This window comes from Prionailurus viverrinus, unplaced genomic scaffold, assembly GCF_022837055.1.
Source record: "Prionailurus viverrinus isolate Anna unplaced genomic scaffold, UM_Priviv_1.0 scaffold_35, whole genome shotgun sequence".
Lineage (NCBI taxonomy): Eukaryota > Metazoa > Chordata > Mammalia > Carnivora > Felidae > Prionailurus > Prionailurus viverrinus.
This window is the reverse complement of record NW_025927605.1, coordinates 7,061,132-7,128,902: the sequence shown is the minus strand read 5'-3', so window position 1 is coordinate 7,128,902 and position 67,771 is coordinate 7,061,132. Positions and strand designations below refer to the sequence as shown.

At 51.2% G+C, this 67,771-nt stretch overlaps 1 protein-coding gene across 6 annotated transcripts; it reads left to right on the top strand.

Moving 5' to 3' along the window:
• Window positions 1-9,026: 9,026 nt before the first annotated feature.
• Window positions 9,027-47,913, top strand: TTLL6 (tubulin tyrosine ligase like 6). Of its 6 annotated transcripts, XM_047845932.1 has the most exons (17): window positions 9,028-9,242; window positions 16,101-16,193; window positions 18,378-18,596; window positions 19,683-19,720; window positions 20,719-20,837; window positions 20,977-21,107; window positions 22,523-22,679; window positions 23,414-23,557; window positions 24,151-24,236; window positions 29,271-29,496; window positions 30,733-30,908; window positions 33,546-33,734; window positions 35,296-35,470; window positions 36,641-36,901; window positions 44,873-45,233; window positions 46,137-46,373; window positions 47,196-47,913. In XM_047845932.1, exons 2-16 carry the CDS (start codon window positions 16,117-16,119, stop codon window positions 46,361-46,363), a joined length of 2,586 nt encoding a protein of 861 aa, XP_047701888.1. In that variant the 5' UTR covers window positions 9,028-9,242; window positions 16,101-16,116; the 3' UTR covers window positions 46,364-46,373; window positions 47,196-47,913. The 6 variants fall into 6 exon arrangements, 5 of the variants coding, with proteins under 5 accessions (XP_047701889.1, XP_047701888.1, XP_047701892.1 ...); XM_047845933.1 differs by lacking the exon at window positions 33,546-33,734 and having other exon boundaries at window positions 9,027-9,242; XR_007149451.1 differs by lacking the exon at window positions 44,873-45,233.
• The last annotated feature ends 19,858 nt before the right edge of the window (window positions 47,914-67,771 follow it).

The window sequence follows — 67,771 nt, the reverse complement described above, 5'->3', positions numbered from 1 at the left end:
TAGGGACTGCCTAAAAGAACCACTGATTCTTTAAGAGAAAGCATCTCATGATGATAGACTCTAAGAGCCCTTGGCCTCAAAATCCTCGCTTGGCTGTGTCCACCCATACTAAACTATGATATCATGACCCTTACCCTACCCTAATCAACTTTTGCCTCTATCTTTACATTGAAAAATCCACCCACCCCTTCCCCAAACCAACTTCAGAGTCTCAATAAACACCACTATTTTGTCCTTCTGCCTCTGTGCTGCGGCTACAACTTTGGCAAGAAAGTATCCTTGTGGGGTGCCTGAGTGGCTCAGTCAGTTAAGCGTCTGACTCTTGATTCCGCTGAGGTCTTGAGCTCAGGGTTGTGAGTTCAAGCCCCACATAGGGCCCTGTGCTGGGCAAAAAGCCTACTTAAAAGAAAAAAAAAAAAAAAGACCGTCTTCTTCCTCAGTAAGGTAAGAATGATCTCAGTTTTGTCTTATCAACAGGTTGTTTTGTTGACATTTTGGGAAGCTAAGTTCGATAGCGTGGAATAAAAAACATTGATTAGTTCGTGATTTATTTCCAATAGAAGTGTCAAGGGAAGGCTGCAAGTGGAACCCTTTATAACTGGATATTGAAGGAATGGGAATCAATATTCAGATCTACAGAGAAAATCCTCCTCTCGTATCTTCAAGTGTTAGGAATGGAGACGAAGACTGGGGATGGGGGTAGTTACTCTGCGTGACACAGTGGGTTTTCTCATTGAATCCTTACAAGGGAAGAACTTTTTATTATACCCTTTTCACAGATGAGACAGTTGAGGCTTCGAGACGTAAAGTTACTTGTGCAAGCTCACCCAGATAGTAAGTGCCATCAGAAGACTTTGAACTGAGCATCCTGACTCAAATAAATGACTGTGCTTTTTTTTTTTTAATTTTTTTTTTCAACGTTTATTTATCTTTGGGACAGAGAGAGACAGAGCATGAACGGGGGAGGGGCAGAGAGAGAGGGAGACACAGCCCAGAGCCTGACGCGGGGCTGAACTCCCGGACCGCGAGATCGTGACCTGGCTGAAGTCGGACGCTTCACCGACTGCGCCCCCCAGGCGCCCCGACTGTGCTCTTAATCATGACTCTCACCATATTTATTCTTCATGAGAGGTCGGTAATCCATAAGGGCAGACAAATGGATAAATGAGTATGATACCCCATGGTAGAGGCTTTAGAAGAGGAATTTACATAGTGCTAAGGTAGCATAGAATTCATTTTTCCTAGGGGCAAGAAAGAAGGTTTCATAGAAAAAGTGGTAAAGAAAAAATTATTCTGACGTCTGTTAAAACAGAAAGGAAAACTTTATTTGGGACGGTTGTAATAGGAGCATTTCAAACAGAGAGAGATTGTACCCAGTTCCAAAAACAGTAAGGACAAGTGGGGATTTACAGCCAATCAAGCAGAATGAGGGAGTCAGTGGTGGAAAATTACTAAGAGGAGAAGACATCAAGAACGGGGGGTTCTTGCTAAACTGATTTAATAGGACTCTTGCTGAAGGCAGGCTAGGGATTGATCAGATAGGAAGAGTAAGGATTCTCTCTAAGCTGATTTAAGATTTTTGCTGAAACCGGACTTGAAAGAGGACCTCAAATACCTCCATTTTGACCTCAGTCTGTACTTTCTAAGTAAAGTTTTCTTTTTCCTGCTTATCTCTTAATTCAGGCAAAAGAACCCGCAGGCAAATCATCGTGATGGGAACCAAAACTACCCCCTCAAGCAACAACGACTGCCCTGAGCCAGCAAGACCCCACGTGACCTCAAGACAACGATGACCTGACCTTCGCTTTCCACCTGCAGTACTCTCTGACCTCTGTCCCACATTTTCCTTACAAAACCCAGGAGTATTTTCGGCACTTTGGAGATTGTATTTCAGAGGGTCCACTGTCTTCCCAGTGTTGCCCTTCCCTGAAATAAATTCCTTTCTTGTTCCGCCACCTGTCTTTGCATTTTGTCAGCGGTGAGTGGCTGAACCTGGTCTGTTTGCCCCCCACCCCCACCCCCTCACCCCCTCACCCAGAGCCAGGTGCCCTGGCACCCCTGCACCCCAGCTGTGGACTTGGCAAAGGCAGACGTAGAAGCCCAAGGTTGAAGCCTAGTCAAGAGGGCTCAGAGGAGCCCAACCAAAGTTTGGTCAAAGAGTCCTGGTCAAAGGTGACATTTGATTTATTTTGAATAACAAGCTTGGCCCGCAGGAAAAGGGATGGAGGAGAAACGACGTGGAGAGAGGGAATAGTCCTCCCCAGTAGTGCTCTCCAGTAGGATTCTCCGCAGCGAAGGCAGTGCTCAGTAACTGTGCTGACCGCATGTAGCTGTCGAGCACCTAAAATGTGGCTAGTGCACCGGGGAACTGGGTTTTATATGGAGTATTTACTTATCTATTTGGAGAAAATCAAATTTAATAGCATATGCAGGTACCTATGGGGAACCCACACAGACATGGAAATTCCCTATCAAATTGAAATTTAAATAGATATGTGTCAGCACTGTCCTGGCTGGTGCACAGCTACAGTATCCGGGCGACAGGGGTGTGGACTATGGGAAGGAGAGGCAGGAGGCAGCCTACAAGATGTCCAAGCAGCGGCTCACTTTTACCCCTGCGCTCGCCCCAGCCCTGCCCAGCTCTATCCCGTGGCAATGACTCTGGCGTTTAGACTCTCCACTCCCTGGAAAAAGACAGTGAGAGGAATTTTATCCCTTGGAGCTCGCCGTCTCTGTAACCACCTAAGACTCTGCAATTGGATGCCTTGCAGAGTACAGAGAGTTTCTTTTTTAATTTTAACTTTATTTTTTAAAATTTACATCCAAATTAGTCAGCATACAGTGCAACAATGATTTCAGGAGTAGATTCCTTAGTGCCCCTTCCCCATTTAGCCCATCCCCCCTCCCACAACCCCCCCAGCAATCCTCAGTTTATTCTCCATATTTATGAGTCTCTTCTGTTTTGTCCCCCTCCCTGTTTTTATATGATTTTTGCTTCCCTTCCCTTATGTTCATCTGTTTTGTCTCTTAAAGTCCTCATATGAGTGAAGTCATATGATATTTGTCTTTCTCTGACTGACTAATTTCACTTAGCATAATACCCTCCAGTTCCATCCACACAGTTGCAAATGGCAAGATTTCATTCTTTTTGGTTGCCAAGTAATACTCCATTGTACAGATAGACCACATCTTCTTTATCCATTCATCCATCGATGGACATTTGGGCTCTTTCCATACTTTGGCTATCGTTGATAGTGCTGCTATAAACATGGGGATGCATGTGTCCCTTCGAAACAGCACACCTGTATCCCTTGGATAAATGCCTAGTAGTGCAATTGCTGGGTCGTAGGGTAGTTCTCTTTTTAGTTTTTTGAGGAACCTCCATACTGTTTTCCAGAGTGGCTGCACCAGCTTGCATTCCCAAGTACAGAGAGTTTCTACGCCCGGCTTTGAGAAAGAGAAGAATTGAATAACCGATGGCAAGAAGGAGACTACTAATTAGGTTGGGATACCATTAGGCTTTCAACGAATGCAGGTTGGGTGTGCTGCTTTGTTGTTTTTTTTTTAATTTTTTTTTTAACGTTTATTCATTTTTGAGAGACAGAGAGAGAGCATGAGCGAGGAAGGGGCAGAGAGAGAGGGAGACACAGAATCCGAAGCAGGCTCGGGGCTCCAAGCTGTCAGCGCAGAGCCCGATGCGGGGCTCGAACTCACGAACTGCGAGATGATGACCTGAGCCGAAGTTGGACGCTCAACCGACTGAGCCACCCAGGCACCCCGGGTGTGCTGTTTTATAAACTTTTGGAGAAACAGGAGCCAGGTATGCCTCACGTGAACCCTGTGTTTCTGGAATGTGTGGGCAAACCAAATCACCTATTGAACATTTCAGGGGATATTGTATGGTCCCTGTAAGAATTTGGGAGGCATATCTTTGTTTTAAAAAGTTACATTAAATAAACTAAAAAGAAAGAGACATTTCATAATCCTACACATATTTTCAAGACTGTTGTCTGTAGAGAAAAATCTCTCTGTTGGACACCCTTCCCTGAATTAGCCAATTTGAACTGATTCTATGGGAAGTATTTCACAACTCCGTAAATTGTAGGTAACTGATTGGCAAGGAATTTCTGTCTGATCTGATAGAGGTTGGACTATTTTGCCTCCTTTCCTTGTGGAAGAAAAAGCAGTTTTGCGTCCGTTTGCGATTTCTTTCAACGTTCTTTTTTTTTTTTTTAATTTTTTTTTCAACGTTTATTTATTTTTGGGACAGAGAGAGACACAGCATGAACGGGGGAGGGGCAGAGAGAGAGAGGGAGACACAGAATCGGAAGCAGGCTCCAGGCTCCGAGCCATCAGCCCAGAGCCCGACGCGGGGCTCGAACTCACGGACCGCGAGATCGTGACCTGGCTGAAGCCGGACGCTTAACCGACTGCGCCACCCAGGCGCCCCACAACGTTCTTTTTTATCAGACAAATTGTGCCGCTTTTTTGGAACCAGCTGAATCATCTGACTGACTGGCTCGCTACTGAGTTACATAAAATCTTTAACATGCGTTCATTTTTATATCTGTAGGAGAGTCATGCTTTTCCTTTCCTTAGAAAATTCTCTTAACATTTCTTTCAGTTTTTTATGCATACAAATGCACGTTTGACACGAGTATAATCATAGCCTTTGCGATTTTTTGTTGTTGTTGCTTACTACTGTTGGGTTAAACACCATTAAAAAAATTTTATTTTAATGTTTATTTATTTTTGAGGGAGAGAGAGACAGAGTGTGAGCAGGGGAGGGTCAGAGAGAGAGGGAGAGACAGAATCCGAAACAGGCTCCAGGCTCCGAGCTGTCAGCACAGAGACCAACGTGGGGCTCGAACTCACAAGCCGTGAGAAATCATGATCCGAGCCGAAGTCAGATGTTCAACCGACTGAGCCACCCAGGCGCCCCCAAACACCGTTTTATATTGCTATAAACCATATGATTATTGGTTTCCTTTTTGTTGTAATAAGTGATTCTACCATAATTTACTTCACCATTCTATACTCATTGAATATTTAAGTCAATCATTAAACAATTTTGTAAAAAGCAAAGATTCAAGGGGCACCTGGGTGGCTCAGTTGGTTAAGTGTCAGGTCACGTTCTCCTGGTCCGTGAGTTTGAGCCCCGAGTTAGGCTCTGTGCTGACGCCTCGGAGCCTGGAGCCTGCTTTGGATTCTGGGTCCCCCTCTCTCGCTGCCCCTCCCTTGCTCATGCTGTGTGTGTGTGTGTGTGTGTGTGTGTGTGTGTGTCTCTCTCTCTCTCTCTCTCAAAAATAAATACACATTAAAAAAATTTTTTTAATTAAAAAATAAATAAAAAGCAAAGATTCTGTGTGACCATAACTGCTTGTAAGTCCCACTACATTTTTCTGGGCCTCGATTTCCTCTTCTAATTCTTTTTTTTTTTTAAGTGTATTTTATTTATTTATTTTGAGAGAGAGAGAGAGAGAGCAAGCAGAGGAGGGGCAGAGAAAGGGAGAGAGAGAATCCTAAGCAGGCTCTGCACTGCCAGCACAGAGCCCGACGCGGGGCTCGGTCTCATGAACCATGAGATCGTGACCTGAGCCGAAACCAAGAGTCAGATGCTTAACGGACTAAGCCCCCCCCACCCCAGACGCCTTTCAATTTCGTCTTCTAAACACAAGAGAAATACCGGGTGGCCTGTAAGATCTCTTCTGATTGAAAAAGAACTCTGATTCTGTGCCTCTCAGACCTTGCAGACTTAAAGCAAAAAAAACCAAAACAGAACCAAAACCAAAACCTGCGGTATGAGGAAAAAAAAAAAAAAAAGGTCTTCTAAGAATCTTTGTCTCATTTCCACTCCCAACGCCATCATCCCTGGTACAGATACCGAGACTTGCTTTGTGGTTGTGTGTGTGTGTGTGTTTTTTTTTAAGTTTTTTATTTTGTTTGTTTTGCTCTGTTGAGAGAACGAGAGACAAAGAGTGAGCGGGGGAGGGGCAGAGAGAGAGAGGGAGACACAGAATCTGGAGCAGGCTCCAGGCTCTGGGCTGTCGGCACAGAGCCGGACGCGGGGCTCGAACTCACAAACTGTGAGATCATGACCTGGGCCGAAGTCGGTGGCTTCACCGACTGAGCCCCCCAGGTGTCCCATACCAAGACTTCCTTTGACTGGTACAGGCAGAAGCAGGACTTTCTTTGTTCCCCCATCAACTACTGAGAGGAAGAGTCCCAAACTGAGAAGGAGCCTGTGTGTCAACCGGAGAGCAGACACCATTCTGAGGGGAAACTGTCTTACTATTTAGTCAGGTGGGTGCCTTGGGAACAAAAAGCCCGTGAAAACAAATTTCATACCTGTGCCTGCAGTCTCTCCCTTGGGCACTTTTGCCTCTGAGTTTGAGTTTCGGGGGAGGGGACGCGGTCCAACTTTTCTGAGGACCGAAGGAGGCTCAACACGCTGCTTCAACCTTTCACACCCAGGCCCAGAAAAACCCTCGGTGTTTGCCTCAGGGATCTTTCTGTTTGGGGTTTGCCTGGCACAAATCACGGATGCTTTCTGATTTCCCGGCCTTCCCTCCGGCCCTGGAGGGGATGCTTTGCTCCACAGTGGGGGCAGTTCTACTGTTTCACCCCGTTGTCAGCACCCCTGAAAGGACAGGGGTGCCAGGCTCTGGCCTATTAGCTCCCACTGTGGCCAACCCTCTCGTAAATAACCAGTTGTCAGGGATTTTAATGGAAACCCTCTGGAAGTTGTAAATCTTTGCCGCTCCCTCCCGCATCCTCTCCCTCATTTCCATCACAATATCACTCCAGAGGGACCTCAGACCAAAGCCCGAGCTTGGCAGAGGAGATTGGTGGGACACTGGGGGAAAGAAAGAGGCCGGAAGGGGGAGGGAAACAGAGCCGGGACGGTTGGTCTTAGGGAAGCATCTGCTCTTGGCCAGTTGACGACTGGTCACCTGGGCCTCCAGGGCCCCGGAGGTGGGGAGGGGTGCGATAGCCCAGGGCCACCTGGAGGGAAGGGGGACCGAGGGAAGAGGTAGAGGATAGGGTGGCAGGGAGGTTTCTGGAAGAGCAGCAGATGGGCCCCTGGTTTCACCTCAGGCCCTCCAGCGTGAATCTAAGCATCACTAACCAGGCTTTCATTGTCCACTTGGGGCTAAGCCATGCCTTTGCCTCTAGGCTCCTGCCTGGGCAGATCAGCTGGTTAAGGGACAGGGTCCTGTGCCGGGAGGAAAACTTCCTCCAGCAACTTAGATCAAAAGGTTAACAGTTAATTTACAGGCATATGAGAGCACTCAGTCGTGAGTAACTGTACAAACAGCTAGGCATAAAGGTTTATTATGTATCAGTTTTATAAGGGGGGGAAGGGTTGGGGGTGTGACTGGGGCTTCAAAATGGGCTTCTGATGAGACTTGTTTACACAATTTTTGGAATGTCCAAGTGTCCAGGAACAGAGCCTCCCTGGGGACATAAGGGGTGTGTCAGGGAGAGGGGCAGCGGACTGTTGTAAAGCTCTGCTTTATTCAGATAAGGGATCAGAGGCCAGCACGAAGTCCCAGGCACATGGATTGGACACAATGTTCCCAATGAATCTGCTAAAACCTTCATCCTCTCGGAAACTCCCCGGGACTAACTCCACATCCTCCACATCAGCGAGGATCTGGCCTCTTCCACTAGTCCTTTTGATTACGGCTTCTCTGGGAAGGGCCTGTGTCTCCTCTGTCTCCCCTCAACCGAGGGAAGAGAACTCTATCCTCAGCGTGAGAGTTAATGTTGCAGAGTCTTACCTAAGTCTTACTCCTTGGGACTGAACAATCCTTTCCCGCAGGAGCAGCTACATTTCAGGAACATCAATTCGAGCATCTGGAAATCTGCAGAATGAAGAACAATGGATATAGGCAACAAGAAATCCCCGGCGCCATCCATCAGGGAGTTTCCTAAGAACACTGTGGTTCAGGAATTTTATTTATTTATTTTTTAAAGTGCTTTTTAAAGTTTATTCATTCATGGCGAGAGAGAGCGTGCGCGAGAGAGCAAGCGGGGGAGGGCCAGAGAGAAAGAGGGAGAGAGAGAGAATCCCAGGCGGGCTCCATGCTGACAGCGGAGAGCCCCATTTGGGGCTCGAACTCACCGCCCGTGAGGTCATGACCTGAGCCGACCAACTGACCCCCCGCCCCCCCTCCCCCTTCAGGAGTTTTAAGTCGATCCTTTGGTCTTTCCCCAATCCTGAACGAACCCAGGTAGAAACAGCTCTACTGGCCGCCAACCTTTGCAGGCCCGCAGGAGTCTGGGCTGACACAGGCGGAAACGGAAGGAAACCACGATCCTGCGAATCCCGTCATTACTCTGATTCCCCCGACTGCCAGAGGACAGTCAGAATGTCGCTGTGCGAAGCCCAGACCCCGGAGCCCTGCGCGGCCGCCTCTCTCGGCCAGGGGCTCGTTCGGTAGAGGGGCCACGACCCCCCCCCCCACCCCACTCTCTGAGATGTCATGATTCAGTAAGCCAGAGCGGTTCCTTGCAGGTTTGCGGTATCTACTGTTGGAGAAGCTAAACCCGGAGAGATGATGTCAACTGCCCAGGATTACACATGCCTGAGATCTTGACTTGGGTCTCAATCCAATGCTGTCTGCGCGGCTCCCCTCTGGTCCCGGCTTCGGCTATTCACCCTCCCCAGAGCGCCAGAGGACGAGACCGCCCCCCTCGGTGCACCCCACTCGCCCCCCCTCCCCTCCCCTCCCCTCCCCTCCCCTCCCCCTCCTCCTCCGGGGCAGCTGGAGCTTCCGAGGCAGACAATTCGGATCCGCTCGGCCCCGAGGCTCCAGCTGCGCCTGCGCACGACGCCCCGACGCCCCGACGGCGCGGGCGGGGGAGGGCGGGGACCCGCGCAGGGCTAGCAGTGGAGCCGCCCCGAGCGCGAGGAGCGCGGCCCAAGCGTCCTCCGCGTCTCCAGGGACGACCTCGGGCGCTGGCCTCTCAGAGCAAAGGGGCGGTTAATTGGATTGGGGGGGGGGGGGCAAGGCCGTCTGCCGCTGGGGCCAATCGAAGACCTGGAAAGCCCTATATGCAAATATATGTGGGCTGGGCGCACCCCAAGTTAGGAGGAGCGCGGGTTGGGCTTAAGGGTTGTGGGGCAGCCAATGGGACCTTGTCTCCTTAAGTCTTTTGAGGAGGGGGCCCGAAAGTGTGGCTGCGACCGATACGCGCAGCAGAGCGGGGGCAAGACGGGGAGATAGGAATTGCGGGTAAGAGCCCCCCCCCAAACCCGATGCTGGCCCTAGATCGCGGCCTCCTAGTGTCTCCCCACGGAAAACCTGGTTCTACATACCCCCGAAGTCCCCCTCGGTGCCTAGTTCACCAGGGTTATTCCCTCTGTCCTCCCTGGTGGCTCTCTATGGCCAACGCCACTCGCCCTCCCAGTCCCTGCTCCCCCTTGGCGCCGCAGCTCATCTCTTCCCAGCTCCGTACTGGCGTTCATCCCGGAAATACCCTCGCTCCCTTTCTCATCCTCAAGACCCCGATGCCAGGACCTTGCCCTCACTCTCTTCCTTTTCTGGCTCCATAACCCCTCCTGTCCCCGCTTCTCACCCGAACCTGGGCCACCCTCACTTCCTGCCCTGGATTTCCCAAACCCCGCCCAGGGAGCTGTCCCTTAGATACCGGAGATCCCTGGGAATCGCCAAACTTTCTCTGCCTCCTTCCCCATCGCTGGGCCTTTCTCCTGATCACCTTTCTTCCTTTGCCTGGAGAAACCTTCCAGAAAGACCCTTCTGTTTTGGATAGCCAGCACAGCCCTCAACAAATACCCCTACCCCTCCTTTTCAGCTCCCCCCTTTCCAGTTCCTATTTCTCACCTCCCGAGGGAGAATTCTTCTAGGCTTGAGGAATGTTCTCCTTTGGGATTTGAACCCTAGGAAAAATGTAACTCACATTTGGGAATGAGATGGGAAGGGAGCTAACCTTTACTAAGCACCGGTATGTACCAGGCTCTTCATTCAGTAAGTTATTTAATAGATACACCAATCCTGCTGTTATATTTTCATTTTACATAGCTTTTATTTTAAGCCAAGCACTGCTTTAAGAGCATTATAAATGTTAACTCATTTCGTCTTTAAATAACGCCCCAAGATAGATATTATTTTCTTCATTTTCCTCATGAGGAAACTGAGGTACAAAGAAACTCAGTTTCTCACCCACAGTCACCCACTAGGAAGTAGAGTTGGGATCTGGATCCAGATCCATCTGTCTTTGCTGGTGATGCAGAGTATTGTGCAGAAAATGGCTGGGCGTGAGCCTGCCTTGAACAATGCATCTTCCCGTCAGTTTCTGGCAGAGCAAAAAATGGAATCTGAGTCAGCAAGATTCTGAGTGTTTCCAGAGAACATGGCTGGTCACTCTCAGCACTTCTTACTGGCACAGCCCTTACGCAGTTGAGTGCCCCCATCCCTCCCTTGTTAATCCACATCTTGCTAAGAACCCATTTAGTCCCTGGGCTGAAATTCCAAGGGTGGCTAGAATGAAAAGGCAAAAGTTCATAAAAAGCATCTCAATTTATTCTGCCTGCATCAAAGCTCAAAGCACTTAAAAATTGTTTTTAATGTTTATTTTATTTTTGAGAAAGAGAGAGACAGAGCACAAGCAGGAGAGGGGCAGAGAGACAGGGAGACACAGAATCCGACGCAGGCTCCAGGCTCTGAGCTGTCAGCACAGAGCCCGACGCGGGGCTCGAACCCACAAGCAATGAGATCATGACCTGAGCTGAAATCGGCGCTCAGCTGACTGAGCCACCCAGGCGGCCCGCACTTTTCTTTTTAAAATATATATTTATTTATCTTTGAGAGAGAGAGTGTGAGTGGGGGAAGGGCAGAGAGAGAGGGAGACACAGAATCCGAAGCAGGCTCCAGGCTCTCAGCTGTCAGCACAGAGTTGGACACGGGGCTCGAACCCACAAACCGTGAGATCATGACCTGAGCTGAACTTGGATACTTAACTGACTGTGCCACCCAGGCACCCCAAAGCACTTTTCTCGATGTGAAGTTTTTATCTTCTGGTGGTCCGGTAATCACAGAAAAGATAGGGAATAAAAGATAGGGAATGAAGGTGAACCTGAAAGCAATGTAACATTGTGTGTCAATGACACTGAAAAAAAAAAAAAGGGAATGAGGGAGGCGATATTACCTGGCTTCTTATGCCATACAAAATCAAAGAGGCAAAGCTGAAAGCAAGATCCAGAGATCTAACCTCCCCATCTTCCCCAACCTACTTTCAACCTTTTCCAAGAGCTAGCCACTGGAAGCCTTCAGAGGGATGCTTCTGGTAGAGGAATGAGGACCCAAAGTTGTAAAAGGGAGGAGGTGCGGGAAAACATATTATTTGGGAGAAGAGAAGGTAGTCATCTGGCAGACACAGTAGGATGGCCCTTCAGTGCTATATGTAATTCTACAGACTGAAAGAAAAGTCCAGGCTCTGAAGGTCGGGATGAAAAAACTTAGTTACAACTTTAAACATGCTCCGTGATCTGTTCGTAACCACCAAATAATTCTTTTCTCCAATGTATTGACACCCGTATTAATTCCGCCTTGCCAAAGAAAGCGCTAGATATTTTCCGTGCGCCTCTAGGGGGAAGAAGAGGAGTCAGCACGTATAGTCTTTCAGCAGTGGAAACGCTCCCTTGCTGTGAGATTTTTCCAAATAATCTGCAATGTGTTTTTGCATGAAGCCATCCCAGGGCTCATTCCCTCCCCCTGGTGGCCAATGAAAGGCATTTTCATGCTGTCTAGCCAGATGTGGTCGGCTTTGCCTGGCGTGGAAGCTTCTCCAAGATCAAACCCCACACTAAAATGAGAGGAAACATCACTGTTTGTAAATGGTCTTAACTGTCCTCTTTGGAAAGGTGAACTAAATGTTTCTTGCGTCATTATGTAAAACCGAAGATGGTATTTACTCTGTTTGCTACGTTAGCACAAGTCGGTTGCCTTTAAACGTTCTCCAAGGCGCTTAGTCCGCATTGCCTGTCCATTCACCTGGCGTAACGGAAAGATGAGCAGAGGGTGCAGTAGCCAGGGCTTTGGTCCTGGCCCTTCTGACTCGCTCTCTGGCTTTGTGCAAGTCCCCTCCTCTAGCTGGCAGGGGCATTTCCAAACTTCCAAAAAGCAAACAGTTTCAACTAGGTATTCTCATGGTCCCTCCCAGCTGTAATATTGAGGAATTCAGTAAGAGCTGAGAAAGTGTTCCAGGGGTGCCTGGGTGGCTCAGTCGGTTAAGCGTCTGACTCCTTTTTTTTTTTTTTTTTTTTAGCTTATTTATTTAATTAATTTACATTCAAGTTAGTTAGCATCTGGTGCAACAATGATTTCAGGAGTAGATTCCTTAATGCCCCTTATCCATTTAGCCCATCTCCCCTCCCACAACCTCTCCAGTAACCCTCTGTTTGTTCACCATATTTATGAGTCTCTTCCGTTTTGTCTCCCTCCCTGTTTTTATATTATTTTTGCTTCCCTTCCCTTATATTCATCTGTTTGGTATCTTAAATTCCTCATACGAGTGAAGTCATATGATATTTGTCTTTCTCTGACTGACTGATTTCGCTTAGCCTCACGACCTCCAGTTCCATCCACACAGTTGCAAATGGCGAGATTTCATTCTTTTTGATTGCCGAGCAATACTCCATTGTCTATATATACCGCATCTTCTTTATCCATTCACCTGCCAATGCACATTTGGGCTCTTTCCATACTTTGGCTATTGTCGAGAGAGGTGTCTGACTCTTTTTTTTTTTTTTTTTTGTGCAAAAAGGTGATTTTAAAAAAAAATTTTTTTTTTAACGTTTATTTATTTTTGAGACAGAGAGAGGCAGAGCATGAACGGGGGAGGGTCAGAGAGAGAGGGAGACACAGAATCGGAAGCAGGCTCCAGGCTCTGGGCCATCATCAGCCCAGAGCCCGACGCGGGGCTCGAACTCAAGGACCGTGAGATCGTGACCTGAGCTGAAGTCGGACGCTTAACCGACTGAGCCACCCAGGCGCCCCTAAAAAAAAAAAGGTGATTTTATTAAAGCATGGGGACAGGACCCATGGACGGGAAGAGCTGCTTATTTTATTTTATTTTATTTTATTTTATTTTATTTTATTTTTTTGGTGAAGCGTCTGGCTCTTGATCTCAGCTCAGGTCTTGATCTCAGCGTCATGAGTTCAAGCCTTGTGTCGGGCTCTGCGCTGGGTGTGAGGCTACTTTAAAAAAAAAAAAAGTTTGGGGCGCCTGGGTGGCGCAGTCGGTGAAGCGTCCGACTTCAGCCAGGTCACGATCTCGCGGTCCGTGAGTTCGAGCCCCGCGTCAGGCTCTGGGCTGACGACTCGGAGCCTGGAGCCTGTTTCCGATTCTGTGTCTCCCTCTCTCTCTGCCCCTCCCCCGTTCATGCTCTGTCTCTCTCTGTCCCAAAAAAATAAATAAACGTTGAAAAAAAAAAAAGTTTTAATTACAGCCCAAATAAGAGCCCACGTACAACGTGGACTTTGGTGACGAGAAGGGCAGGAAACAGAGAAAATAAATACAAACTAGAAACAGTAGAGTTGTTCCCAGGTTATGGCAAATCTGGGGAGATCCAGGCCCTTAATGGAGGTGGGAATTTGGAAGGAGTTGGCTTTAAGGAAAATGGGACCAACTGATTGTTAAGGGACTGAGGTCACCAAAACCGCTTCTGGGAGCTGGGAGACCAGTCGCTTCACTTTCCGGTCACACCGTTTATGAGTGATCAGCTGAGAGGGAAAGGCGGCGTGTGGCGTGTAGAAGAGAGAGAGGCTGTGGAACCCCAGCTATGTCTCCTGCCTTTGCCCCTTTGTGCCTCAATCTTCTCATCTGTAATGGAGGCGAGAGAATATCTATGACCCGATGGTCTGCCGAGACAGTACATACGGATATAACATGCTTCAGTGCAATGTAAATGCTTAGTTACGTGGTAAATGGGTTGTAAAAGTAGCTACGGTTACACATGAGTGACACGAAGTGTTGTAAGTGCCCTCTTCAACCCAAGGCCAGTGCTTGAAAAACTGCTATTTATCTAATGCTCACAACAGCGCTTCTATTATATAGATGAGGAAAACGAACGGTAAGCTAAATGAGTCCGTGAATCTATTCCTTCTTCCAGTCTGATCATTCGGGAAGCTTATAACCCTCTGGTGTCTGCCAGGCCCGGTAGTAGGAGCTGAGCATTCACAGACACGGTCTTTTCCATCAGGGAGGTCACAGTCCAGGGCCACATAGCTGGTGCTGACAGGTAGCCTTTAGTGAGCACTTACTCTGCGCCTGGCACTGTCCTAAGCACTTTGTATTGTATTAACTCCTTTTAATTTCCGTAACTGGCTGGGGCAAACCATTTTACAGATGGGGGAACTAAGGCAGAAGGGGCAGTGAAATACATTGCCCGAGGTCACGCGACTAGAAAGTGGCAGAGCCGGGATTTCAATCCAGGCAGACAGGCTCCAGAATCTGAGTTCTCAGCGACTTCTCTTAGCAGGTGACTTAAAGTCACGTCTCTCACTGCAGCGGCCCTCACGCCAGGATGTACGTATATCTCGGGATGCCGGCAGCCCCCCTTCACCCTTTTCTATTCTCCTTAGCCCCGTCCTTCGAATTTGCTGCCTCTCCTTCTCTAGTTCCACAAGACTGCGAGACTGCTTTTGACACCCGAGTTGTTGGGCGGGAGAGAAGGGACTGGCTGCTGGCACTGGGTAAGAGGAGACTGGTGGAGTCCAGTAAGACCTGAGACTCTCTGGAGGAAGCAGCTTCTGTTCTAACTCACAGCTGCTTGGGGGCCAGAGAGATGCCAGAGAGGGCAGGCAAATCCAGATGTCAAGGGCGCCTGGCTTGCGGCCCGGAGAGAAATGACCTGGACGGACGAAAATGCTTCCCCTCTCTTCATGCTACTGTGAGAAAAATAACAGCACAGGCGCAGCTGTTTTGTGGCTCTGGTGTCACGGAGACCACAGGGACCGGACTGGGGCAGGTCGAAAAATAGCTAATGAGGGAGGCATGATTTGGCTCTGGCAGATTTCTGGCATGAAGCACTGGGGACCTACTTTTCCAAAAGCGACAGAAATCTGGATTTTTCGGAGAAATCCACATTTCCTACGTATTGGCAACTCCTTTATGTATCCGTTCTTGCTAGGTTTTACTTATTTGTTTTGAGAGCGCGCGCCTGCGCGCCTGCAGGGGAGGGGCAGAGAGAGAGAGAGAGGGAGAGAGAATCCCAAGCAGGCTCCGCTCTGTCAGGCTGTCAGGGCAGAGCCCGGTGCCACAGTCGAGTTCGTGAACCGTGACGTCAGGACCTGAGCCGACACACGAAGAGCCGGACACCTAACTGGCTGAGTCACCAGGCACCCCAGCAACGACTTCTTTTTAATTTTTTTTTTAACGTTTATTTATTTTTGAGACAGAGAGAGACAGAGCATGAACGGGGGAGGGGCAGAGAGAGAGGGAGACACAGAATCCGAAGCAGGCTCCAGGCTCTGAGCCATCAGCCCAGAGCCCGACGCGGGGCTCGAACTCACGGACCGCGAGATCCGTGACCTGAGTTGAAGTCGGACGCCTAACCGACTGAGCCACCCAGGTGCCCCTACTTCTATTTAAAACTATAACAACTACACACTGTGGTGGGGTGGGCCAAGTAAACATTTCTGCAGGTGGATTCAGCATGTGACCCCAGGCACCCCCCCCTTCCTCCCCCTGGCAAACTGTGAGCACCGTATTCTCTATCAGGAACCTTTGAGAGAAGTCAGCGGGATTTAGCCTTGGGGAAGAAACAGGACGGAGAGGGCTGGGGGAGGAGGAAGCTGGGAGACCAAAGGCAAAGCAAAAATAGACACATGGGGGGGCATCGACTGCTCTCCGCCACCTTGCACCTGACTCAAGCACCATTCAACTGGCTCTCGGGTCATAGATAGCCTAGAATACAGGGGAAAGGCAGGTGGGAACCAATGCGGTGGCGATCAGTTCCCTGAGAAGTGCAAGGGTTCGGTTCCCTGGTCCATGTGCCTGAGGCCCTCTGGGACAAGAGGAAACAGAATTTGATCTTGTTGTTGTTGTTGTTGTTTTTCTCTTTGAGGCAGGCAGACAGCGGCAGCCATGACTTGTTCTTACCACTTGGGCAAGGACTCGAAAGACAGCAGAGACAACTCGCGACTCCAGAGGCCACGTTCAGGGTCAGTTTTGTCTCCTCGAGTTAACATTAACCTTTGGGTAAACGGAGCCACTCCTCCACGGCTTGGTAAACAGAAGCCGTTGCGGAGGGCTAGGGGAGCGGAACGGGCCGTTTATCTGAAATCAAGGGAGCAGCCCCAGGTCAATATTTCACGTACCTCGGTCCTCTTGGACTTTGCCAAGAATGTGCCTGTCCACTGGGCAACACAGGCTCACGAGGCCCAGGTTTCGTCGGGTGGTTGTGCCGAGTACAACTCTGTCTCCCCTTTTCAGGTGTCACCATAACTGGGCTTGGGAATAAGTGACAACCCCCTTTCGGCAAGAGAGAAACCAGGGGCAGTCCCTGGCTGACTTAATAATTCTGCCCTTCCTCTTGGCGACGGCTGTGAGCTTTCAGTGTGATGGTGGGTGTGATAATTCTCTGAAAACACTAAAGAAGTACACACATATAAGGGAGGCTTTTTTTTTTTTTAATTTTTTAACGTTTATTTATGAGAGAGAGGGAGAGACAGAGCACGAGTGGGGGAGAGGCAGAGAGAGAGGGAGACACAGAATCGGAAGCAGGCGCCAGGCTCCGAGCCATCAGCACAGAGCCCGACGCGGGGCTCGAACCCACAAACCGCGAGATCATGACTTGAGCCGAAGTCCGACACTCAACCGACAGAGCCACCCAGGAGGGCGGCTTTATTACTGAGTTATTCATACGTAGCGTCCAAGTTAGAGCCCTCTACTCCCCAATTTTGGTGTGGGAAAGGGGCAGAGAGACACGGAAGGATGCAGTAATGTTAAAAATGTGGCAACAGGTACAAAAAATTGTCTAGAATTAGCAAGTTTGGGTATGGAGGGAAAGTGATTCCCATGAGATTATGTGAGTTGGTGAGCCAGCTGTTATGGTATATTGCTGGAGGTAGGCCAAATTGTTGGGAGTCCCTCTGGGAAACAACATGGCAAGATAGATAGGTAGATAGATGATAGATAGATAGATAGATAGATAGATAAAATAAAACTAGAAGCTAATTTCTATATTAACCTAGTAATCCTGGCTCCAGATATATACCTTACCGTGTCCTTTTCTAAACTTTCTTTAAAGAGGGGAAGGGCCCCAGAAGATTGGCTTTATGGTCATAGAAATCTTGGAGGTGAAGGTGATGAATCAGTTCATTGGATCTGGGCTGTTCTGGGTCACCCCAAGCAAACTAAGCACATTCCTAAGGATTATTGAAACAAAGGCATTAAAAATCATTTGAAAACCTTGGGGCGCCTGGGTAGCTCAGTGGGTTAAGTGTCCGACTTCGGCCCGGGTCATGATCTTGCAGTTCGTGAGTCTGAGCCCTGCGTCGGGCTCTGCGCCGACAGCTCAGAGCCTGGAGCTGCTTCAGATTCTGTGTCTCCCTCTCTCTCTGCCCCTCCCCTGCTTGTGCTCTGTCTCCGTGTCTCTCTCTCTCTCTCTCCCAAAAATAAATAATTTAAAAAAAAAACATTAAAAAATATTGAAATGCCCAGCAAACAACGAAGAAGTCATCATGGGGATAGGAGGAGCGACAAGAACTCTGCTGGACTTCCTTAGTGCCATTTTACCGTTTGGTCTTGTTTTTACGTTGAATCGCAGGGGGCGGGAGACACTGTAGCCTTTTCTGTGGTTGAGATCTCGGAAGGGCTCCCTCTGGCCCTGAGCTTGGTATGGGCTCAGTCAGCTACAAATTGACCCTGTGCTCCGCTCCCTTTGCATTCACGGTCAGGCAGCAGGTTGGGCGTGGGACGTTCAGCGTCGTGGGGAGCCAGTTAACGGACCTCCTCAGAGCGCCTCATCTACACCCACTGGGACTAACTCCCTCAGCTAGGAAGGCTTAGGCCTTGGTTCCCAGGCTGTCTCCAGGCACTCGCTCACTTTAATAAGATTGTTTACCAGGTGCCATGCATAGCTTCTCAGCCTACTCCTGAAAAATCCCAGGAGGGCAAAACCAAAGCCAGGATTGGCTGAGCGAGTCCCCAAGGTCAGCGTCAGTGGCAAAAGGTGGAATCGGCTCTCTCCCCGAGCTGGCACCCACCGTGGAGGTGGGGTGGCATTTTATAAACTGCAATCTGTCCCCTGGTCTCCGAGTGGGTCTCCCACCCGCATGAGCAAGGGAGGGGGTCCCCCTGCAGGTGGATTCAAGTAACTGCCGCTCCTTCTGCCCTCTCTCCAGGGTGGGCCGGGATTTGCCCCCAGCCTCCTCCCAGGCTGGGGAGATGCTCCAGTGCCTGCCTTTGGAGGGCGAGGAAGGGGCAGACTCAGAAGAGCAGGAGGACAGCTCCCCAGAAGAGTCGAAAGAAATCGTCACCCTGGTTTTCATGAGCGAGAACGCTGGGGTACAAGAGAGGCTTCAGAATGCCCCGCAGCAAGGCAAGAAGAGGAAGAAAAAAAGGTTAGGACCAAAAGATGGGGAATGGGGTTCCGTGTTGTTGGGAGCAGAGGGGACCCGGAGGGAAGGGGGCCTTGGCCACTAATGAGAGGGTAAAAGAGGCTGTCAAAATCACACCCCTTTCGGTTCAGATGGGAAGGATCCACTTGATGACCTGTTGCACAGAACCAAACGATGGTGTTTGTAATCTTAACCACACTTTGTCCTAATCGTCATTCTATTTGTTGTTTAGCATGCCTTTTTTTTTTTTTTTTTTAAATTGTGTGGAGGGAGACTGTTTCCTTGTTTTAAGGAAGTGCTTATTGCCTTGGGAACTTAGTACATTTAAAGAAATTTTTAAGGTGTATTTATTTTTGAGAGAGAGGGAGAGACAGAGCACGAGTGGGAGAGAGGCAGAGACAGAGGGAGACACAGAATCGGAAGCAGGCTCCAGGCGCTGAGGTGTCGGGGCTCGAACCCACAAACCGTGAGATCATGACCTGAGCTGAAGTCGGACACTTAACCGACTGAGCCCCTCGGGTGCCCCAGTACATTTTAAAAATAACAAGACTGATGCCGATTTCTGGGATCCGACTGTGGCTTCTGTGTTCTAGTTCCCATTTAATATTCTGTCACGCTTCGCCTCTTTTGGGGAAAATGGATCAGTCCTCAGACTCACTGATGTGTGACAGCTTGTCCACTTTCTAACTCACAACTTCCGTTGGTGGGGGCGTCAGGGGGGGAGGGGAGGCAAGAGGTGGGCGACCATGAAGTAATTTGGCCGAAAAGATTTTTACTTCCTGCTCCTGATGGGCCGCTGGAGTCAAAGGATTGAGGGGGCAAGGTTCATAGGAAGCCAAAGCAGAATTCGTTACAGCCACAATGCCGAATTTCGACCTCGTGGGCTGAGTAATGGTAGCGCCCGTGTTTTTTCTGCCTCTCTGCAATCCTTTGGATTCGTGTCTTCAGTAGGGGTGTAGTCAAACCAGGCTGGGTGCGACTGAGTAGGCTTGGACCCGCCTGGGGTGGGATGCTTCTGGGTGCGGCCACGTGTTCTGGCAAGTGCGTCTGTCTCTGTCTTGCTGCTTTCCTTCTTCTCTTTTCCAGATGATTGGTGATCAATCTCTCCACCTGCCGATACGAGAGCGGTGAGCGCCTGCATTCGAGGGATCCACAATGGGGACCCAGTGGATTGCCCCCAAAGGGTTGGGAAGGGTCACCTTGTATATTCTTGGGGGTAAAAAGGGGGTGTCTCCAAATCCTCACGTTTCCTTCACCCAGCTCAATTAACTATTCGAGGAAGGGAATCTCACTCCAAGAAAACGTGGGTTTTGACCATGGTGGTGCCATACTTCAGTTCTCTGTAGTTCTGATGTAGGGTTCTTTGGGAATCTGTAGAAAAGGCAGGGGTTGGTCCTTGTTAGAGCAGAAGTTAGAGACTGGAAGCCTACAGACCCACGTTGGACTATAGAGAAGTGTTGTTGTCATTATATAATTCCGATAGCATATAAGTGTGGGGTTTTTTTTTAATGTTTTATTTATTTTTGGGAGAGTGTGCACCTGCAGGGAAGGGGCAGAGAGAGAGGCGGACAGAGGATCCGAAGCGGGCTCCGAGCTGACGGCAGAGGGCCCGATGTGGGGTTCGAGCTCACGAGCCACGAGATCATGACCCTGGCTGAAGTCGGACCCTCAACCGACGGAACCGCCAGGGGCCCCAGCCTATATGTGGTTTTGAAATGCACTGTATACTTTTTTTTCTGTTAGCTTCCTACTTAAGCTTGACTCTGGCTAATGTTAAGGATTAGTTTACATTCCCTGAACACAGAGTGCTTAGTGTTTGGAGGAAGGCCAGAAGCCTACTTCCTGGCAAGGGAAAGCCAGGCCAGGTAAAACATTCTTCCCAGATAACCTTCTGTGGGGTTTACCGGGTATAGGCTGTATTCCTCAGTAGATCTCCCTGTTTCTTTCTTGGCAAAGGTATGTCCAGACCAGGCAAGATGGCTTCCAGTTCCAACGAGCTGAGGTGTCTCTCTTCAGCACATGGTCTGACATGGTCTGAGACCACCTAGAAACATAGCCTCCCCACCCCATTCTCCTTCCCTACTTCCGGGGCTAACAGGCCTTTCTTTCTCCAACTCCATGGCAGTGCGTAGGGCTGCCCAGCGGTATGGCCTTCGAGAGGGAGGGGAAACCAATGACTGGACTCTCTACTGGACAGACTACTCAGTGTCGCTGGAGAGGGTGATGGAAATGAAAAGTTACCAGGTATCTGGGGGCAGAGCGGATCCTCAGTATAAGTGTGGCATCTCTCCAGCGGGCTCCCACTTTTAGGACCGTCCACCAAGGGGATCTCATGGGTTCTCCCATGGCCCCCATTATTCATGAACTCTGGCTTCCTTCACAGAAAATAAATCACTTCCCTGGGATGAGTGAAATCTGCCGAAAGGACTTGCTGGCCAGAAATATGAGCCGCATGTTAAAGATGTTCCCTAAGGATTTCCTCTTCTTCCCTAGGACCTGGTGTCTTCCTGCTGAGTAAGTGCCCACCTGTGCACCCTTCTCCACCCTCCACCCCCAATTTCCGTCTTGCTCTTGATTCCCTGGTGCCACTTTCCCTTCCCAAAGGATCCCTCGTCTATCGCTCTCCTTTTCAGGAAGAGAAGGGATAAAGGGTGTGTCCAAGGTTGAGAAAACACAAAGCTCTGCTATAAAAAATTAGATGACATCTCGGGGCTGGGTGCCTTGGAGCTTGTGCCTGTAGTTGGGATGAGAATGGGTTCTGACCCTGAACGCTGTTGATTTTGAACTTGTTCCAACCTTTTAAGTGTGCGGTTTCTGGATTTTGATTTTTTTTTTTTAACGTTTATTTATTTTTTTGAGACACAGAGAGACCGAGCATGAGTGGGGGAGGGGCAGAGAGAGAGGGAGACACAGAATCGGAAACAGGCTCCAGGCTCTGAGCTGTCAGCACAGAGCCCGACGCGGGGCTCGAACTCACGGACCGCGAGATCACAACCTGAGCTGAAGTCGGACGCTTAACCCACTGAGCCACCCCGGCACCCTCCCAGTGCTTTTCCAAACCAGGAGCTCCAAGATTCCCAGACTTCCTCAGCTTGTCTGGAACAACTTTCGGGACTTAGTAACAACTCAGAAGGAAACGTGTTTGCCTTTAAGCCACCGGGCACATCTAGATTTCATGGCCCCTAAGGAACTTGGCAGTCAAGTGACTTCTCTAGTGGTCACAATGCAAATGAGTTAAAATGCAAAACAAGGGTAGCAGGACTGAGATCTGTAATGCATCACATTGGCTTCTTTCTTCCGGATACGCTTTCTTCAGAGCGGAGAATACTGTTTGCACCTTGATGCTCTGGCTGGAGGAGAGGTGTTATCCGAGAGGAGCTGGGACCTAGAGTAGGGAAGGAGACGGGTTGATCTGAGGTCACAACACTTGTCAGGGCTTGAGCCAGATGCAGAACGCCACATCTCCTGTCTGCAGACCCGCAAGGCCAAAACACTCGGGTCCCAGCTCCCTTCGTGGGGCATGCAGTCTGTGTTAATGCCTTGCGTGCCGTCTGTCATGTGATCAACCACCGTACAAGCCAGGTGTCGTTACCCCACGGTGTAGATGATGGAAGTAAGGCTTAAAGAGGTCAAGTCCTTGCGAAGGGTTACACAGCTGTGAGCGGTGTCGCCTGGGTTTAAATCCCGACCCAAGTTCCCCCCAAAGCCCACCCTCCCTCCACCGTGTGCGCGTGTGCACGGCCGTCTCTCCTATTGCCAGGTCTCGTAGCGTGCGTCTGTTAGCTCGAGGGCTTTTTCACATTAGAGAGCTTTAGTGTTTCTGTTTTGGTTTGGCTTTTGATGTTTTTTTTGTGAATAAAGGGCTAGGCTTTCTTTGCACTGCTCCCCCTCTAAAGGCGTATTTCATTCCCTTTCTGCCGCTCTGGTAGCTGGGGAGATTTGCAGAACTACAGCAGGTCAAGAAAAAATAAGACGTACATTTGTAAGCCGGATTCGGGCTGCCAAGGGAGAGGTATATTCATCACCCGGACGGTGAAAGATATCAAGCCAGGCGAGGATATGATCTGTCAACTCTATATTTCAAAGGTACTTCTTCCTTAGGATTATTTATTTCTTGCTACAGCAACCTCATGCTCTAGCTTCACTGGACTGTGGGAGATGAGGGGACGGGGGCTGGCGATGGGGGCCGAGCCGAGTCGTGTCTTCTGCCCTGGAAGTTGTCAGAGCAGGCCTTCGGACCAGGGATGTGATGTGTGCCTGGGCAAGCGTCTCTCACCCTTGTGCCCCTGTAGCTGGTCTAGCCTTACTAGGCTGGCCCTTGTCCTCCAACCGATGGCAGCTGGAGGGCACCTTTGGTCTGTGGGTGCCCCGCTTCATTTGGGAGAGGGGAATCGTCCTGGAGAGATCATGGTGACCGGCTTTACTCCATGGCTGGAGGTCAGAAGTCACAGTGGTATAGCCCACCGCAGGGAGGGAGCCCTCTGGGAGCGGGCGCGGATTGGGAAGGCCCGGCCAGCCCTGCAAGAAGCACTCTTGCAGAAGTGACATTGGTGACAGCATGTCCCTCATCACAGGACTTTATAATGGCGCTTTGTCTGGTTGCCTGGAGATCTCCGGGAGGTGGTGAGTTGTGCTGTAGAAAACGGAGGCACAGCGTGGTTTAGTGACTTCTACAGGGCGAGTCCCCCGCCCCCCTCCCCCCCCCCCCCCCATCCTCCTCCCCAACTCGGGCCAAGCCTGCACTCCGTAGTGCCTGGCGATGATCTTCAAGTCTGCATCTCTCCTCTGAAGCCTGTGTGACTCCTGTTCCCTCCTCACAGCCCTTTATCATTGATGGGTTCAAGTTTGACCTGCGGATTTACGTGCTGATGACGTCCTGTGACCCCCTCCGGATTTTTGCATACAACGAAGGGCTAGCGCGCTTCGCCACCACCTCCTACTCCCACCCCTGCGCAGACAACCTGGTGAGCTCAGGGGACGTGCCTCCTCCCCCGCTGCTCCTTAGGGAGACGAAAAGCCCCCAGTTAAACCCACGTCCTCAAGACACTGTGGCTACGGGCTGTCATTTGTTGAACACTTACTACGTGCCGGGTTGCATCCGTCCCTTCACTTGGCCCTGTTAGGAGCCCTCGGAAATAGGGATTATCATCTCTCCATTTCACAAACACGGAAATGAAAACTCAGGGTGTAAGGGACTTGGCGGAGGTCGTGGAAGGAGGAAGAGAGGAGGCTGGGACCCGTGGCCAGAGCTGCCCTGCTTCAAAGCTAGCGCTCCAGATCTGCGGGAGAGCCTCTGCCCACACCTTCAGACCACCCCCCTACCCCAGGACTCCTGAAATGTCCCTCAGGCACTGAACCACCCAAACGCTGGAGGGGTTGGACTCTCTTCTGCCCTAGGCTGCGGGATACCACTTGACTTCCTCTGTTTTGCCACTTGAACCAAGCCCAAGGCCTCCCCTGTCTCTTCTTTAAGACCTAGGGGCCCCGGGAGGGCAAGGAGAGGAAGTGGGAGACCCCACAGAGTTGCGTGTCTCTCTCTCTCTCTCTCTCTCCCCAGGATGACATCTGCATGCACCTGACTAATTATTCCATCAATAAGCATAGCTCCAATTTCGTTCGAGATGCTCAGGCCGGGAGCAAGAGGTAAGGAAGCCCCTTCACTTCTCTCGTCTTGCCCCACCAGGCTCGGAGCCACGGTCTGCGATTCTACCCAAACCCCGTCAGTCCCCCCTGGTGGTTCCATCTTGGGTCACATGGTCTCAGAAACTATTTCTTGGCCTCCGTAGTCGCTGCCCTCTGGCTGTTAATCATTAAAAGCAGGCTACCTCGTAAACCCTAGGAGGTTGGGAGGAGGAGAGAGAAACGCGTACTGTTTCCCCAGCAGGACACACACACACACACACACACACACACACACACGTACGCACGCGTGCACGCCAAAACATACGCCTGGTACGTTGGGCCCTTCTGAGATTTCCAAACCAATAGATATTTATCGATCGCTGGTCTGCCACGCTAGGAGGACAGGTCAGGCGGATGGTCCTTGGGCCTGTGGTTTCCTGGGGTGTTGTTCCAACAGAGATTCTCAAATGATAAGTCACGACGTGTGTGGCGTGTGTTGACAAGACTGTGGCTGGCCAGCTTTGAGAACCGCCCCCCCCCCTCCGCCCCACCTCCCAGGTGTGGGGAAATGAGAGGAATGCCTGAGTATCTTCCCAGTTACTACATTCATGTGATCGGCTAATCCTGTCTCATTGGAGTTTTAGGAGAAAGGGGGAGCTGAAGGAAGGGAGCCTGCCAGGCACCAGGGGAAGGGAGAGTGGTGCCTCCTGTGTGGTGGGGGCCGTGCCGGGCAGGGGGGGGGGGCTTTGTTTACAGTTTCCCCCCCCCCCCCCACGCATCTTCAGAGCACTACGACAGAGGCGTTATAATCTGCCCTTTGTAGGTGGAGAACTATGAGTTAGGTACTATGTCCATTTTACAGACAAGGAAACTGAGGTCTCTGAGAGGTTAAGCTGCCCAAGGCCCCACAACTGTCAGTGCTAGAACAGGATGAGAAGGTAGGTCTGCTAGATTCCAAGGCGCGTGCTCTGCCCCCTGCCTGAGGCTTCCGAGGGCTGATAAACGCGCAATCTGTTTGGCTTTGGAGCCTCAGGGAGGCACGTGAGATTTCACAAGTCCCTTGGTGGCAGAGTTCCAAAAAGCAAACGGAAAATCACTAGCTGAAGCCTGCTCGAAGGGGAGGCCTCCCCTGTTTCCGAGGGCGCCCCCCCCCCCCACTCCCCACCTTGACCGTGGACGCCAGCTCAGCCTTGGGCGCCCTTGCAGGTTGAGTGACGGTGCTCAGTGAGGCCTGGCTTTCAGTCCTGGCTCTGAGTCTGGCCAGCTCAGTCAGCGTGGGCAGCGATCTTTGAGCCTCGGCTTCGTGGCGTGTAAGATGTGGGCAGTGAGATGCCCTGCCCACCTCCCACAGTCACCCCCATGAGACTCAAATGACCTGTGGGACAGTGCTCAGGGTCACCGTGACTTTCCCCAAGGGCCTCTTATGAGAAGGCAATAGGCTTTGCGCCCTCGGGCCATGATGGAGGGGTGGCAGGGGGTGCCGGGACTAAGGGGAGAGTGTGTGGTATGGTTCTGCCACCTTACACCCCACTTCCTCCTTCCTCCTCTATTTCCTCAACTCTCTTTCCCCCCAGGCCAGGCCTCCCCGCTCTGCTCCGCTTCCCCGCCCTCCCCCCTGCCCTCTCTCCCTGAGTTCCGGGCTCATCCTTCCCCAGTGCACCTGGACATGTCCTGTTGCCTACGACTCAGCATTTCCTCACCCCTTGCTCCCACCCCAGCATTCTAGAATGGTTCCCCTGCTCGGCTTCCCCATCTCTTCCTCCTGACCTGCAGGATTAGGGAACTTGGTGTCCTTGAATCCCGAAGATTCCTCCTTCAGAGGTCCCTGTGTCCCTTCTTTTCCACCAGACCCAGACCTCAGACCCAAGGGCTGCTCAGCCCCCTGGCTCTTCACCCTAAATCCAGACTTTAACTTCTCTGTACCTCCATTTTCTCATCTCTAAGATAATTTAGTAATCAGGGCGCCTGGGTGGCTCAGTCGACTGAGCGTCCGACTTCGGCTCAGGGCATGATCTCCGCGTTCACGGGTTCGAGCCCCACATCAGGCTCTGGGCAGACGGCTCAGAGCCTGGAGCCTGCTTCCGATTCTGTGTCTCCCCCTCTCTCTCTCTGCTCCTCCCCAGCTCACACTCTGTCTCTGTCTCAAAAATAAATACACGTTAAAAAAATAAAACGACATGGGAAACTACGAATACTGGCTGGCCAGCCTCAGATATGCCGTCAAGGACCTATTGAGATGACGTATGTGAATAAGCTTCAAAAACAATAACCCCCACGCAGGTGGGTTGTGTTATTCTGTATTCTGTATACAGTACTCCCCCTTGTCTGTGGTTTCCCTTTCCGTGGTTTCAGTTACCCGCGGTTAACTGTGGCCCCGGGAGCAGATGATCCTCCTGATGGAGGATGGTCAGCCTAATGTTGCGTCACAACGTCCGCGTCACTCACCTCATTTGTCTCATCGGGGTAGGCGTCGTATCTCACATCAGCTTCGTAAGCCGGGTGAGCGCAGGAAGGTGTTTCGAGAGCGTGCAGGAGAGACCACAGTCACACAACTTTTATTATGGTATATTGTTATCATCGTTCTCTTTTATTTTTCCTTGTTGTTGTTCATCTCTCACTGTGCCTAATTTAGAAATTAAGCCTCATCACGGATGTGTCTGCAGAGGGGAGAGCATAGTACCTGCAGGGTCTGGTGCTCTCCACGGGTTCAGGCATCCCCTGGGGGTCTGGGAATGTATCCCCTGTGGATAACGGGGTGGCGGGGGGGGGGGACTTCTCTATTCATTACTGGAAAATGGTAGAGCCAGAGTAAAACTCCCGTGTCTACCCTGAACCCCTAGGCCATGGTCTGTGCTATTCGCTCCATGGGGTTCTACCAGGACGCTCTTTGGCTCATATTCCGTATACAGGCCTTGCTTGTTCCCACTTCTCCATCTTTGCTCAGCTCCAACCAAAACCATGGGGGAACATCCTCGAAGGCCCTTCGGGCTCGCTAAGCTTCCATACTGCCTTCTCCGATCTGGTTCTAGGTTCTGGTGCAGCCATATAACCACTGTGAAACCAGTCGTCTCTATGGGCCTCTGTTTCCTCATTTAATCAGATGAGAGGATTGGGTTCCATCTCTGAGGAGGCCCCACAACTGTCAGTGCTATGGGATCTGAGTCAAGCCACCCACCTTCCCGTTTCTGGACCCCCACCAACCTCTGGTCAACGTCAGCCATAGTCCGTAACTGCTCTGGGTTTGGTGCACATGTCTGTCTTGTGTCCTTGCTTGTACTTAAGTTCCCTGAGGGTTAGAGCGATGCCCTGGCCTTCTGGGCACCTCCCATGTTGCCAGGCAGAGTCCTTCTTTCCTTCTGTCCCTCCTTTGTCCTTCGCTCTTCTTCCTCTTCCCCGCCTTCGGAGGTGATCTGCTTCTGACGCTGACTGCCTTACCCGCCCCCAATTCCCCTGTCCCCAGCTTGAGGCCAACTGCACCTCCGGTAAGTCCCCCACCAGGTGCACACTCAGCAGGAACAGTGGAGGGGAAGACAGAACAATGGGAAACCTGGCAGGGCTCGGGGTGGGGGGGGGCAGAGACCAGGCCCTCTTCATCTTTCGAGGTGCCTGGCACATAGCTGGTGTGTTAAATTGAATTGGCTAACCACTGGGCATTATGAAATTACACGATAATGGATATTCATTGTGATGTGCCTGAGTCATCAAGAAGAGGTTACGCCATGATTTGCAACGTCTGTTATAAGAAGTGTATAATCTATTTGGGGAAGATTTATTTCCCAATTAGGCAAATTAAATACATTTTTTTTTTTTTTTTTTACACTTGAATGGATTGGCTTCAAGCGATCTGGAAAATTCATTTATGGGCAACACTTTATACCCTGACAATGGCGGGGGCGGGGGGGAGGTGGGCTTCTGTGTTCAGTGGCCTTTGCTAATCTGTCTTTACATGAATGCATCCTTGGTTGGTCGTTTCATATGTGGGTTGACTCCCCAAATGGTCCTTAGCTTCCCATGGCTGCGGGATCGTGAGTTTCGCATGTTCAGCAGACCCTCGGCAAATGTGCGTTGACTGACTGCCCCGCTTCCTCCTTTTTGGCCCCATTGGCTGGAGTCCCGTGAGCTCTTTGCACTGCCTTGTAGGCCCCTGTCTCTTGTCTTGTCTTCCCCTCTGCTCTTCCCACCCCTGTGTCTCTCCCTCACACATTCCCACTTCCCCTCTGTGTGCGCATGCGTGTGCATGTGAGCGGGTGGCTGTGTGTCCCCACCGCCGCCTCTTAGACCTGTCAGCTGTGCCCTTTCTCTGGACTGCCCAGTTCAGAGCTGACCAGAGCACCCCTTCAGACGTTTCCTCACGAACCTCTCCACACGGGGTAAACGTCCTCTGATCTGTGTAATAGGGTGACCAGCGGGTGACTGAGGGGTTTTCTGGGATGTGAGACTCTCAGTTCTAAAATCAGGACTGTCCTAGTTTGCCTGGGACAGTCGGTAACCCTCTCTGTGGCGGTGCCCTGGGGCTGCCTTTTCCCTGTGGATAGTCCTAAAGCAAAGTTTCTGTGAATCTAGTGTCCCCAGAAGCCCCTCAGATGGCTGGCGTGGGACCCAAGTATTGGTGTTCTTAGAAGGCTCCCTACGTGTTTCTAATGAACACCAAAGGCTGAGAAACCATTTGCCATCAAAGCCAAACCATAATGTAGGATGTTGGGTGGTTTCTTTTTTTTTTTTTTTTTGCACCCATTAAGCTTTCCACCCAGAATACCTTGTCCCTGCCCCGGCCTCACGGGTGTTTTCTGGGTCACAGTGAAAGTGCCCAAGCCAGGTCTTATGTGTCACTTTACTTGCACCCACTTCAGGGCCGCAGAGGCTTGAGGACTGTGGCCCTATATCTCCTGCAGGCCCCTTCTGAGCTGACACAACCCTGTTGTCGCCCTGCACCCCGGGCGTCCATCCCCGTTAACTCCCGGGACCTCTCCAGAAGTTTCTCGGTGCCAGCGTGAGATGGCCTTAGCTGACCAGAGGGGGGCCGCTTTTGCCTCACGGCCTGTGGTTTCCTTCCAGGAAGCTCTCCACCTTCAGCGTGTACATGGAGAGCCACGGCTACAACACGGAGCAGGTCTGGAGAGATATCGAGGACGTCATCATCAAGACGATCATCTCCGCCCACCCCATCATCAAGCATAACTACCACACCTGCTTCCCCAACCACACACTCAACAGCGCCTGCTTTGAAATCCTGGGCTTTGACATTTTGCTGGACCACAAACTCAAGCCCTGGCTGCTGGAGGTAGAGGGGTTGGGGCGAGGGGCGAACACTGGCCGCTCTTACTGGGGTCGGCGGGGGTCAGGCTCATGCCTTCATCCCCCCCGGCTCAGCCAGATCCTCGCAATCAAGCTCCCGGCCAAGCCAGTTCATCTGCCCGGGGCTTGCTGCCCGGGGCTGAGAAGTGGCCACCAGAGGGGGTAGACGGCCAGGGATTAGCGAATTCCTTGTGTCTTCTTGAAGTCCACCCAGAGCGGGGGTGGGGAAACCGTTGATCTCAGGCGCAGAAAGCCTCCAAAGACAGCTTTGTCTTTTGTAATAGAATCATCTCCCAGAGAGGGGGTGTGGTTCATCAGAACTGGGTGATGATATCCGAGATCAGACCGGAGCTGCCGGGCCTGGCTGTCGGGGGCTTGGGCCACTCGGTTCCAAGCACCAACAGAGAGTGGGCTGGTGTCTGTGGCCGCGGGAGTGGGTGGAGAGCCGCTCAACGAGTTTCCTGTCTCCCCCAGACCCATGGCAGGGTGCCCCGCAGCACGTTACGTAGGGCGTCTAAACAGGACGGACTTTTCCGCGAGCAGGAATGAGTTCTCTCCCCCTCAGTCCTGCTCAGGGTCCCGAATGCATCGCTCTGATTTCTTCCCCACCTCCCAGCCTGACCTTTTGGACTGGGTCTGGGTCAGCCAGACCCTCTGGCTGGTCTCCCAGCCAGACCCTTCCATCTGTCCTATGGGATGGCATGTACCTGAGAGAGCACGCACACCAGGGGGAGGGGAGACCAAAGACGGGGCACCCCTGATGCTTCTCGAGAGGAAAGGCCTGATGGGACGGGCGCCTGGGTGGCTCAGTCAGCTCAGCGTCAGACTTCTGCTCAGGTTGCGATCTTGTGGTCGGGGCTCGGGGGATGGAGCCCTGCACCGGGCTAGGCACAGTCAGTGAGGAGCCTGCTTGGGATTCTCTCTCCTCTCTCTGTCCCTCCCCTCCCCCGTCAGAATAAATAAACTTCTAAAAAATCATAAAAGAAAAAAAAAAAAGAGGAAAGGGCTGAAATATACGCTGGTTAAACCAGAGGATATTCTCCTTCCTCCTTTTCTCACTCTGGCTGCCGTGCGGACTCCCCCTCCCTGTCTCTCCCCCCTCACCTGGTAGCCAGGGCCCCAAGCTGGGCTGAGGCTGCTCCCTGGAGGTGGCATTTTGGCCTCACTCCCTGCCTCCGCTCTGGACAGCCCAGCCCTCCCCCTCCCCCCGGTGCCCTCACAGGTCAACCACTCTCCGAGCTTCTCCACCGACTCCTGGCTGGATAAAGAGGTGAAAGACAGTCTGCTATATGACACTTTGGTCCTGATCAACCTGGGAAGCTGTGACAAAAAGAAAGTCTTGGAGGAGGAGAGACAACGGGGGCGGTTCCTGCAAAAATGTCGTTCTCGGCAGACCAGGTACAGAGGTGCCCCGAGACCCTGGAGACCCCACTGTCTGTGACTTCCCTGCTCCCAGTAACACTGGCCTGGCCTGGTCTTCGACAGCCTACTGGTTATGTGGCCTTCCTGTCACTTCTCTGAGCCTCAGTGTTCTTTCTGTGAAATGGAGCCAGTGATACCTAAGTGGAATGAAATGAGATAAAGGTTCATCACAGTGCCTGGCACGATAGGGTGTGTTAGAGACCGTGAGGAGTCTTGCCTGCTGGGGGCAGGCAAAATGAGTGAAGGGGGTTAAAAGCTACAAACTTCCATTTATCAAATAAATAAGTCATGGGGATATGATGTAGGGCATGGCGACTATAATTAGTAAGACTGTATTGCATGTTTGAAAATTGCACAGAGTAGCTCCTGGGTGGCTCAGTCGGTTAAGCATCCGACTTCGGCTCAGGTCGTGATCTCACGGTTCGTGAGTTCAAGCCCCACGTCGGGCTCTGTGCTGACAGCTCAGAGCCTGGAGCCTGCTTCCGAGTCTGTGTTTCCCTCTCTCTCTCTCTCTGCCCCTCCCCTGCTCATGCTCTGTCTGTCAAAAATAAATAAAATAAACAAATACACAAAAATAAATAAACATTTTTTTAAGTTAAAAAAATAAAGAAAGTTGCTAAGAGAGTAGATCTTAAATGTTCTCATCACAAGAAAAACATTTTTGTTAACTGTATGGTGATAAATGTTAAGTAGACTTATCGTGGGGATCGTTTCATGATATATAACAATATTGAATTGTGTTGTACACCTGAGAAACGAACAGGGTGGTATATGTCAATGATACCTCAATTAAAGCAAGTAATTGCATTTAAAAAAAGAATCTTGTCCCGAGTTGGTGGGGAGGGAAGTCAATTCTAACAAATGATAATCCTATTTGGAAAATTAGCTTATATGTGCAGAAAGGGGCCTTTTGAACAGTTTTACTGTGAGCATTCTTTTTTTTTTTTTTTTTTTTTTTTTGTACTTTAAAATAAGAGTTTGGGGCACCTGGGTGGCTCAGTCGGTCAGGCGCCCGACTTTGGCTCAGGTCATGATCTCACAGTTTGTGAGTTCGAGTCCCGCGTCCGGCCCTGTGCTGACAGCTCGGAGCCCGGAGCCTGCTTCGGATTCTGTGCCTCCCTCTCTCTCTGCCTCTCCCCTGCTCACGCTCTGTCTCTCTCTGTCTCTCAAAAATAAATAAATGTTAAAAAAAAATTTTAAATAGGAGATTTAATTATAGACAGAACTATATCCTGGGTATGAGTTCATTAAATATAAGATGAAGATTCAGGGATCACCAATCCCCAAATTAAAACCATTCCTTCATTTTTGCTGAAAGACCCATTGGTCTGTCCTACCCCATGTTACCTGTTGGCAGGAGCGAGCACCCCCTGCTCCCCAAGTGGCAGCACCTGCCTTTAAACAGGGGCCTTCAGGGGCGCCTGGGTGGCTCAGTCGGTTGAGCGTCCGACTTCAGCTCAGGTCACGATCTCACGGACCGGGAGTTCGAGCCCCGCGTCGGGCTCTGGGCTGATGGCTCGGAGCCTTGAACCTGCTTCCGGTTCTGTCTCCCTTTCTTTCTGCCCCTCCCCCGTTCATGCTCTGTCTCTCTCTGTCTCAAAAATAAATAAACGTTAAAAAAAAATTAATTAAAAAAATAAATAAACAGGGGACTTCATTCTGCGGAGCGATTCTCGTGTCTGAAGAGTCTGAACTTGGTGGAAGAAATGCCTTTGTGGCTTTTCAGATCCCCCTGAAGCCCCTCTCCTCCCATGAGCAGAACCAACCCTTGGGGGGTGGGGGGTGGGCTTCTGACGCAGAGGCAATAGCATCTACTTTGTGACAGCACTGTGTTTCTCAGGGCACTTTTGCGGGTGCCCCGTCTTCCCTGTGAAGACAGGTGGGTAGCGGGGGGTGTTATATGGTCCTGTCGTTGGAGCTAAGGAGACCAAGCGTCTGGGAGGGAAACTGAGTTGCACGAGGTCGCCCCGCCGGGAAGTGACAGGTCTGGAGCCAAGAACCCAGGGAGTCTGCCGCTTGGGACTCCTCCTGGCTGCCTTCCACTGAGCCGGCTCTGTCTCAACTTCTCCAGGAGGAGGCAGCCTCCGTTAGGGAGGAGCCGGGGCTCTCTCCTGAATCATCCTCTTGGTCATGGCTTGGCCCCCGGATAAGCTCCGTGCTCTCGGTTTCCCTGCTGTAAAAGGGACTCATCATTCCTCCCTCTCTGACCTCCAGCTCCCCGAGGGGCTGTGAGGGAGAATGAGATCATCGCAGCTCATAAAAGCTCAGCCAAAGAAGCCCTCACATTTAGCAACCTCTCCAGAGGAGGGAAATCAGGGCTGCAAAGGGGGAGGTGGCCACAGTCCGCCTCCTCCCACCTGAGCCAAGGGGAAACTGGGATCTTGTATGACGAGAGACCTTGGTGAGCAGCCGGAAAGACTGTCCCAACCAGCGTTTAGTGCCTCATGACAACGGCTGTCCCGAGAGGGCTAGAATCAGTCCCGCACATTTATTTAGCAAATACGGGTTGACCGCCGTTGTGTGCGAGGCCTCCGCCTGGCCCCAGGTGACATGCAGCTTGGCACGTCCCTTCCTAGAAAATCTACAGCAGCCTTGCATTCTGTTCCCCAACAGGATCGAGGAGGTCAAGGGTTTCCAGGCTGTGTGGTTAGAGAAAACTGAGAAGTACGAGAAGGAAAACTGTGGAGGGTTCCGCCTGATTTATCCTACTCTGAATGCGGAGAAGTATGAGAAGTTTTTCCAGGGAAACAACTCTCTCTTCCAGAATACTGTTGCCTCCAGGGCTCGGGAGGTGTATGCCCGGTAGGAAGGCTCTGGGTGAGGTGGGTGGGTGTCGGGGGGGGGGGGGGGAGGGGGGGACATTATACTTGACCTTTAGGGTGACTGGCCCGGCACAGCGAGGAGGGTCTTTTATTTATTTACTTTTTTAATTCTTTAATGTTTATTTATTTTTGAGAGAGAGAGAGAGACAGCGTGAGCAGGGGAGGGGCAGAGAGAGAGAGGGAGCCACAGAGTCCAAAGTAGGCTCCAGGCTCTGAGCTGTCAGCGCAGAGCCCGATGTGGGGCTCGAACCCACAGACTGTGAGATCATGACCTGAGCTGAAGTCGGACACTTAACCGACTGAGCCACCCAGGAGCCCCCCCCCTTTTTTTTTTTTTAATTTTTTTTTTTCAACGTTTATTTATTTTTGGGACAGAGAGAGACAGAGCATGAACGGGGGAGGGGCAGAGAGAGAGGGAGACACAGAACCGGAGGCAGGCTCCAGGCTCTGGGCCATCATCAGCCCAGAGCCCGATGCGGGGCTCGAACTCACGGACCGCGAGATCGTGACCTGGCTGAAGTCGGACGCTTAACCGACTGAGCCACCCAGGAGCCCCCCCCCCTTTTTTTTTATAAAGTTTATCTATTTTTGAGAGAGAGTAAGAGGGCAAGTGGAGGAGGGGCAGAGAGAGAAGGAGAGAGAATCCCAAGCAGGCTCGGCGCTGTCCACACATGAGATCACGACCTGAGCCGGAATCAAGAGTTGGACGCTTAACTGACTTAGCCACCCAGGCGCCCCACGAGAAGGGTCTTTGAGCTTCAGTCCCCAACCTGGGAGTTGCCAGGGATATATTTGCTTTGGTCTCACAAGGACCAGGAATGCTAAGATACCCCGGTGTGGGGCGTTAAGTGGATATGTGGCTGTTTCTAGAAACTCGTCCCTGAGAGAGGCACCCTCACCCCTCTCCAGAAACCCCAGTCCCTCAGAACTCCTGAATCCCCACAGGTAGGAAACCTAAGAGCTGGAAGGGACTCATCCTGTCCCGTCTAATCCCTACCCATCACTCATTTTATGGAAGGGGAGATCAGAGCCCAGAAGGGGTCACATAGCAGGTGATGGCAAAAAAGAAATCGGAATCTCTGTCTCCTGACCCGGGTGACCGAGTTAGTCCCACTACGTCATTGGCCAGAGAGGTGTAGTGGTCCAACACGGGGGGCCCCTTGGTTTGGCCGCCTACCCCGACCCTCTTCCCGGCACCTGCCACGCGTGGCCCGCTGGGAAGTGGAGACAGAGACAAGGGGGTGGAGCCTCGTAGAGCCACTTGCTTTGCGTGTCTCCCTGGATGCCGTTCCCCAGGCTGGGAATGGTCTGGTGGGAGGAATGCCTCCCCCCCCTCCCCCCCCCCCCCCCCCCCCCCCCCCCCCCCCCGCCTCCTGCTCTGTGCCCTGCAATGTCATGGATGCAGGCCGGACACGCTGGGGGAAGGACATGTGGAGCATTGCCCTACTTTGCCGAGTCTCATCGCCCCCCCTCGGGGGACAATAGCCCGCATTTGCAGCCCACCCCTCACCTCCCTGACGCTCGCTGTTCCTCACGGACAGGCAGCTGATCCAGGAGCTGAGACTCAAACAGGAGAAAAAATCCTTCCAAACGAAAGAGAAGAAGGCAGAGACGCAGGGGGAGTCGGCCGGCGAGCGAGCGAGGGGCAAGACCGTGAGGAGCTGGCCACAGAAACCACAGCAGGAACACAAGGCCACGGCCCCCGTCTCCAGACAAGTAAACCCGGCGGGGAGGGGCGCCCGTGTGCCCAGCGCCCTTCCTCGGCTGGGGCCGGTCCGTGGGGGGCTGCTGAGGAGGCCCCTGCTCAGAGCCCTGACGCACTGAACTGCACGGAGGGCTGGGCCCCAGGAGGCGGGGGGGAGCCTGGAAGTCACAAGGAGCCCGGCGTCCTTCAGACGCTCACCAGCCCTCCAGTGGGAGTGAAAGCAGCCAGGAGGCCAGGCACGGTCCCCATGTAGGCCGCGGGCTCCGGGCCCACTTGTACTCATAGGTCCTACCTCCAGCTTGGGTTGGAACGCTCGCCTCCAGCAGGCCAGGGGCACAGCTGGGGTGGGGGTGGGGGTGGGGCGCAGAGAAGAGCCTTAGGGACGCAGGACCCTCCCCATTACATGGGGTGACTGACCACAGCTGGGTCCTTCCAGCCTGCCCGCTGCTCAGAGTGTGTGGCCCAGCCCCGGCCTGTGGGCCAGCTGTCCCGTTGTCCTACCGTCTGAATCTTTGGATTCCCCCTCTCTGCCACACTGTCTCTTCTGGCTCGGTGGAAGGACTCACGCTGGCTTTTTGGACCATCTCCTTTTTCTCCAACACTCGCCTGAAGGGGCAAGATTAGAGCAGGATCTTTTTTTTTTTTTTTTTTTCCTATGTTTTTTATAACTTTGTTAGGGTCGTAGGCCCTTTGAGAATCTGATAAAAGCTATGGAACCTCTTGCCAGAAAATATATAAAGGTACAGTTTTAAAACTGCAGTCTTTGGGGCGCCTGGGTGGCTCAGTCGGTTAAGCGGCCAACTTCGGCTCAGGTCACGATCTCGCGGTCCGGGAGTTCAAGCCCCGCGTCGGGCTCTGTGCCGACCGCTCAGAGCCTGGAGCCTGTTTCCGATTCTGTGTCTCCCTCTCTCTCTGCCCCTCCCCCGTTCATGCTCTGTCTCTCTCTGTCTCAAAAATTAATAAATGTTAAAAAGAAAATTAAAACAAAACAAACTGCAGTCTTAAGTGGCTCAGAGATGCCATGAAACTATCCATGAGCCCTCTAGAACCACGGATTAGAGACACTTTGGGACCAATTGCTTTCCTTCTCTTCTCCTTGGCACCTACCCTGGGTGCAGATGCATCTGGAAATGGACACAGCTGGGTTCCCACGGGCCGTGTTTGGTTTCCTCCCTTCCCAGAATCTCCAGCCATTGACGTTAGTGTCCTGCACACCTGAGTTGCTCTTGAGTGTCAGAGATGCAAAGACAAATGAGACAGACAGCAGCCTCGCCCCGGAGGCCCCCACAAAAGAGGCCGGCCCTGCACGGCGGCACACCTCTGCACCTGACCTGAGGCACTCGAGCCTTCTCGGCTGCCCGGGGCTGGAGCTCGGTAACCCCCTCTCCAGAATCAAGGAGGTCAAGTCCGCCTCCGCAGTGAACATATTCACCAGCACTGAGGTGAGTGGAGTCCTCTACCTCCCCAGAGGGCTGAGCTCAGGGGGCGGTGGTAGGAGGAGTCTTGCTTTCTGGTGCCTTCTCTACCCCTGAGTCCTCACTGTCTGTCTCTGAGTGAGCCGCTCAAGCCTCGATTTCCCCACCTGGGAAGCCCGAGTTGTGGAATAGCATTACCTGCTAGGAGAACGGACCCTTACTTCTAGGGCTTTTCAAATGTTAATCATAGGCCCACCAAACGCTGGGTCACGACTGTACTCTAACTATTGGAAAATCTTCAGCGCTGTTGGGCCTCAGCTCGGTCCAAGTGCTTTTCAAGTTTCTAACCATAGCCCACAGTAGAAATCCATTTTATTTCATCCGTACGTAGACACACACTGAAAAAAAACTTTCCAGAAAAGTGCTTGGGGGGGTTCCTGGCTGGCTAAGTCGGGGGAGCAAGCGACTCTTGATCTTGGGGTTGTAAGTTCGAGCCCCATGTAGGGTGGGGAGATCACTTAAAAGTAAAATCTTAAGGGGCGCCTGGGTGGCTCTGTCGGTTGGGCGTCTGACTTCGCCTCAGGTCATGATCTCGCGGTTTGTGAGTTCGAGGCCCGCGTCGGGCTCTGTGCCGACAGCTCAGAGCCTGGAGCTTGCTTCGGATTCTGTGTCTCCCTCTCTCCGCCCCTCCCTTGTGCATGCTCTGTCTCTCTCTCAAAAATAAACATTAAAGGGGCGCCTGGGTGGCTCAGCCGGTAGAGCGTCCGACTTCGGCTCAGGTCATGATCTCGAGGTCCGTGAGTTCGAGCCCCACGTCAGGCTCTGTGCCGACAGCTCAAAGCCTGGAGCCTGTTTCACATTCTGTGTCTCCCTCTCTCTCTCTGACCCTCCCCTGTTCATGCTCTGTCTCTCTCTGTCTCAAAAATAAATAAACGTTAAGAAAAAAAATTTAAAAAAAACGTTAAAAAAATTTTTTAAAGGTTAAGATGGTAAATCTTGTGTGTGTGTGTGTGTGTGTGTGTGTGTGTGTGTTTATTTTACTGCAATAAAAAAATAAGAATAAAGAGTATGCATTGGGATCTGGCTGCCTCTGTTTGGATACTTGGATCCTAGAGTCTCCTATATGACTTCTGTCTAGTCACTCTTATCTCCCTAAGCCTTAGATTACTCATTGAGAAAAATGGTCATTTAATAATAATAACTACAGAGGATTACTTTGAGTGTTAAATGAAAGAATTGACGAAAATGTTTAGGGGCACCTGGGTGGCTCAGTCAGTTAAGTGTCCGGGTCTTGATTTGGGCTCGGGTCATGATCTCGTGGTTCATGGGATCCAGCCCCACATCGGGCTCTGAGCTGACCGCACGGTCCCTGCTTGGGATTCTCTCTTTTCCCTCCCTCTCTTTCTGTCCCTCGCCAACTTGCACGAGTGCTCTTGCGTGCATGTTCTCTCTCTCAAAAAAAATAAACTTAAAAAAAAAAAAAAGGAAAAAGAGGTTTAGAGTGGTGCCTGGTGCACAGGACTCTGGAAGCATTAGCTATTTTTTCAATATTCGTGTGACTTCTTAAGACTGCCTCTGTTCTCTTCTCATTAATTAATTAATGACTAATTAATTAATTAAGACTTAAAGCGGTACTGCTTAACTCTAAAGAGGTTTTCAAAAAATAAGGCAACAACATTTTATTGTCTTTTTTTTTCTTTTTTGGATTTCATATGCAGAGGGCTGGTTCAGTAAAAATCCTTGGTTCATTCAAAGCCTTTGTGCCTTTCATTTACTTATTTTTTTCCTCTTATCTCTATGCTTATCCACCATGTTTGGTTAGTGTGTTTCCTGGCAAAGTAGAGATTTTTTTAATGTTTATTTTTGAGAGAGAGACAGAGTGTGAGCAGGTGAGGGACAAAGAGAGAGGGAGACACAGAATCCGAAGCAGGCTCCAGGCTCTGAGCGGTCAGCATAGAGCCCGACGCAGGGCTCGAACCCGTGAACCGCGAGATCATGACCTGAGCTGAAGTCAATGCTTAACCCACTGAGCCACCCAGATGCCCCAGTAGAGATTTCTTTTTTTTTTTTTAATGCATGCACTTAAACTTTATTTAAATGTGATTGGGTTATTTATCTCATTCTATGACCCAGTCTTTTTCTTGTTGAGCCCTGTTTTTTTTTTCTTTTTTTTTTTCTTTAAAAAAAAATTTTTTTTTTCAACATTTATTTACTTTTGGGACAGAGAGAGACAGAGCATGAACGGGGGAGGGGCAGAGAGAGAGGGAGACACAGAATCGGAAACAGGCTCCAGGCTCTGAGCCATCAGCCCAGAGCCTGACGCAGGGCTCGAACTCCCGGACCTCGAGATCGTGACCCGGCTGAAGTCGGACGCTCAACCGACTGCGCCACCCAGGCGCCCCTCTTTTCTTTTTTTAAGGTTAAATTTGGGTGCATTGAAATGCTCAAAAATTTTTGAAAAGTTTATGTACTTAAGTAATCTCTCCACCCAATGTGAGGCTTGCACTTGAATCCAGAGTCACATGCTGTTCTGACTGAGCCAGCCAGCCACCCTGAAATGTTCAAATCTTAACTGTACGATTCTGACAAATAAACACATCTATGTAATCTCTATCCCTGTCACAGTGTAGAAGTTTCTGACATCTCCAGAAAATTCCCTCCTGCCCTTTTCCTGGCAATTGTCCCCCTCCCCTCCCCCCCCTTCCCTGTGTCCGTCATTCAAGAACAAGGGATCCTGACCCTGGCTTTTTTGACCTTGGACTATTTTGCCTATTCTAGAATCTTACATAAATGGAATAAAATAGTACATATTCTTCTGTGTCTGTCTTCTTTAGCTGAATATTATATCTGAGATCCATTCATGTTGTTGGGTCTATCAATAGTTGGTTCTTCATTGCTGAATTATAATCTATTGTACAAATCTACTGCAGTTTATCATTCTCCTGTTGATGGACATGTGGGTTGTTCCCAGTTTTTATTTTTTTATTGCTACTGTGATTAAAGTTTCTATGAACATTGCTGTACAAGTCTTTGTGGACATATGTTTTCATTTCCCTTGGGTAACTACCTAGAAGAAGTTTGCTAGGTCAAAGGGTAGATCTGTGTCGAACTTTATAAGAAACTCCAAAATCTTTATTTAAAGTGATTGTATCATTTGTACATTTCCACTGACAATGAATGAGAGTTCCATTTGTCCCTCTGTCCACATTTGGGGTTATCTGCTTTTTAAATTTCAGCTACTCTACTGGCTATTTGTGATTTCACTTTGTAATTTTAATTTGCAGTTCCCTGGTCGTTAACTGTTTTGAGACTTTGTCAGGTACATGTTGGTCATTCGTATTATCTTTCTTTGTGAAGAGTCTGTCAAGTTTTTGCTTCCCTCTTTTTTAAAAGTTAGGATTTTTTATCTTTTTCTTATTGACTTGTAGGAATTCTTTGTATATCCTGGAAACCTGCTTATTCTTTTTCTTTCCTTTTTTTTTAAGTTTTTTTTTTTCTTAATCTTTATTTTTGAGAGAGAGAGAGGGACAGAGCACGAGCAGGGGAGGGGCAGAGAGAGAGGGAGACACAGAATCCGAAGCAGGCTCCAGGCTCTGAGCTGTCAGCACAAGCCTGAATTGGGGCTCAAACTCACGAACTGCGATATCATAACCTGAGCCGAAGTCGGACACTTAGCTGACTGAGCCCCCCAGGGGCCCCATGGCTTCTTTTTCTTACTAGTGCCTTTGATTAGTGAAAATTTTTAATTTTGATGAAGTTTATCAATTTTTCTCTTATTGCTTTCTGTGTCCTATTTAAGAAATTTCATATACTTCCAGGTCATAGAAGATGTTCTCTTCGTTTTTTCCTGAAAGCTTTATAGCTTTAGCTTTGTGTATAGGTCCATGGTCCATTTCAAATTAATTTTGGGGTATGCTTGGTGATGGGAACCAGGGTTTGTTTTTCCCATATGTGTTGCTACTTTGAACACTATTTTAAAAAAATTTTTTAAAAGACTTTTTTTTTTTTTGAGAGAGAGAGAAAGAGAGCAGGCAGGGGAGGGACAGAGGAAGAAGGAGAGAGAGAATCTTAAGCACCCTCCATGCCCAATGTGCAGCCTGATGTGGGACTTGATCTCATGACCGTGAGATCATGACCTGAGCCGAAATCAAGAGTCAGACGCTTAACCAACTGAACCACTCAGGCACCCCTCTAACACTGTTTATTGAAAAGACTTTCCAGGGCGCCTGGGTGGCGCAGTCGGTTAAGCGTCCGACTTCAGCCGGGTCACGATCTCGCGGTCCGTGAGTTCGAGCCCCGCGTCGGGCTCTGGGCTGATGGCTCAGAGCCTGGAGCCTGTTTCCGATTCTGTGTCTCCCTCTCTCTCTGCCCCTCCCCCGTTCATGCTCTGTCTCTCTCTGTCCCAAAAATAAATAAACGTTGAAAAAAAAAATTAAAAAAAAAAAAAAAAGAAAAGACTTTCCTGTGGGGCGGCTGCGTGGCTCAGTCGGTTAAGCATCTGACTTCGGCTCAGGTCATGATTTCCCCATTCGTGGATTCGAGCCCCGTGTCAGGCTCTGTGCTCTTTTATTAGGCACACGTTTGCAATTATTTTGTCTTTTTGGTATATTGACCCTTTTTTCAATCATGAAATGATAAAATCCTCCTTATCCCAGATAATACTCCTTGTGTAAGGATCTATTTTGTTTGACATTAATATAACCACTTCAGCTGATTATGGTTAGTATTTGCATGGTATACCTTTTTATTCTCAACATTTTTTTCTCATTATATTTAAAGAGGATCTCTTATAGGCAGACGTAAGTGGATCTTGCTTTTTAAAATTTTTTAAGGTTTATTCATTTTCCAGAGACAGAGACATAGTGTGAGTGGGGGAGGGGCAGAGAGAGAGAGGGAGACAGAATCTGAAGCAGGGTCTGAGCTGTAAGTACAGAGCCCTGTGCTGGGCTCGAACTCACGGACCATGAGATCATGACCTGAGCTGCAGTCAAGACGTTTAACTGACTGAGCTACCCAGGCGCCCTGGATCTCATTTTTTTTTTTATCCGGTATAATAACCTCTGCTTTCTAATTAGGGCATTTACTCCATTTTCATTTAATACAGCTATTAATACCATTGAATTTAGAGCTGAATTTTTGTTGTTTGTTTCCTATTCATCTCTTCTGTTTTTGCTTTTTTCCTTGTGTTCCTCCTTTTCTGCCTTCTTTTGGGCTAGTCGAAAATTGAATTTTTGTGGGCTGCCTGGGTGACTCAGTCAGTTGGACATCCTACTCTTGGTTTTGGCTCAGGTCATGATCTCATGGTTTGTGAGTTGGAGCCCTGTGTCAAGCTCTGTGCTGACAGCATGGAGCCTGCTTGGGATTCTCTCTCTCTCTCTCTCTCTCTCTCTCTCCCCCTCTCTCTCTGCTGCTCCATCATGCTTTCTCTCTCTCTCAAAAACAAATGAACTTAAAACAAATAAAGGTTTTCTTTAAAAAACTGAATATTTATGGGACGCCTGGATGGCTCAGTCGGTTGAGTGTCTGACTTCGGCTCAGGTCATGATCTCGCAGTTCATGAGTTCGAGCCCCGCGTCGGGTTCTGTGCTGACTGCTCAGAGCCTGGAGGCTGCTTTGGATTCTGTGTCTCATTCTCACTCTGCCCCTCCCCAGCTTGTGCTCTGTCTCTCTCCCTCTCAAAAAGAAACATCCAAAAAAAAAAAAAAAATAAAATTAAAACCCTGAATATTTGTTAGTTTTAATTCATTCATTTAGTTAGTGATAATTTTTGCATTTTTTTAGTGGTTGTTCTAAGGATTGCAAAATGCATCTCCAGCCTGTCAGAATCTACTTAAGAGGTAATGGATTTCATTCTGAATATAGGAAAATTATTCCCTCTTTTGTGCTAATGTACATTATAAATCCCACAACACGGTGTTATAAATTTTGCTTTTTTTAGCTTTACTTTTTTAATTAATTTTTTATTATTTTTTAATGTTTATTTACTTTTTTTATGTTTTTGCTTATTTTTGAGAGAGAGAGAGAGAGAGAGAGAGAGAGAGAGAAAGACAACGTGAGCAGTGGAGGGGCAGAGAGAGAGGGAGACACAGAATCCGAAGCAGGCTCCAGGCTCTGAGCTGTCAGCACAGAGCCCGATGCGGGGCTCAAACTCACAAACCGCGAGATCATGACCTGAGCCGAAGTCAGATGCTTAACTGACTGAGCCACCCAGGTGCCCCTAAACTTTATTTTTAAGTAATCCCTACCCCCACTGTGGGGCTTGAACTCAACCCTGAGATTAAGAGTTCCATGCTCCGATCACCTGGGTGGCTCAGTTGGTTAAGTGTCTGACTTCACCTCAGGTCATGATCTCATGGTTTGTGAGTTCGAGCCCTGCATTGGGCTCTGAGCTGACAGCTCAGAACCTGGAGCCTGCTTCAGATTCTGTGTCTCCCCATCTCACTACCCCTCCCCTGCTCATTCTCTGTGTCTCTGTGTCTCTCACTAAAAAATAAACGTTTAGGGGCTCCTGGGTGGCTCAGTCGGTTAAGCAGCCGACTTTGGCTCAGGTCATGATCTCGCGGTCCGTGAGTTTGAGCCCTGCGTCGGGCTCTGTGCTGACCGCTCAGAGCCTGGAGCCTGTTTCAGATTCTGTGTCTACCTCTCTCTCTGACCCCACCCTCCCCGTTCATGCTTTCTCTCTCTCTGTCTCAAAAATAAATAAACATTAAAAAAATTTTTTTAAATAAATAAACGTTTACAAATTAAAAAAAAAAAGAGTTCCATGCTCCACTGACTGAGCCAGCCAAGCGCCCCTAAATTTTGCTTTAAACAGTCATAATATTTAAAAGAATTAAGAGGAAAGACTTAAAAAACAAAGTTCCATTATCTTCCCATCTTCTTTTTCTTTTTTTAATGAGAAGTCAACGGTATCCATAATATTGTCTGCTGTATATAATGCATATACATTTTTCTCTGGCTGTTCCCTTTATCTCCAGATTTCAGCTCTTTGTGATGTCTATGGGTATCATTTCCTTTTGGAAGAGTTTCTTTTTTTTCTTTTTTTTTTTAAAGAAATCTCCACCCCCAGTGTGGGGCTTGAACTCACAACCTCGAGATCAAGAGTCGCGTGCTCTTCTGACTGAGCCAGCCAGGCGCCCCCATCTGGATGCCATTTTATTCGTATTCGTTCTACTTAGGAGTCTTGAGCTTATTGGTCTTGTAAATTGCTGTCTTTCACCAGGTTCCAGAAGTTTACGGCTACTAGTTCTTCAAATGTTTCTTCTGCCTTATTTCATTCCTCTCTATTTTACTGCCTCTATGACCACTCTAGGTACCTCAGAGAAGAAGAATCATACAACACTTATACTGTTGTGTTGGACTTATTTTGCTTAGCATCACATTTTCAAAGTCCACGCATGTTGCAACATATATCAGAATTTCTTTCCTTTTTAAGGCTGAATAGTATTCCATTGGATGCATGTGCCACATTCTGTTTCTTCTTTCCTCTGTTGGTGGACAAATGGGTTATGTCCACCTTTTGGCTATTGTGAATAATGTTGCTGGGAACACTGGCGTATACACTTTTTTTGAAAAGGAGCTATCTAATAACTCATTCGGTATGTATACCTAGAAGCAGAAATGCTGAGTCGTAGTGCATTTGTAACCTTACTAACTGTTTCTAGATGGTTCACCAAAATGGCCGTACCAGTCTACCTTCTCATCAGCAGTGCCTGAGTGTCCCTGAATACCTATTTTTCGGATGAGCAATCTCGAGTGTTTAAAATCTCTCGTGTATTAAAAACAATAACAACAAAGAAAGTTCTGTGGACACCCCCCACCCCCCCCCACCCCCGGATCCTCTGCTCTAATGTTTGTTTAACCAATTCCTGGTGAGGAAACCATTTGACTTAATCTTTCTTGCTGCTGATGAGCTTGGCTTACTTTGTTGGAATCCAGAAGGCATAGGAAGGAGCCCTAGGCTTCGACAATCTCATTTTGGGCTATTTTCTCTTCCAGCCCTTAACCTCAGTGGAAACCTCCCCAGATTCCACCACCCAGGACTCAGACTCCCCAGAGTCTCTGCCTAGCATGACCGTGAAAACCAGCTCTGAGTACAGTAGCCCCAAGACGGTCTCCTTGAAATACAGGCAGCACCACATCTCCCAGCACCTCCTCCAGGGGAAAATCTCGAAAATTTCTCTGCCGACAAATTCCCAGAGCTTCTTAGGAAATCTGAACCAGAGCTGGGCTTCGCGGAAGAGTGACGCGAGGAAGCAGAGTCTGATGTCTGAGCTATTCACCAAGGTTCCCCTGAGGGAGAAGCTCTCCCTGTTCCCAGCTCAGGACAACCCAAAGCTGGTGCTGAGTAACAAGTCACGTGAGTGCCAGCACGAATGGCATGTGCCAAGGGCCTAGGGGGTGGAGCCACCAACGGAACCAGTCCTCATCTTTGAGGAGTGGCCATTCTGGGGTGGGGGATGCAGCCCCTGCCCTCAGGCAGATGGGAGACCCCAGCCTGATGGTGGAGACATAAGCCATGTCCTTAAGGAGTCTCTAGTCTTACCAGAAACACAAAAAAAGGCAAAAAAAAAAAAAAAAGAATTTTTCTTTTAAATGTTCATTTATTTATTTTGAGAGAGGGACAGAGAGGGAGGGAGAATGCGAGCGGGGGAGGGGAAGAGAGAGAAGAGAGAGAGAGACCCCCATGAACTGTGAGATCATGACCTGAGCTGAAATCAAGAGTCTGATGCTTAACCTAAGACTGAGCCACCCAGTGCCCTGAGATCTTTTTTTCTCCTTTTAATGTCTTATTTATTTTTGAGAGAGAGAGAGAGAGAGAGAGAGAGAGCAAGCGGGGGAGGGGCAGAGAGAGAGGGAGACCAAGGATCTGTCTGGGCTGACAGCAAGGAGCTCGATGAGGGGGCTCGAACTCGAACTCGTGAACCGAGAGCTCATGACCTAGAGCTGAAGCCGGATGCTCAACCCACTGAGCCACCCAGGTGCCCCGCTCCCCCCTCCCCCCCCCCCCATAGAATGCTTTTGACAAGTACCCTGTTCAATTTCCTGCTTCTCATTCAAATGAGCTGCATCCAGCCGAGTCACAGGGTATTGGGGGAGGGGCATTCAGTCTGGCAACAGGAAGAGAAACTACTTGGAGGAGAGGAGCAGTGGCTGATTCGGATTGAGGAACCTCAGGCGGTTTGAGGCCAGGGGACCCTAGTGGGAGGTGTGCCGAGTCCAGCGGCACACGTTGATGATGCCAATGACTTTGCCTTTCCAGAAAACCACTCCCTGCCCTGGGAGTGCTGCTGGGGCGGCCAAAGCTCTGGCAGGAAGAGGCGGCTGCACGTGTCCTCCCTTGTCCTCCTGCACCATCGTCCGAGCTACAATGTTTCTCTGAAGGATCTGCTGGTGGTCGCCACCCCAGCCCGACTGGATCCGAGGCCTGGCCGAAGCCACGGGGGAAGCGTACACTCACTGCCCGATCGCTGGCCCAAGAGGATGTGAGCGGAGCTAGGTAGGTCCGCCCATATTCCCTTCGCGTGCTTGCTGATTGGCGGGCACCACAGGTACGTATTTCTGGAATGTCGGATGGGCAGGTGGATGGCTGGAGCGATAAAAGACACACGTACTAGAGCAGAGGTCCGAGTTCTGGGGCTTTCTTTGGTCAGTGTCATACCCTCCACACGTCAAGGCGATGCACCATATCTCACGTGATCCTCAGGTCACATGCTGCGAGGTTGGCACTAAGACATCATTACTTTGTCCTCAACTTGCAGATGAAGAGAATCAAGGTTTGGGGGCATTAGACGACCCGCCCAACCTCACACAAGTGATGGGTTCTGGACAAATAACCCCGTGTTTCTTCCTCTCTACCGCTCTGCTGTGAACGTAGAGCCCATCTTGACCCATGGGAAGAAAGGAGCCCTGCCGTGTTTCTACTTAAATCACTATGATCTCATCATCTTGCCTCCGGAGCCACTTTCACGGTGGATGGGTCACTGAGTCGAGGCCTTCAGAGGTGTCAACCCTTGAGTTTTTGGGAGATATGTAGCCCCTTGTGTAGATTTTAAGATGATTAAGAGCGGGGCGCCTGGGTGGCTCAGTCAGCTGAGCGTCCGACTTTGGCTCAGGTCATGATCTCACAATCCGTGAGTTCGAGCCCCGCGTGGGGGTCGGGCTCTGTGCTGACAGCTCAGAGCGTGGAGCCCGTTTCTGATTCTGTGTCTGTCTCTCTCTCTCACCCTCCCCTGCTCACTCTCTGTCTCAAAAAAAAAAAAAAAAAAAAAAAAAAAGTTAAAGGAAATATATATATATCTTTTTTTTTTTTTTTTTCCAGAATGAGACCGGATCTCTGCCATTGTTTCTCTTTCCACGTCGTATTCCCAGGAAATGATTTATCTTTTCTTAAAGTGTCTACAACGTCCATAGGATCAACGGAAAGTTTTATTTCCTCATCTAGATATCCTGGTCTCACAACTGCCTCCCATTAACATCACTGGGCCAACAGCCTTGCCTTTTGTGCCCTCCCAGTTAGCTTCCGGTGCTGAAGGACCGTGACTTATGAGAAGTATTGGAGCTGCCCCAGGAGCCACCCCCAGCTGCCCCCACCAGTGGCATTCCTACGGGTCCCTCAGATGGCATCGTCATCCAGAACACTCCCCCCCCCCCCCCCCCCCCAGGTAGAGCAGTGTGAAGGGAGGCATGTTTCAGCGAAGGACTCAAAGCTTCCAGGGACGCAAAGCCCCCAGTCCACCAACAGGCCTGTGTCAGTTGGCTTTCAACCTCGAAGAGAAAAGATAGAGAAAGGGCCAGGCCTGAATGGAGAATTCTGAGCCCTGAATGGAGAATTCTGAGCCCTGAGACCAGACCTCCTCCCACCCCAGCCACCTCTGTGCCCAAACACCTTTGTGCCACCTCCCTCACCGGCCCACATCGATCCTGCTGACGGAGAAAGAAGTGAGGCGAGAGTGCCCAGCGTGCAATGTTTCTTCCGTCAACCTGCAGAAATGACGCATCTTCCCTTCAAGTGTACATTAATAAATTGCCACGCTCAATGCCAGGGTGGTGAGCCTGATCCAGAGGGGGGATGGGAAGGGGGAAAGGGGGAAGGGGGAGAGATCGTTCCCGCAAGCAACTCCTTGGTAAGAAAGCTCCAAATTCACTGAAAATGCATCAGGAGCCTTTGAAGAATCTCTTTGGATGAATGGTAGGCCCTGCCCTCCTTGCTGGGAGGCTAGTGCCCAAGGTGGCCCTTTGCGCAGGGGGCGGGGGGCACGGTGGCTGCCGTGTGCCTGTCCAGCATCAGTTCTGGCTAGACTCCGGGTGTAACATTTCATTCTGCTGGTTCATTCTCTACCCTCTCCAGGAATGTGATCCAAGATTTTGCCCCTCTTGTTCTTCCTGAGTGAGAGCCCAGGAATGAGGAGCTTTGGAGGCGGGGCGGGGGAAGAAGGGTGAGGTCCCAAGTCAAGAATCTGCCTCCCAATGTTGATGCAGCTCTGCTTTTTGAATTCCTACTGGCACGAATTTCTGGCCTCAAGGATGCCGGGGGTTCTGGGATACTTGAAGCGCACACAGCTCTCCTCACTCAGTTACCCAAAGGAGTGAATGGAGAAGCCATTTGGGTCCGGCTGTGAAGGACACACATGCACAACACCTTCATCCCCGCCTAGGCGCCTGGCGGGCTCACTCAGAAGAGCATGCGACTCTTGATCTCGGGGTTGTGAGCTTGAGCCCCACATTGGGCACAGAGATTATTGAAAAAAAGATTAAACCCCCTTGGCCCGCCTTTCCCCAATACCATTGAGGACCCTCCAAGTAGACGGGCTCAAGGCCAATTTTCCCATTGTCAATTTTCAGGCTATACGGATCACAGCCTGGCCCACACAAACGATGTAAGCTTTGCTGAAATAGGGCTTTCTGGAACGTCTACAATCTCTCCCCTTTTCTCCCTAGTCACCAGCCCCAGCCAGTCAAGGTTCCTGAGCTGATAAAAAGGAAGTCTTTTAAGGAGGTGAAGTCAGAACGATTTGTCCTTCTAGGGGACGATTTGGTGCCCGCACCTTTGATCCCAGGAACGGGCTCAACTTCATGGGCGTGCAGTCTGTGTTGTCTCACGTGGCCTTGCACTTGGTTAGATGCTCTGTTGTCACCCTCTTGAAATTCTATTTTTTTTTAATTTTTTTTAACGTTTATTTTTGAGACAGAGAGAGACAGAGCATGAACGGGGGAGGGGCAGAGAGAGAGGGAGACACAGAATCGGAAACAGGCTCCAGGCTCCGAGCCGTCAGCCCAGAGCCCGACACGGGGCTCGAACTCACGGACCGCGAGATCGTGACCTGAGCCGAAGTCGGACGCTTAACCGACTGAGCCACCCAAGCACCCCTTGAAATTCTATTTTTAAAAAAATGCTTGTTTATTTATTTTGAGAGAGAGAGAGAGAGAGAGTGAGCAGAGGAGAGGCAGAGAGAGAGGTAGACAGAGAACCTCAGACAGGCTCCGCACTAACAATGCAGAGCCTAATGCGGGGTTCAAACTCATGACCGGTGAGATCGTGACCTGAGCTGAAATCAAGAGCTGGACGCTTAACCGCCGGAGCCACCCAGACGCCCCTGAATATTTTTGAACAAGGAGGCCCGCATTTTCATTTTGCACCCGCCACGTTGTGTAGCCAGTCCTGCTTAAGAGACTTCAACAGCTCTGGGTTATCCAAAGAGAAGGCAAAATGGCAGGCCCCACCCACTCCCGCCCGTTCACCCATAGGGCCCCCACCGAGCAGCCTTCCGCCAAATGCTCTTGGGGGACAAAAAAAATGCTCGTGGCAGACGTTGCCCCCGTGGAGTGTGCAGTGGAAGAAGACAAGCCCCCAGATAGCTAGCCTGACTTAAGTGCCACTAAGAAAGAGTGTTGTTAGATGAGAGGGGCCAATGCCCTCCCACCCAGCAGGGAGGATCAAGTCCCCTTCTTTGGAAGAGGTGATATTTGAAGTGGCAGGAAAAGATGAAGATGTTTTTGGGGCGCCTGGCTGGCTCAGTCGGTAGAGTATGCGACTCTTCATCTCAGGGTCGTGAGTTCAAGCCCCACGGTGAGTGTGGAGCCTACTTAAGGGGAAAAAAAATTCAGGGGGGGTGGGAGATAAATATGATTTTTAAAAGTGGAGATGAGGGGCGCCCGGGTGGCTCAGTCGGTTGAGCGTCGGACTTCGGCTCAGGTCATGATCTCACAGTTCGTGGGTTCGAGCCCCGCATCAGGCACTGTGCTGACCGCTTGCTCAGAGCCTGGCGCCTGCTTCAGATTCTGTGTCTCCTTCTCTCTCTGCCCCTCCCCCGCTCATGCTTTGTCTCACTGTTTCTCAAAAATAAATAAATGTAAAGAAAAAAAAGGGGGAGATGAGGTGTGGTACTGAGGCACAGCAGTGTGGAAGAAAAGAAAAACACCCCCGAACGTGGTCAAGAAGTAAAGTCTAGGGGCGCCTGGGTGGCTCAGTCGGTTGAGCGTCCGACTTCGACTCAGGTCATGATCTCACGGTCCGTGAGTTCGAGCCCCGCGTCGGGCTCTGGGCTGACAGCTCAGAGCCTGGAGACAGGTTCAGATTCTGTGTCTCCTTCTCTCTCTGCCCTTCCCCTGTTCATGCTCTGTCTCTCTCTGTCTCAAAAATAAATAAACGTTAAAAAAAAATAAAAAAAAAAAGAAGTAAAGTCTAGTTCAATCTGGCTGCGTCAGAAAGGGAAAGTGGGAGGTGACAATGGAAAGATCGTTTATGAGACCAGATTGGAGATCCAGGGGCTCTTGTTTCCATCACTAGCATCACTCTCCTCATGATAGTGAACTTGTGTCCATGGCTGTCTCTCCAAGGGATTACATGTCTTTACATCTTTATACTTTTAGCCTAGTGCCTAGGACATACTAAAAATTCAGTAAATATTTGCCAGATGGGTGAATATTGAGGGTCTAAAATGTTATCCTGGGTAGGGCCACCTGGGTGGCTCAGTCGGTTAAGGGTCCGACCTCAGCTCAGGTCATGATCTCACGGTTCACAAGTTCGAGCCCCGCGTCCGGCTCTGTGCTCACCGCTCGGAGCCTGGAGCCAGCTTCGGATTCTTTGTCTCTCTCTCTCTCTCTCTCTCTCTCTCTCTCCCTCTCCCCTTGCTTGCACTCTGTCTCTCTCTCAAAAATAAACATTAAAAAAAAAATTTTTTTTTTTAAATAGACATCTTGGACTGGGCAGCTTGTCCAGGCTCAGAAACCACCAGGGCAGCTTCAAGATATGTGTCCCCCCACCCCCAGAAAACCAGAGTAGTCAGTTGACCTGGAGGGTGTTGACCTGGATTAGAGAACTCCCTCAGAGGGTTCTAATGCATCCCCGTGTTCGGGAACCACTTCTCTGGCTCACCCCACACTGGACAACCCCTAGCCCACCTCCAACAGGCCAGGCGGGGAAACCTCTCCGTAGCCTTAAAAGGGCAACCGCAGATTCCAGTTCTCCATCCACCCTAGCAGAGACTGGAAGTCAGGCCTATTGGCAGCTGGCTCAAGCGTCCTCCCCCACCCGCACTGGATGATTACATGAGCCGAATGTAATCATTCACAACCCTTGTCTTTACAGCTGGCATGTCGCTTAGTTTAATTACAGCACACAGTGGCATTTCAATTCAAGGAATCGAAAAAGCAACGAAATGGGTTTTGCAAATTGTTAGGAAGGCAATGAAGCCCGTGGAACTGCAATTTACGAAGCATTGCTTTCAATTACTTTGCATTCTTCAGCCATGACTCTACGTTATTAAACAGCAGCCTGGGAAAGCCAAGCAGGCAGTGCGCCGTGGCCAGGCTATTTTGTGACTCCTGCGTGCGCCCTGCGGGCTGGGGAGGTGGCTGGAGGCTCCAGGAGCTGCCTTGCGGTGGGAGGATCGGGACTGCTCTGAGCAGATGTTCTCCCCATCAGGTACTTGCTACCCACTTGCTATCCGCCGCTACTCTCCAGACGCTCTGACTGGTCTCGGGTGACCTTCAGCAAGGGTCCCCCTTCCTCTTTACTCTGGAACCGTCTACTATCCTCAGAGAACACGAGGAAAGGAATGGGGGGAAGCAAAACAAGTCCTTTCTTTCTTTCTTTCTTTCTTTTTTTAATGTTTATTTTTAAGACAGAGAGAGAAACAGAGCGTGAGCGGGGGAGGACAGAGAGAGAGGGAGACACAGAATCGGAAGCAGGCTCCAGGCTCCACACTGTCAGCACAGAGCCGGATGCGGGGCTTGAACTCACAAACCATTAGATTGTGACTTGAGCCAAGATCAAGAATTGGACACTCAACTGACTGAGCCACTCAGGTGCCCTTTATTTTATTATTTTTGAGAGAGAGAGAGAGCGCTAGAGAGAGAGTGTATGTGTGAGCAAGCAGGGGAGGGGCAGAGAGAGAGGGAGAGGAAATCCCAAGCAGGCTCTGCGACAGCCTGACGTGGGGCTTGAACTCACAAACCCTGCGATCATGACGTGAGCAGAAATCAAGAGTCAGATGCTTCACTGACTGAGCCATCTCAGGCACCCCCCCACCAGACAACCATTGTAAAGGAAAGACTGTGGGGCTCGTCAGATCAAGCCCCGTGTCTCGCTCAGCGTGGAGCATGGAGCCAGCTTGGGATTCTCTCTCCCTCCCTCTCCCTCTCCCCCTTCCCTATTTGCTCACTCTCTCAAATATACTTTAAAGTTTAAAAAATAAACTTAAAAAAGGGGGGGGAGCGTAAGACTATGCCGTCTCTCCACCACCCTGCTTTCCCAAGTCTAGGAGTCTTAGGAATGAAAAGGGCCCCCCATCCATCTGCAAAGGGGGGAGTGGAAGCAGCAGGAAGTCAGGCAGGCAATGCTGAGACAGATCCCGCTTGCTGTGAGCAACACTGGTTAGCGGGGTAATTGGGAACAGAATGCCAGCTGCCTCAGCAGTCATGCCAGGCGGGAGAGCAAACACCCAGATCCTGTTGGCAAACCCAGCAGGGCCATCACGACCTGGCCAAAGCAAACAGGGGCTGAGGCAGGCCTGCCGCGACAGACTCTCGCTTCCCCTGGGATCTGGCCAAAGGTGAGACGGAGCCAGCAGAGTCACGTGTGAGGACATCAAGTAGCCTTGTGGACGTTCGTACCATCTCTGGGTGAGGGCCCAAGCTGGATCCTCGTTTTCCTTGCCATGATCCCCTTTCAATTTGGGAGAGGCCAAGAAAAGTCTGATAATGATAAAGCTTTTCACGTGTATGATTTTGTACAGCCTTCACAGAGGTCCTGTGCGATCAGTAGTATCCCCATCTCGCAGATGAGAACACTGAGGCCAGGGGCCATCAAAGGCACAGAGCCAGGACTTGGGCTCCGGGCCTCTGACACCGCGTCTGTTGCATTTCCCATTTCCTCTGTGCTCCCACCTTTCCACCCGGAACCCCTCGATGTCAATTCCCACAGTCTAAACGGGACTTGAGTTCTTTCCATTTTCTAGCTGAGAAGCAGAGGCTCAAAGGAGGTGTATATGTGTGTGTGGGGGGGGAGGGAGGATATTTTGGTTTTCAGACCAGAAAAATAGCTAATTGACATCCCTGATTCTGTCTGCCACCCCCACCAACCAAACAGAGGCCCGGTGAAATGAATATATTTATGCATATTTCCAATTATTTGGATACTTCAAAAGTGTTTTTCCCTTCTTTATTTAAAAACATTTTTTAATGTTGGTTTTTGAGAGGGAGAGAGAGAGACAGAGTGTGAGCAGGGGAGGAGCAGAGAGAGAGGGAGGCACAGAATCCGAAGCAGGCTCCAGGCCCCGAGCTGTCAGCACAGAGCCCGACGCGGGGCTCGAACCCGTGAACCGTGAGACCATGACCTGAGTCGAAGTCGGACGCTCAGCCGACCGGGCCACCCGGGCACCCCTTCCCCTCTTTATTTAAACATAAAAGATCTGAATCAAGATCTCTGGTTTCCATGTTGTAATTTGGTTGTATTTGGAGGTAGCCTGAATAGACCCCCTTGTGGCCTGTGGGTGGTTTCAGGGCTCAGTGTACCTATAAAAATTCATATTCCTTGCAGCCTGGCTGGGAAATTTATATTTCACGGAAAGATGCACAATATTTGTATTCATATCTGATGGAGGGACTGGGCTCCTATGGAAAGGGGAAAAAAAAAAAGCCAGCTGTTGGATTGCTTGTTCCCTTCTGGGTCTCCATGCCTCAGCAAATTTCCTGATTCTTCGAACATTCTGGATTATTTTCCAAAGTGCCTGTTTGAGGGGAGGGCAAGATAGGAGAAAGAAAAAGGAATCTTTCATCAGTCTCACACCCACAACGGGTCCTCTTTCCCTGGCATTGTCATTTGCCCCGCATCTGGGGGCCCTGCAGGGAAATGTGCACCAGAAGGGGCCTGGCAAAGTGGAGGTGGAGGGCGTGATTGGAGCATGGCCTCCATTTCCCATCTCCGGAGAAGGGGGCTTAGCGGGCAGGGTGGGGTTGGGGATCCCCCGGGGAGAGAGAGAGAGAGAGAGAGAGCGAGAGGCCTATGCGCAGCTGGTTTAGAGGTTCCTGTTGAAGGTGAGCGCGGAAAAGGCGCGTCCCGGTGAATTTGCACGAACTTGGAGTTGAGGACGCACGGAGAGGAAAACCTCGCTCACCCAGGAGCCAGGTCCGCCTTCGTGCTCCAAGCGACCGGAGGAGTTCGGCAGATCCGGGGCGCTGAGCCCCGCGCTCTTGGTTGGGGAGAAACCCCGGGGGGACCGTTGCTCCCTGCCTGCCCCCCCCCCCCCCCGAAACCGACGCCGCTGCGCCTCCGCGCGCTGCCCTGTCGAGCGCATCCCGGCTCGGGCGCCAGGACCAGAGACCCGGCTCGGCCGTCCGTCCACCCAAAGGGAAGCCGACCTTCGTCCCAGCGGGGTCCCAGGAGGATCCGCTCCAGTCTGGAAGAAGTAGGACGGGGGATGGAGGACCTGCGCCTTCCCCTCGCTGCTCTACAGGCTGTGGGCAACCCAGCGTCTCCAGCTCAGATACCCCAACGCCGCAGGGGTAAAGCCTCCCGCAGGGGGGCGTGCAGTCAGCTTCCTTCCTCCGGTATCTACTTAGGAATCTACGTCCCTGCCGTTTATTTAGTGCGTACCAGGTGTCAGGCACAAGGGCCAAGTGCTCTAGGAACTTTATTATACCCAAACCACCGGATGGTGGTGGTGCTGGTGGTGATGTGTGCCCGTGTGGGGGGTTCAATCCCCCTTTACAGATGAGAAAACCAGGCCCTGGGAAGCCGAGTAATGTTAGAAACAATATGGGTGGGAGGCAAGACTGAACTCCGCCATGACTCCAAGGCCACCAGAAACCTCAGTGAGATCCTTCCAGGGCCACAGTTACTTGAACTTGACCTGCACCCTTGCAATTAGCTTCCGGCGTGGAGATCAATGTTAATACCATGCGGGGGAACAGAGCATTCGGTGCAGTCACCTCCACTCTGTCACTGTTCCCATAAGGCCCCCCCGGAGGAAGACAGGGTAGGAATGGCAGTTACCCCAGGTTTACAGAGTAGGAGCGGGTTCAACCACATCCAGGCCATAGCTCGTTTGGAGACCAGCTCCAAGAAAAGTCTTCTGCTGTCCTAAACCCAGGAAGAGCTTTCAGCCAGTCCCTCTCCTGAATTACTTTCATTTTAAAAGGAAACAGGGTGCTGAAAACAGGCTGCGGAGTGTCTCCGGACCTTAGTAGCTAAGACCTCCCTCTTCTCAGAGCCATCGGACTCCTTGGTGTGGAGCTCTACCACCTGGGTGCTGGAGGAAAGGGAACTGAGCCGCCCCCCTCGGGTGGGTGGCGGGGGGTGGGGGGGATGCTGTGGCAAAGGAGTAGAGTATGACTCCTTGAGTCCAGCATCAACTCTGTAGCTGTTAGTATCAGCCCTCTTTTACAGGCAAGGAGACTTTGCTCCGGGGGGCGGGAGGGAGACACTTGCCGGGACCTGAAGCCAGTGGGCACGATGGATCTGTGTGACTCCACAGCTCCTCTCTACCCGCCTAAGGATGGCTTTGAATTGGGAGCCCTACACAGGCTCGTTCACGCCGTCTTAGCGTTAACAAAGGAGAGCTGTGGCGACCACACGGTTCTTAAGGTTGAGTGACCCCCCCCCCCGTCCCTCCCGAAGGAGTGAGGATGTCATTTGCGCCCTGCTTCCATCCATAACAGCTCACAGATGCCCCGTATCCCTTCAGAGGGGTATTCTTCCAGTGATCCTGGGGGGAATGGGAACAGGGTGGGCGCCTCTCAGCCCCTTCCTGCTCTCCTTTGCCCCCCCCACCCCCAGTCTGGGACCTCTTCCAAAGTGGCATTTCCAAGGTTTGAATGAAGGGATTCTTCATCCAGCAGGAGAGAAACATCGCCCCACGGGATGCGCCTTCTTCGGCCTCCAGGAGGCAGCTCAGCTGACACCCCCTGCGCCCCCCTGCCGCCCCCCCCCCCCAGGAAGACCATCCCTGGATTCCCGGCTGGACACAGGATTTCAGAACTTGCCCGTCTCTAGGCCTCTCTCCTAACCCCACTCCCTCTCCCGGCCATCCCCTCGCCTTTCTGGTCCCACCAGTTTGCCAAGTGCCGAGGATGTTTACCCTCCGGAGCGCGGCGGGCTAGGGGCTGAGGTCAGAAGCCTGATTCACCGCAGGGAGGCACCCCGGCCCGGCCCCCACCCAGAGGACCCCGGCAAGCGCGGCGGCGGGTGAGGCGATCGAGGCTGGGAACCGCCACCCCGCCCGGCCCATAAATGCCTCCGCGACTCCCCAGCCCCGAGGGCATCCCTCCGGCGGTCTGCCCTTCCTCCCGCTTCGGGCTGGCTACGCCCCGGGGGGCGCGCTACCCCGCGGGAGAACTCCGGGGTGGGGGGGAGAGGGCTGGGCGCCCCTCACCCCCCAGTCCCCGTCCCGATTGAGATCGAAGGCTGCGGAGAAGGGGTGCCCATAATCCGCTCCACCTCACCCCCAATCCACTAAAAGACTTTGGTGACCCTGACCGAGGCGCCCCCTGCGGAAAGGCTAGAGGTCTCTGCTCTCAGCGCCCCCCACCCCCACCCCGCCTCGGGCTGAAAGGCTCTTCATTCTGGGGAAGGAGGAGCCGGGAGGCAGAGGAAACCCGAGAACTTGCACCTTCCCACGCGCCACGGGTTGGGGGTTCAAAGGCTTGGATTTGAATCCCAGGATGCGGGGGAGAAAGGGGAGCAGGGTCCCGCCCCCCCTTTCTCCACGTCCTCCAAGGACCGATGTCCCCACTTCAGAACCCAGAAGGGGTTAATATTTCACTAGCTCGCCACCACCCCCCCCCCTTCCTTCCACCTGGAGGCGGGGACCACAGCCGCCACGCGGTCCCCAGCGGGGGAGGGCGGGGCTCCTCACCTGCGCAGCCCCGGCCCCCGTCTGACCCCGACGCACCGATAAGCCCCCAGACGGCCAAACATCGTTAACTTCTTTGCCTTTCTAGACTTCTCTGCCTGTCCTTTCTCCGACCTCGGGCCCAGGGGTCGCCTGGGTGTGTGCCAGTAGCTCCTCCAGGATTCCCACACACCACACATCGGGCCTCTCCCCCTCCCCCCCGCCCCCGCCACGCAATCTCCTTCCTCCCTATCCTCAGGCTTTTGGCCCAAGGGCCGACTTTCTGTGCCACTCGGTGGGTGTAAAATAGTGTTCCCTCGCCCTCTACTCCGCCACAGCTCCTCTTGCCTCTTTGGCCCCTGTCTTCGAAGACTTCCAGGAAACCGTAAAAATCAAGAGAGAGAAAGGGGGAGTTGACGTCTCGGAGAATGTCAACAACGATTTCAGAAACTGAAACTTAGTTTCAGCTCAACCCTGAATGTGAGGGGCCGGGGCGAAGGGTTGGATTTGTCCTCTGGGACCGCCCTGCCCAATAACGTTCTGTTTCTTGTTTCCCTTTGCCTTTAAAAAAAACTTCACGCACACGCGTGAAGATCTCAGACGGATCAGAGACAGGGTCTACACCCCAACCACCGGTTGCTGGGAAGCAGCGGGATGGTAGTTTTCCCCTGGTGTGGGGGAGCACGGACAAAGTGTGGGTCCCGCCCCAGGGCCGCAGACCATCTGTCCAGGGTGGAGGGAGCCAGGCTTAGAAAGCTGCTCGTTCATGTAGCAGCCACTGCCACTGCCAACATGGCTTCTGCCTTCAAATCCTTTCTTAGCTCTCTTCTCCCCATCCCTTCTCCCAAGAAAGAGAAGGCTCCTGGAAAAGACCCTTGGAAGACAGGCTCTGGTCACAGAGGCCAGGTGGGGGTGGGGTGGGAAAGTGGCATCCACGGGAGAGGGCAGAGGGGTGGGGATGGGAGCTCCTCCTTCGTGGAGGGGCCACCTCCCTTTCTCCACAGGAACTGAGGTCTTAAGTCCAAGTGCGAGGTTGATACCAATTCCAGCAATTACTTGGATGCACTGGAACATTTTCTAACTTGAGTTTTTTAACATTTGTTTTTGAGAGAGAGAGAGACAGAGAGCACACACAAGTGGGGGAGGAGCAGAGAGAGAAGGAGACACAGAATCACAGAACCCGACGCGGGGCTCAAACTTTCCAACCGTGAGTGAGCTCACGACATGAGCCAAAGCCGGACACTTGACCGACTGAGCCACCCAGGCGCCCCAACAGTTCCTAACTTAAAATAATGCAGTCGTAGGACCAAAGAGTGAAATGTCGTTTGGTCAGAAATTAGGTAATAAAAGCCCTTAGACTTCTCTGGAGAGACAGAGAGATCTTCTGACAAAAAAAAAAAAAAAAAAAAAAAAAAAAAAGATAATAAGTTATTATCCCATAATAACGTTCTTAAAAACCTTCAACGTTTAGGGGCGACTGGGTGGCGCAGTCAGTTAAGCGTCCGACTTCAGCCAGGTCACGATCTCGCGGTCCGGGAGTTCGAGCCCCGCGTCAGGCTCTGGGCTGATGGCTCAGAGCCTGGAGCCTGTTTCCGATTCTGTGTCTCCCTCTCTCTCTGCCCCTCCCCCGTTCATGCTCTGTCTCTCTCTGTCTCAAAAATAAATAAACGTTGAAAAAAATATATATATATATATAAAAAACTTCAACATTTAACACGCCCACTCTAGATGTCACTTCCAACAATTCTGAGGGGATCAAACTTAATAACAAAACCTTGGGGGAACGTAGATCTCATTGTCAAACCTTAGACACGGCCCTGAGACATCTGGATTGGAGACCCCGCACCCCTGAAGTTGTTAGCAAGTTCCTGGCATGCTGTAGGCGCTCAGAAAATGTTTGCAATATCTTCTCCTCCCTGCGCCCGCCTGGCTCCTATCCACGCAACTCTGCAGGGTCCAAATTCTCTGTTGACCTTTCCTCTAAAGATCTGCTAGGTTTTTTGCCTAGTTTCTTGACTGCTGTCTTAGGTACCATAAAGGGACGCAAACCATTCTGTCTTCCAAAAAATTCCTGGAAGTGGTGGGAGTGCGAGGCTGAGCAGTGACACCACCCCCCCCACCCCCCCCACCCCCCCGCCGCCTGCCCCCTTCCCCAGCTGGCTACCGCGCTCAAAGTTCCCTGACGGCTGCGACTGAGCCTGGGACATCCGAGTTGTGTGTGGCACGATTGGGGGGGGGGCGCTGGTCAGTTCACTGCAGGGACCCCGTAGCTGAAAGAGCTGTCTCTACAGCCCCTCCGATCCCTCTGACTCCTCCTCGCTCGCCTCCCTCACCCCTCCCAACTCCAGCCCCACCGACCCTCCTGTCCCCAGCCAGTCTTTGCTGTCCCATGTGTTCTCCGGGGTCATAACAAGCTTGTGGCGACCACTGGGTCATGGGAGGGAGCGGCTAAGTGCCCTGGCTGCTTTTTCTCAGTTCCCCAGAAAACTGAAGGCTGAGAAGGCAAATCATCACCCCTCATGGAAGGGTGGAACTTCAGAAGCCCATCTGCCAGGTGCCTGGAGGAGCCATATCTTAGACCCCACCCCCACAATCTAGTGTTGGGTGAGAGTCTGGAGTCCTGGGTGGGGGGTTGCCCTGGGCTTAGAGGGAGCGAGGCTGCTGCGGCGACACTGGGCCTGAGGTCTCAGTTCTGCAGTGCTGAACCTTCCATCACTGTCCAACTTGGGACTTTTCTGTGTCTTCTAATCTGAAGGAGAGTCAAAGAAGAGGAGATAATGATTAAGAAAAAAAAAATCTCCCTCCATTTTCCAATACGGGTGGAATTCTGCAAGAGGAAATCCAAGCGGACAATAGTCCAAAATCAACACCCCATTCCCACCATTCTGTCCTGAATCTCCAGGAAAAAAATGTCAGGAACGCTCTGATACCTTATAGATGGAAAAACTTTGAATCCTCTGTCACATTTATAACCCTACCAACAGAACAAAACCAGAATCTTACATTGTAATAAAGTATCGTAAAAACAAACTAGTAAGACTCTAGATCAACAAAGAGCAATAGAAAATGGGGAGGGGGGAGACAGGAAAAGATAGTTCTCTGAAAAAGGACATGCAAATTGCTTTTAACACTGTGAAAATAAGTTCAAACTCAGAGCACATTAAAAATGCACAAGGCTTTTGATCCCACCCGTCTCCAAGAATATATCCTACAGATACACTTGCGTAGATACACGGGGTCGTGTATATTTCATATAGCGGCAGAAAAAAAGGGGAAGGGAACATTGGAAACAATTTAAATCTCTGTCAATAGTTACCTGCTTAAACTAGTTATGGCACATCCATACAATAAAGTGGAGCCGTTAAAAAGGAGGCGTTAGTAAAGATACCGAACCATTATCAACATGATTAAAAAATAAAAGACAAAAATACCAAGCCTTGCGTATTTACCAGCTGCCGCCCTTTGTGTTAAAGGCTATATTTGTAAGGGTACAGAAAACTCCGCACAGTGGTTGCTTCTGGGAAGGAACCGAGGTGAGAAGCGGGACAAAGAACTACTTTTCTTTTCAACGAACGTCCTTTGGTCACTTCTGAATTTTTCCTTTAGCCAACATTATCCATTGAAAAAAAAAAGATAGACAAAAATCCGGAAATTATTATTTGCGATAGTGTTCGTTTTTAGTTACACAGGTAATAGAAGCTCATTACGAAAACATTTGGAAAATAGAAAAACTGAAAACGAATTACTTTTCTGTTTGCGAGGTCCCGTGTACTCGATCTTGGCAATCACTAAAGAAAGGGTGGACTTTTCTCAGATAAGCAGAACGGACAAAAATCAGGTCATTGACTTGATTCCTTACAAAAATATAAAAACAAAGTCATTTGTTTCTGAAGCAAGTTTGCAGAGTTTAATACAACGAGAACGATGCGAAAGCAGCGACTTAACCGGCAGACCGGGTGGAAAGACACGTTCGGTGGGGCGTAGGGGGGTGCAGGGTATAGAAGAACTCACTCTTCGCTCCCAGGCCAGGTCTACACAGCGGAGGCCCTCCGAATGAAGCCTTCTTCCATTTGCGCCATTCAGACCAAGAATGAAGCCAAAGTCTAACCGTTGGTTTTTAAGTGGAAACCCAGGCACTGTGTGTGTCTGTTGGGGGGCTCCCCGACTTCCCCGGGGCGGCGTGGCTCTGTAGATCTCCCCACCTTCCGTCCCCCTCCCGGGCCGCGGGGATGCTGCGGAGGCGGCCACTTGGGCCGCTGGGCCGCGGGGGATCGGGGGCCCAGGACGTCTGCGAAAGGAGCCGGGGCAGGGAGAGCGTGCCTCTACCCCTGACGGAAAGAAATGCTTCCCCTAGGGAGATGCCCCCGCTCCGCGCCCCTCTGCGCCCTCCCCCGACGCCCCAGGAGAGAGGTGAGCCCAGCTCTCCCCGACAGGCCCCCGCTGCGGCCCGTCTCGGGCAATCTCACCGGGTTGGGCGGGTTTCCGCGCCTTATTGGAAAGGGGGAGGGGGGCAGTGCGGGTTTTCCAAGGATTTGGTGAGGAAGCCAGCGGGCCCGAGGTTCTCAAGCTGCCTGTGCGGAGCTGGGAACCCCCGCCCCCCGGATAAACGTGGGGCGAGCGAGGGGCGCCTGTGAGTACGCTGCTCCCACCCTTTTCCGTTGGGGACGACTCTGGGCCCTTTCTTCTTCTCCATGTCCCTGGAGCGACCAGCGACCAACTCCGACCCCCGTGCGCGGGCCTGGGGTCAAACCCCTTCCCCACCACTCGGCCCACATCTTTCCTGCCCAGACCGACGACGCCTCGGCTATCTTCCGGGTCTCCCTCGCTAAAAATAGAGGGGAACCGAGGCACAGAAGTTGATAGAGATGTGCTGGAATTGGGTTAGGAGATCTTGGGGATGGGTTTCTTGGTCAGCGGGATCATAGGCAAGTCTGGAAGATGCATTGGGTGAAGGGGAACAGACAGGTAAGGGTGGGCCAAGTTGGGGGTGAGGAACATAAGGGCTGGGGGGGGGGGAGGAGGGACTGGAGGACAAAGAGATCCTACCCCCAGAAGTCCCGACAAGGAGCCCTGGGGAGGAGGACTCTGACTTGAGAGCCAGCAGGCAGACCTCCCTGGCTCCTGGTGTCCTCTCAAAAAGCAGAGGCTGAAGTGACCCCAGCATTACAGGAATTGTAAACGGACTGGATTTACCCTCAAACCAACAATTTCCTCTTTTTTTCCTTTCTCTCCCTTACTGGGGATTCTGCTCTCCGCGGTCCGTTCCCTCCAAAGAAACTGCTAAATGAAGGAAGATTGGCTCAGCTGAACAGGGCCCTTGGAATCTTCTTCCTCCGTCACCTTCCCCTCCACTCCCCCCCTTCCCCCACTGGACTAGTGTGGCTAAAACTGGGAGCAGTGGCGGTGGAGGGGGGCTGGGGGGGGGAAGCTTGGAATCTGAGTATTTGTCCAAATGCTCCGGCTTTCTTTGGGTAAATGTGGTTGGGGCTGTGTCACAGTAAACAGAAGGAGAGGATCAATAATGAGACTAATACGAAAAATAAAAACAAAACCGCATCGGTTTTGGGGGACGCTAAAATTGTGGGTGGGCCTCTGGTCTTGCTTCTGGACACACGATCAGAGTTGATAAAACCTCAGGATCACTCTGGCTGGTTTGGTTTATGGGCAATGAACTTTCTCTCGGATGTCCAATCAGTAAAGGTGAGAGATTTCCCCCCATGGGGGTGGGTGGGTGTGGGTCTCCTCCTGGATAAGGGCGACGGGTGGGGGGGGCGGGGCTGACCAACTCCCCTGCAGGAGTTAACAACTCAGGTAAAGGGAAGATTCCAACCAATTATTGTTTGGTCAAAGAAAAGCCAAACAATGACTCCCTGGCTCCTTTCTCCCAGAATTGGCTGCACTGGGTGGCTATTTTGGCATCCTAGAAAGCCAGCCTAGCGGGTGCTGAACTGGGTGATGTGTACCTGGGTCAACGTGGGTGCTGGACGATCCCAGCCCCTGCTGCCCTCTCGTCCAGCTTGCTAGGACGTTCCTTTGCTCAGTGTGCACTGAAATTCCCTGATTTTTTAAACGTCAGTGTTCATCCCACCCCGCCCCCCAGATATGCTTCTATCTTTTCCTCTCTCTGTCTGTCATAGACTGAATCCGTTTCTCTGGGGGTGGGGTTCCTCTGGATTCAGTCCCTCGGGTCTGGTGAGGGAATTAAATGGTTCCTGATTAATTGGCTCCTTCAAATGCCGGGTCAGGGCGTCTGTGTGTGAGGACGCAGCTGCTGTCTGTGCTTCTGTCTTTTCGCGGGGGGAGGGGGGGGTGCTTGCGGGTAGGGCTTGTCTTCGTGGGAAGGGTAACCCACTACCACCTGCGTTTATTAAATCCCCACACACTTTGAAATGACCCCAAAATTTCTTTAATCCTGAAACGAAAAACTCGAGTGAGCCAGAGACGGAAGACGATTTTCTTTTGTTCCAGTTTGTAGCCTCCTTGGCCTGGCCATGAATGGGGAAAAAAATGGCCAGGCCAAGACTCCAGCTGAGATGCGGGCTTTGCCTGCCACTTGGAAGGACGCGGGGGACCTGTAGGGACCCGCTAGGACAGACTTCTGGGGGCCGGAGGGAGCTGAGGGGTTTTTGGAATCCGGTCTCCCTTTTACTGAAAAATACGTAAGTTCTGGCATCCAGCTCAAGGATGGATATTAAAGGAAGCAAAAGAGAAAAGAGAACCGGGAAGAAAAAAGCTGGGTGGGGGGGTTGCTTTCTCAGCTCAGAACTGGCTCAGTCCAGGGCCCCTGGCAGGGCCTTCCGCACTCAACTTGGGGGCCAAAGACTGAGAGAAAGTGCCCTCAAGTCTCTCCTTCCTTCCCCCCCGTCAAAGACCCAGACTCTTCTCTGGGGCAGGAACCCAAGACACAATGCCTGTGTCTCCCACCCCTTCTATTGTTGAACTCCGGGTGGCTGGCTTGAATCCCTGCCCCTCTCTTACATTTTCCCCCCACTCTGCACTGCCTTGGTCAGGGAGAAGGAGCCTGGCCCACAGGGGTCACGGCCAAGAGTCCCTGGACTGCCTCCTCCCCCCCCCCCCGCCACTGTATTTCCAGATTCTCTTTTTTTATCCTCTTTTTTTTAAATGTGTATTTATTGATTAAAAAATGTTTTTAATATTTATTTTTGGAGACAGAGACAGAGCACGAGTGGGGGAGGGACAGAGAGAGAGGGAGACACAGAATCTGAAGCAAGCTCCAGGCTCCGAGCTGTCAGCACAGAGCCCGATGTGCGGGGCTCAAACCCACAAGCCGCGAGATCGTGACCTGAGCTGAAGTCGGATGCTTAACCGACTGAGCCACCCAGGCGCCCCAATATTTATTTGTTTTTGAGAGAGAGAGACAGACAGACAGACAGAGTGTGTGCGCCAGTGGGGGAGGGGCAGAGAGAGAGGGAGACAGAGGATCCGGAGCGGGCTCCGCGCTGACAGTGGAGAGCCCGATGTGGGTCTCAAACTCACGAACCTTTGAGATCCTGACCCGAGCCGAAGTCGAGTGCTCCACCGACTGAGCCACCCTAGGCGCCCCCAGATTCTCTTTAAAGAAATAGCTTCAGCTTTCCAACCCCAGCAAGTCCAAAAAAGTTTTTAAAATGTAGATGCCCTGATTCCAGGAACCATCCCTGCAATGCTAATGGCTCTATGGGGATCCTGCCCTCCTTGAGGAAGGAGCTTGTTTTGTAGATGGGGGGGGGGGGGGGTAGGGGCCGAAGGAGTAAAGAGCGTTTAAGTTAGTTGGAAAGGAGTTTAAATCCCAGAGACTCCACGCTGAACAGCCCAGACCTTTGTGATGTATGGCCGACGTGAATCTTGAATGATAAAGACCCAGAGGCCAGAGGAACTGCTGCCACCAGGTCAGCAGAAGCAAAATTCAGCACAAATTTCTCTTCTGCAATGAGATGGCTACGCGTGCCCTTGCAGATATTGCAAAACAAGTGAATAAGGAATATAAATATATGCGCGATATATATATACGTATATATATCTCACCAGATTTTCTTTTTTTTCTTTTAAAAATGTTTATTTATTTTTGAGAGAGACAGACTGCCGGCAAGGGACGGGCAAAGAGAGTGGGAGACACACAGAACCCGAAATGACCTCTGAGCCATCAGTACAGAGCCCGAAGCGGGGCGCGAACCCACGCACCACGAGATCGTGACCTGAGCTGAAGTCAGACGCTTAACGGACTGAGCCACCCAGGTGCTCCATCACCAGATTTTCTAAGAAAGAAATCCTATCAGATAAGTAGTCGAGAAAACAAGACTCAATGTCTTAATCCCCTTAGCCAGCTATGTAAACTCGTTCTCCCTCGCTCAGGCATTCTCTCTCTCTTTTGGCGTCACTGCTGCTGGAATGAGTAACCTGTCTCTAAGCTAAAGTCACACTTCTATTTCCCCCCAAGACTTACTTTCAAAGGATAAATACAAGCTGTGTCTGCGGATCACAAGCAGCCGGTAACTCAGGATGGATTATGTGAGATTCCGTTTATGAGGGCAAATTGGGTCTCACACATGAGTCACCTTGAATAACCCAGTAATTAATTAAAACCATGTCCTCCAGGGGACAATTTATTACATTCTCTGGCTTGTTATGAGCTAGGTGTAGTTTGGAAATGAAAAATGTGAGTGCTGTTCCATGATGTCTGCCCTGCCTTCTGCACTGGACTCTCGGGGACTCCCTTTCACCAGGTCCCAGAGGTGGTGGGAGGGACGTCAGCCTGGAAGGGTAGAGCGGAGCAGCCGGGTTGCCCTCCTCCCCCCACCCCCTTCAGCTTCTGTAGCCAGGGTCCCAGCCAGTGTTTTCTGGAGTTCTTCCTGGAAACAAGTCGAGGTGTTGGGTTGGTTGATGCAGAGGTGAGAGCCTTGGAAAGAGGGAAGGGGCGTGGGCTGCAGGGAGGGAGCCCAGGGATGTGACAAGATCCTGGCTCCGGCCTCCTCGGCAGTCCCTGGGTACGTGGAGCAGGCGTTCTGATACTCTTCTCCAGGCCTAGAGGTCACAGCTTCTCTGACTGGACGACACCAAGGTCAGGTCTCTCTTCCCAGTCGGGGAGGTGGTGTTGTGTGGGTGTGGGGGCAGTGCCTCTCCATGGGCAGGAGGCCAGAACAAAGTTGTAGGCTGGTTCCTCTTCTCCCCGTAGAAATCATCACCTTCCCAGCCACCGCGGACAAGGAGAGAAACGACCCGTTATTTACATATCTATAGTCTTCTTTTCAGTCTTCACTCCCTTCCTCTTGGTCTCCCAGCAGCCTTGGACGGAAGGTGGGGCAGAGAAGATCGCTTCCCCTTTGCAGATGAGGGCACTGAGGGTCAGAGAGAGGAGATGGCTAGTCCAAGGGCACGCAGCTGGCAACAGGTGACAGAGCAGGGACAGAAGTTCCAGCTGCCCCCGTCAGGGATGCCCTAGGGGCAGAAAGGAGGGAGGGTGTGGCAAAGCTAGTCTGGCTACCCCACCTCAGGAACAGACCGGGCTCTGGTTCCCTTGGGAAGCCTGGAGGTCTCTGGGGACATCCCCGTGGAAGGACAGTCCTGCGCCAATGGCAGCAATTTCGTCCCTAGGCCTGGGACTATATACTCAGTCTTTGACACTCTCTGAAGGCTGGATAACCCAAAGACTCATCAGAGGATCCTATTCTCGGCTGGGTGGGAGAGGGAAGGGGGGCTGTCTCCCATTCCGAGAGCAACAAGGGAACCAAATCCAGTCAGGAGGTGGGGGGAGGGGAAGGGCAGTCTGCCTGGCAGGCTCCTCTCTCTTTGGGAGGGAGCAGAGGGAACTATGTAGCTCTCCTGTCCCCAGCCAGCTGCCGTGGACAGTGGGGCAGTAGCCTATAAGAATAAGAAGCCTAGGGGCGCCTGGGTGGCGCCGTCGGTTAAGCGTCCGACTTCAGCCAGGTCACGATCTCGCGGTCCGGGAGTTCGAGCCCCGCGTCAGGCTCTGGGCTGATGGCTCAGAGCCTGGAGCCTGTTTCCGATTCTGTGTCTCCCTCTCTCTCTGCCCCTCCCCCGTTCATGCTCTGTCTCTCTCTGTCCCAAAAATAAATAAACGTTGAAAAAAAATTAAAAAAAAAAAGAAGAATAAGAAGCCTATAAGAATATATGTTGGACCTTTGTTTGGTCCAACATAGAGCAGTAATTTTTTTTTTTTTGAGAGACACAGAGAGAGCATAAGCAGGGAGAGGGGCAGAGGGAGAAAGAGAATCTTCAGCAGGCTCCAGGCTCAGCACAGAGGAGCCCGACTCAGGGCTCGATCCCACGACCCTGACATCATGACCTGGGCGGCAATCAAGAATCAGATGCTTAACCCACGGAGCCCCCCCCCCCCCGGCACCCCTAGAGCAGTCGATGACCAATACCTTTGAGAATGGGGTTGACCCAGGTCTTAAATGAGTAAACGAGACGAGAAAAAGGAGAGGAAGCTGTTATCAGTTATAAGCCAGTTGAGAGATGTATCAGCCGAATGTAAGGCGTGGAGTTTGTTTAGGTCAGGATTTTGTTTGAAAAAACTAACTGTAAAAAGAACCGTGAGACAGTT

Bases quoted from the DNA above. Each gene is read 5' to 3' on its own strand.
- TTLL6 (XM_047845932.1), top strand. From the start codon at position 16,117: ATGACTTGTTCTTACCACTTGGGCAAGGACTCGAAAGACAGCAGAGAC. The intron at 21,108-22,522 runs GTAAGTGCCCAC...CCGCTCTGGTAG, and splicing joins ACCTGGTGTCTTCCTGCTGA to CTGGGGAGATTTGCAGAACT. The intron at 22,680-23,413 runs GTACTTCTTCCT...CCCTCCTCACAG, and splicing joins GTCAACTCTATATTTCAAAG to CCCTTTATCATTGATGGGTT.